Genomic DNA, 72,089 nt, shown 5'->3' with positions numbered 1-72,089 from the left:
AACACCATGGCAATTCTGGTGAAAACAACGTTAGTGCGGGTTAGTTCCATTCAAATCATGCAAATTAGAGTCCAAAACAAAGGCAAAAGAGTTTGGAAAAGTAGATACGGCGGAGAAGTATCACGGTGGGGGGGGCAAGAAACTTTTAACAATAGGGCTGTTGTGGTTATGGTGGTCTGAAATGAACAAAGTAAATCATAGAGAGTGATATGTATTCAACGTATCTATCATTTGTTATTGTTCCACGCTGTTATATTCATCACTTCATATTATTTTTTAGCAATAACCTATTAACCCAGTGCCCAGTGTGAGTTGTTGTTTTCTGCGTGCTTTTTGTTTTCAAATTTTCGGTACCAAACAAAGTCCAATTGTCACAAAACTTTTTATAATTTTTTCTGGATCAAAACAAGACATGAAAGCTTTGGAAGGAAACCTCAAGCCACACGAGGGGCTCCCAAGGAAACAGGGCGCGGTCACGAGGGTGGACGCGCCCTAATGCCTTGGCACGCCCCTGTGGCCCCTACTTGCCTTGTTCTCTGGCCTATGAATTCCTAAATAATCCAACAACCATAAAAGATCATACGCAAACACTTTTTACACCGCCACAAGTCTTTGTTCCACGATGACTCCATCTGTGAGCTCTTATTCGGCACCCTGCTGGAGGGGGTCGATCACAAAGGGCATGTGTAACGACTAAGATGCGGTCCTTTCCGATCTGGGGATCGAGGCCCCGAATTGGAAAGGAGCGCATCTAAGCGTCTCGCAAACAAGGTATCACAACACATACATAATAATAACAGATAGACAATCAGGGGTTCAATTGTCTTCTCATAAATATATCAGAGTACATCACGCATACAATCAAAGTAGTTCCGCTACGGACTACAAAACAAGGGAAATGGCTATGCTACCCTGCCTGCTGGCCCACGATCACGACCACGCCTCAATCTTCTGGATAGTTCACGTACAGGCGGTCGGTCTCCTCGTCATACTGCCATGCCAGCTGCGTGCCGTCGGGATCACCTATCTCTGGGGTACCTGAACCTATTGGTGTTGTGAAGGAATCTATGAGCCATGGGGACTCAGCAATCTAAGACCTCGGTGCCAGAACTAGTCAAGTTATTAGGCTGGATAGGTTAGAGTGTTTAAGGTTGCAGCATCCTAAGCTTGATATGGTGGCTAACTTACGTAGAACATTTATGAAGGTGGCCTAGACTAGCGGACGATGATAATTGATCACTAGGTGATCCTGAACACCTACCTACGTCATTCATAACCCCACCGTGTTCCCGATCGAAGAGAGATCTTCGAGGGGACAGTCACGGTTACGCACTCAGTTGGCAATATTATTAGCTTATGTTTAAGTTATCTAATACCGGATGTTAACAAAATATTCCAAGTTGCCACATAACCGTGGGCACGGCTTTCCGAAAGATTTAACCCTGCAGGGGTGCTCCAACTAGTCCATCACAAACGTACACGGGCCACAAAGTAATCCTCTATCACGAATCTCGTGATCTCGTCGGATTCCTTAGAGGGAAACCTCAACTCTGGGGAGAACCAAAGCTTCACCGGGATTCCTATACGCAAGATATATCGCTAAGGTAAGACAAGACTAGCAGGACCTCCCGACGTGTCGACGACCCTGATAAGAGCCGCGTATCTCAGTCTCAGGACACGCCGGATAAGTGAAGCGTACAGTGGCCGGAGAAATCTCCCGAGTTGCCCCGGGATGGCCCCGCACGGTGCTCTAGTTTGGACCAACACTCATGAGGAGCACTGGCCCGGGTTGTTGATTAGATTCCTCAGGTAGGCCATTCCCTACGCAGATTATTATTAAGTGATTAGCAAATTAACACCAATGTTGGGTCCTGCCGGACAAGTCTTAGCACTACGTGATTTATCGAGGGGGTCCCCATAACAACCCCGAACGTGTTAGGAGCGATCAATATGGAATCAAACACCGGTAGCCGGTAACTATGGCGGCAATAACGGAACAAAGCACCCGGCAAAAGGCTATGCCTTCCGTTATTTACCAAGTATATAGGTGCATTAGTTAAATAACAGAATATAAGATAATGATATCAATCTCATGTTATCACATGAGGCAAAGCACCTGCAACTAGCAACGATAACATTAGTAGCTGAGCAAAGCCTACTTAGCCATTCAAGTTTGCTAGGAAGGGGTAAGTGTTTGGTTTCGTGGCATATCAAGAGGCAAATATTTCAGTGGTAGGCAGCGAGCATATGACAACGGAAATGTAATCTAGCATAACAAGTCTAGAGATGGAATCAAGGTCATATCATCTTGCCTGTGATATCCTCAGCTTGGAATGGTTCTTGTTCGTCCTGCATGTACTCTCCTGAATCCACGTATTCGTTCTCCGATCCCGGTGATACCCAACATAAGAATAACATCCAATGAACAACATCACCTCAAGATGCAACAAACACATGATGCATGAGATGAATATGAGCATGCATCACTATCTCTATCACTAACACAAGCATAAGGAGTGAATACATGTTCCTGGACATAACTGTATCCTAAGCTATTTTGACATGTATGAGAATGACATGATCAGATGCGTCTCGTGAAAACGATGCAAAACCATATAAAGAACATTACAATCGGAGCTACGGATCAACGGGAAACAATGAAACAAGATATGAAGCCCCACGTGACAAAATCATCACCACATACTCAAATGGCACAACTCTGGTATTTCCAGGTTTCCAAGACATAAAAAAAACCATCATGGATGGGGTGGAGCAAGGAATAACACCATATCCTCAAGTAAGCACTCACAAACATCAAAATGACAAAACTACACAATCTGCCATAAACTGCATCATAGCACTTTGTGAGCTACATGCAAAGCACCTACAGCCACCCAAATATGACAAATAATATATGTGGCTGTATCTATCCAAGATTACTAGAAGCACAAGCAAGAATCACACAAAAAGGAATTAAACACAGAAAGTTACAAGGCTGCAAACTTGCCCAAAAATATCAGTTTTCACGGACTTTGTGAAAATTCCAGATTCTCACTTTCTGTCTATGCTCTGAAGCATTTTGACAGCAGCCAAAACAATATCTACAGGACTCCAAATGACATGAAATTTTACAGGGAGCTAGACAAACATATCAAGTCCAACTTTCCAGTTGAAAGCTAAGGCTAGAGCACAACACATTGACCTGCACAACCTCATCAACAAGAGAAGAAAATATATACAGATTCTCAGACTTAGTGAAAATGTCAGATTCCCACTAATCTGGAATTTACAGCCACATGCCCACTTTGTCTAGGCACAACTTGCACACAAGAAACACTAATAGAGATTTGACACCAACATGTTGTAGAGGAGATCACCTACTACTACCACACAAGAAACCATGCCCTTGGGCTCAACCTATTCCATGGAAACAAAGAGCAGACTTGGAACAAATCTGAATATGTCAACTCTAGAAAGTGTCCCAATGGCAAGACTAACCTCATCACTGGATTTCTTGGGAGATTCTACCCCAAAATCATATATAATATGTGGGCACTTACTTGGAACAAGTGACCACAAATTAAGAAGGAAGAAGCTACTCCAAATCATGTATAGTGAATAGTGCAACATTTCGTGTGACTATCACTAGAACAACTACTACATAGTTATTCTCATGTGCACACAGACAATAGTTACATGAGGGTTCGAACCCCATGTTTGTGTCATGCACAACAACATCACAAGCACTAGTTTCACTAGATCACCCACACACGCACACATCATGCCCTCTCTCATATGAACACGAGGAGGTGCACAAGTGTTGCAAATGGGGCTGTTTTCACCACACACGTATCATCACAACAACCTCATCACAAGCACTTAATCCCAAGAACAACATGAAGGAAAAACTACTATGCAAGTAAACATGGAGCATCACATACATACACTCCTACTAGGTACCACATATGTGTGCACCACTTACACACACATCACCTCAACACACACACATCTCACCTACTCCACAATGCACATACTTTGCAAGAACTACACACCCACACACACTAGCAAGATCACATGAGCCACTTATCACTTAAGCCACGTACACACATACACACATCACTTGCACTATCACAAGTGTGTGCAAACACACACACACAACCAAAGATCCTGCCTCTATCTATGCATAGCACGAGAAGAAATCAAAATCGTCCACTTTAATGCCTATGGGTTAGGCACAAATATGGTAGGACAAGCAAAAGAAATAGAAATAAAAGTAAATGAAAAAAATACAACAGGGGCACCTAGGATTCGAACCCAGAACCCGTTGTATAGCACCAACAGAGTCATGCCACTGGCATCGTATCAACACGCAAGAGGGAACATACAGGATAAGATTTTCCTATTGACTACTGTGCAGAATAAACAAAAAACAAAAGATGTGCCGAGGGGGATCGAACCCACGCCCTCTCATCAGGCAACAACACATCGCTACCACTAGGCTACGGTTCGGATCTTACCTACATAGGGGAAGCAAATAAGAAGTAGTACCCCTACTACTACCTGTGCTGCCGACGGCTGGCCGGAACAGGGGAGGTACCTCGTCGGCGTTCTGCTAGCAATTGGACTAAGCGCGCTCTATGGAAGGACGCTGGTGCATCCACGGTTCCATTCCTATCCTAACCAAGGCCCGAGGGGCTCTACAGCTACGGATCCACGATGAGCGGCGCTCCGGCGACAGAGACGATGAGCTCAGCAATCAAGCAGCTACGGCGACCGATCTAAGGGAGGGAGGAGGAAGGGATATCACTATATCAGGTACGGGTCAAGGAAGGAGCGCCCGTAGAGGAAGTAGTGGAAGCAGAACAGCGGAGCGGCGGAACTCGTCAAAGAAGAGGCGCCTCCTGGAAGAAGACGAAGCAGAGTCGGGGAAGGAGATCCAGCGGCGGGAACGGACTCCTGGAGATGCCCTCAAGCTGCTGGACCCTTCGAAGAGGAAGAAGACAAAGCAGGTCGACGGCGACGACGAGCTTCATCCGTCGGCCATGGCGGAGCTGAACGATTCCTTACCTTGCAGCGATGAGAGAGAGAGGGGGATCGAGATCTGGATGGAGCGGCGGCGGAGGAACCCTAACGAATGCACGGACGCCAAGGCTCCTTTATAGGGTGAGGGAAGAAGCGAGGGACGCGCGACGGGCTCCATGTGCACGTGCTCTCTCGGGTGGAACAGAGGGGAACGGAATAGAGAGGCTGACGGGAGGGACCCACTGCCTCGCTGGAAAGAAGGAGGAAGATGATGGACGCGCGACGGGCTGCGAGGGAAAGATGAGATGGGCCGCTAAGTGGGAGGGAGCCCACTTAGTGCGCGAGATAGAGAAAGAGAAGCACCCTGTCTATTTTTATTTAAAATAAAACAGGGAAAAGAAAAATAGGCACAGCGCAAATTTTAAAAGATAGAATCAAAGCAAAAATTTCCCTGGACCTGAAAATGAACTACCTAATTAAATAAAATACAACAAGCATTTATGGGGCTACTTTAATAAATCCAAAACAGCATTTAAATAACCTGTTTTGTGATTTCTATGCACCCTCAAATCCAAAACCAAGACTCTAAACTATTACATCATCATCTCGACAATATACTCTAAACACAAGACATTTTTAAATCAGCTTTGGGGAAGATGGAATTTTGAACATGAGATTAAAAGGAAAGGAAAAGGGTTTGAATTGCAAGGAGCTTTGAAAATACATAGCAACCACTACACTCCACACACCATCATCACATGTGATCACGAGGCCAACCCCACATCAACTCAATCACAATGACAAGAGAAGCAAAAAAAATATAGCCACACAACCAAAGAAGGTCAAGTGCCACATGAAATCATACATGCATTAAGATCAAACATGTTCATGACAAGGTGGACCCACATAAGATAGGTTCCAAATATGGCAACTACACACTTGGGGCATTACAAACTCTCCCACACTACAAAGAAGATCTCGTCCTCGAGATCTAAGACTGAAAGAAATCTGGAAATTCGGAATGGAGGTGATCCTCGCGTTCCCAGGTAGCCTCTTTATCGGAATGGTGTGACCACTGCACTTTGAGAAATTTGACGGTCTTGTTGCGGGTCTTGCGCTCAGTCACCTCGAGAACCGCAACTGGATGCTCACGATAAGAAAGGTCGGGCTGAAGGTTGATGTCTTGAAGATGAACAGTGCGTTCGGGGGTCTTGAAGCACCTCCGAAGCTGAGAAACATGGAACACATCATGGACATTTGCAAAGGTTGACGGAAGCTCGAGCTGGTATGCAAGGTCGCCTCTCTTGCCAACCACCCTGAACGGACCAATGAAACGAGGCGCAAGCTTGCCTTTGATGCAAAAGCGCTGCATACCCTTCATAGGCGACACCTTGAGATAGACGAAGTCATCAAGCTCATAAGACATGTCACGGTGCTTGCTATCATCATAGCTCTTCTGACGGGACTGAGCTGCTTTGAGGTTGTCGCGAATGACTCAACACATCTCCTCAGCTTCTTCTATCAAATCATTCCCAAGGATCTGACGCTCGCCGGTCTCGGACCAGTTGAGCGGAGTACGGCACTTCCTGCCATAGAGAATTTCAAATGGAGCCTTGCCAGAACTAGCTTGATAACTGTTGTTATATGAGAACTCCGCGAAAGGCAGACAATCTTCCCACTTCATTCCAAAAGAGATAACACAGGCTCTCATCATATCCTCAAGAACTTGATTCACTTTCTCCACTTGACCACTAGTCTGAGGATGGAACGCTGTGCTGAAGCGGATCTTCGTGCCCATAGCAGACTGGAAGGAGTCCCAGAACTTGGAAGTTGATACGTTTCAAACGTATCTATAATTTTTTATGGTTTCACGCTGTTATCTTGTCTTCTTTGGTTGTTTTATGTACCTTTTATATCTTTTTTTGGGATTAACTTACTGATTTAGTGCCAAGTGCCAGTTCCTATTTTTTCCCGTGTTTTTGACTCTTTTCAGATCTGATTTTGGAACGGAGTCCAAACGGAATAAAAACCCTGAAATGATTTTTTCCCGAACGGAAGAAGACCAGGGGGCCTTTGGGCCAAGCCAGGTGGGCTCCAGGGAGCCCACAAGCTCCCACCACGCCACCAGGGGGGAGGCGGCGGTGGGCAAGCTTGTGGCCTCCTTGGCCGCCCCCTGACCTAGGTCTTTGGCCTATAAATTCCCAAATATTTCGCAAAAAATCAGGGGAGCCGCGAAAATACTTTTCCGCCGCCGCAAGCTTTCGTTTTCGCGAGATCTCATCTGGACACCCTTCCCGGCACCCTGCCGGAGGGGACTTTGGAGTTGGAGGGCTTTTTCATCATCATCATCGCCCCTCCAATGACTCGTGAGTAGTTCACTTCAGACCTACGGGTCCGTAGTTAGTAGCTAGATGGCTTCTTCTCTCTCTTGGATCTTCAATACAAAGTTCTCCATGATCTTCATGGAGATCTATCCGATGTAATCTTCTTTGGCGGTGTGTTTGTCGAGATCCGATGAATTGTGGATTTGTGATCAGATTATCTATGATATATATTTGAGTCTTTGCTGATTTCTTATATGCATGATTTGATATCCTTGTAAGTCTTTCTGAGTCTTGGGTTTTGTTTGGCCAACTAGATCTATGATTCTTGCAATGGGAGAAGTGCTTGGTTTTGGGTTCTACCATGTGGTGACCTTTCCCAGTGACAGTAGGGGCAGAAAGGCACACATCAAGTAGTTGCCATCAAGGGTAAAAAGATGGGGTTTTAATCATTGGTTTGAGATTATCCCTCTACATCATGTCATCTTGCTTAAGGCGTTACTCTGTTCTTATGGACTTAATACACTAGATGCATGCTGGATAGCGGTCGACGTATGAAGTAATAGTAGTAGATGCAGAAAGTATCGGTCTACTTGTTTTGGACGTGATGCCTATAGATATAATCATTGCATAGATATCGTCACGACTTTGCGCGGTTCTATCAATTGCTCGACAGTAATTTGTTCACCCACCGTCTACTTGCTTTCATGAGAGAAGCCACTAGTAAACACTACGGCCCCTGGGTCTATTCACATCCATCGTTTACACCTCCGCTTTTACTTTGCTTTGTTACTTTGTTGCTTTCAGTTCTCACTTGGCAAACAATCTATAAGGGATTGACAACCCCTTCATTGCGTTGGGTGCAAGCTTTTGTGTTTGTGTAGGATCTTGAGATACTCTTCCGCCGGATTGATAACTTGGTTCTCAAACTGAGGGAAATACTTACCGTCGCTGTGCTACATCACCCTCTCCGCTTTGAGGGAATACCAACGCAAGGCTCCAAGGCCATGGGGGAAATCATTTGCATACTTGCCTAGGAAGTCCCTTAAGGCGTAGCCGCAGCTGAAGGATTCCTGGTGCCGTCGACACAACTATTTCTGGCGCCGTTGCAAGGGATACGCAACAAACATCAGAAGTATTTCTGGCGCCGTTGCCGAGGAGGAGAAATCAAGATCTATCCAAGTAGGTCTCACAAACTCTTCTCTTGTATTTACTTTTGTTGCCAGTTGCCTCTCGTTTTCCTCTCCCCCACTTCACATTTGTCGTTTCCATTTGCCTTTCTTCTTTTGCCTTTTTTGTTCGCCCTTTTCTCTCGCTTGCTTTCTGTTCGCTTGTGTGCCATGTGCCTTTAGTATGCTTGCATCTTCGCTTGCCGAAAATCTAGTGATATGGATCCTCATCCACTAGCTAGTCTCTTTAAGAGACCCACTATTGTTGAACGAATTGCTAGTGAGTTGAGGGCAATTGACTATTTCTATGGAGTTTTTCTTGAGATGTGTGAATCTAAAAATCGTGATGGAGAAATTCATGAAGTGATTCACGAGGGCTCCTTGGATGAGAAGCATGATTGCAATGGTTTCACTATAAATTCTATTAGTGACAATCATGCTAAAAATATGCAAAACCCTAAGCTTGGGGATGCTAGTTTTGCTATGCCCACTACTTGTTGCAATAATCATGATTGGGGTGATGATCTTTCCTATGATCTTGAAAATTTGTTTAAGCCTCATGATGAGTATGATATTTGCAACAATATTGAAAGTGGGATTGGAGAAGTCATGAGTTTATTTGATGATAATCCCACTACTTTTGAAGAGCGTCAACTTTGCATGCATGTGGATCATGAAAAAAATATCCTATGGGATAGCTATATTGTTGAATTTGAATATGATCCCACATGTAATTGCTATGAGAGAGGAAAATATTTTGGTAGAAACTTTCATGTTACCAAATCACCTCTCGTGATGTTGAGATTGCTATTGTCTCTTTCTTCTTCCTTGCATATGACAACTATTGGTTCTCTTGACAATCTGTTTTCCTATAAAATGCCTATGTATAGGAAGTATGTTAGACTTAGATGTGATTTTCACATGCTTTAGGATGCTCTCGTTGTGCTTCAATTCTTGTCTTTTGTGAGAGCATCATTGAATGCCTAGCTAAGGGCGTTAAACAAAAGCGCTTGTTGGGAGGCAACCCAACAAATCTATCCTTTTTCTTTCTGTTTTGTGTTTTCCACACTTTCATAATTCTGTTATGATTGTGTTTTTTGTGTTTATTTTTGCGTTTGTGCCAAGCAAAACCGTTATGATTAGTCTTGGGGATGATTGTTTGGTCATGCTGGAAAAGACAGAAACTTTCTGCCCACTAAAAGAATTTTCTTTTTTTTATGTAAGAACTTTTGAGTTGATTCTTTTTGCTGCTGATTGCTATGCAAATTCTTCAGACTTTCATAATTTTTCAGAATTTTTGAAGTACCAGAGGAATACGAAATATACAGATTGCTACAGACTGGTCTGCTGTTAACAGATTCTGTTTTTGTTGTGTTGGTTGCTTATTTTGATGAAACTATGGATAGTATCGGGGGGTATTAGCCATGAAATATTGAAAGTACAGTAACCCAACATCAGCACAAGTAGAATTTAAGTTTGCTACAGTACCTAAGGAAGTGGTGGTTTGCTTTCTTGTACTAATGTTATCACGAGTTTCTGTTTAAGTTTCGTGTTGTGAAGTTTTCAAGTTTTGGGTGAAGTTCTTATGGACAAAGAGATAAAGAGTGGCAAGAGCTCAAGCTTGGCGATCCCCAAGGCACCCCAAGAGATTCAAGGATGCCTTAAAAGCCTAAGCTTGGGGATGCCCCGGGAAGGCATCCCCTCTCTCGTCTTCAATCCATCGGTAACGCTACTTGGGGCTATATTTTTATTCACCACATGTTATGTGTTTTTGCTTGGAGCGTTTTGTATTGTAGCAGTCTTTTATTTTGTTGTGTCACAATCATCCTAGCTGCACGCCTAGAGAGAGAGACATGCACACACCGTGATTTTGTCGAGCTTCACTTATATCTTTTGGTAGACAATTCAGCTCACATGTGCTTCACTTATATCTTTTGAGCTAGATACTTTTGCTCTATGTGCTTCACTTATATCTTTTAGAGTGCAGCGGTGCGTGGCTTGGTAGTTGATCTATGCTTTGAAAGTAGTCTCAAAAGGGGTAGTTATCCAAAGGGATACGAAAACTTCCACCTTCATGTGCATTGAATAGCTAGAGAAGTTTGATTCATCTCAATTAGTTTTGAGTTGTGGTTATGGTAATATTGAAGTCATGCTAGTAAGGTGTTGTGGATCTAGAAATACTTGTGTTGAAGTTAGTGATTCCCGTAGCATGCACGTATGGTGAACCGCTATGTGATGAAATCTGAGCATGATTAGTATATTGATTGTCATCCTTTGCGTGGCGGTCGGGATCGCGCAATGGTTTATACCTACAAACCCTCCCCCTAGGAGTATGCGTTGAATGCTTTGTTTCGATTACTAATAAAACTTTTGCAACAAGTATGTGAGTTCTTCATGACTAATGTTGAGTCCATGGTTTAGATGCACTTTCACCTTCCACCATCACTATCTTCTTAGTGTCGTGCAACTTTCGCCGGTGCACAAAACCCACCATTAGCATCCCTCAAAACAGCCACCATACCTACCTACTATGGCTTTTTCAAAGTCATTCCAAGATATATTGCCATGCAACTACCACCATGACATGTGCCACCACGTCTACTTTGCCTTTGCACGATCGTAAGATAGCTAGCATGATGTTTCCATTGATGTCTATGCCATGCTCGATCATTGCCACGGTACACTACCGAAGGCATTCCATATAGAGTCATCGTTACTCTAAGTTTTGAGTTGAAAGTGTGATGATCATCATTAATGGAGCATTGTCACATGTGAGGAAATAAAAGAGGCCAAAGAAGCCCAAAAAAAAGAGGCCAAAGAGCCCACCAAATAAAAAAAATGAGAGAAAAAGAGAGAAGGGACAATGCTACCACTTTTTCCACACTTGTGCATATTAAGCACCATGATCTTCATGATTGAGAGTCTCTCGTTTTGTCACCACCATATAGCTAGTGGGAAATTTTCATTATATAACTTGGCTTGTATATTCCTATGATAGGCTTCCTCAAAATTACCTTAGGTCTTCGTGAGCAAGCAAGTTGGATGCACACCCACTAGTTTTCTTTAAGAGATTTCACATACTCGTAGCACTAGTGCATCATTTGTATGGAAATCCCTACTCATTCACATTGATATCTATTGATGAGCATCTCCACAGCTCATTGATATGCCTAGTTAATGTGACTATCTTCTCCTTTTTTGTCTTGCAACCTCCACTACATTCCACACCATCTATAGTGCTATAACCATGGCTCACGCTCATGTATTGCGTGAGAGTTGAAAAGGTTTGAGAAAGTAAAAGTGTGAAACAATTACTTGGCCAATACTGGGGTTGTGCATGATTTAAATTCGTTGTGCAATGATGATAGAGCATAGCCAGACTATATTCTTTTGTAGGGATAACTTTCTTTTGGCCTTGTTATTTCGAAGGTTCATGATTACTTTGCTAGTTTGCTTGAATTATTATTGTTTCCACGTCAATAGCAAACTATAGTTTTGAATCTAATGGATCTGAACATTCACGTCACATAAGAGGAATTACAAAGGACACCTATGCTAGGTAGCATGAAAGCATCAAAAATTCATTCTTATCACTTCCCTACTCGAGGACGAGCAGGAGTTAAGCTTGGGGATGCTTGATACGTCTCAAACGTATCTATAATTTTTGATGGTTTCATGTTGTTATCTTGTCTTCTTTGGTTGTTTTATGTACCTTTTATATCTTTTTTTGGGACTAACTTATTGATTCAGTGCCAAGTGTCAGTTCCTGTTTTTTTTCGTGTTTTTGACTCTTTTCAGATCTGATTTTGGAACGGAGTCCAAACGGAATAAAAACCGCTAAATGATTTTTTCCTGAACGGAAGAAGACCAGGGGGCCTTTGGGCCAAGCCAGGTGGGCTCCAGGGAGCCCACAAGCTCCCACCACGCCACGAGGGGGGAGGCGGCGGTGGGCAAGCTTGTGGCCTCCCTGGCCGCCCCCTGACCTAGGTGTTTCGCCTATAAATTCCCAAATATTCCGCAAAAAATCAGGGGAGCCTCGAAAATACTTTTCCGCCGCCGCAAGCTTCCGTTTCCGCGAGATCTCATCTGGAGACCCTTCCCGGCACCCTGCCGGAGGGGACTTTGGAGTTGGAGGGCTTCTTCATCATCATCATCGCCCCTCCAATGACTCGTGAGTAGTTCACTTCAGACCTACGGGTCCGTAGTTAGTAGCTAGATGGCTTCTTCTCTCTCTTGGATCTTCAATACAAAGTTCTCCATGATCTTCATGGAGATCTATCCGATGTAATCTTCTTTGGCGGTGTGTTTGTCGAGATCCGATGAATTATGGATTTGTGATCAGATTATCTATGATATATATTTGAGTCTTTGATGATTTCTTATATGCATGATTTGATATCCTTGTGAGTCTCTCCGAGTCTTGGGTTTTGTTTGGCCAACTAGATCTATGATTCTTGCAATGGGAGAAGTGCTTGGTTTTGGGTTCTACCATGTGGTGACCTTTCCCAGTGACAGTAGGGGCAGCAAGGCACACATCAAGTAGTTGCCATCAAGGGTAAAAAGATGGGGTTTTTATCATTGGTTTGAGATTATCCCTCTACATCATGTCATCTTGCTTAAGGCGTTACTCTGTTCTTATGGACTTAATACACTAGATGCATGCTGGATAGCGGTCGACGTATGAAGTAATAGTAGTGGATGCAGAAAGTATCGGTCTACTTGTTTTGGACGTGATGCCTATAGATATAATCATTGCATAGATATCGTCACGAGTTTGCGCGGTTCTATCAATTGCTCGATAGTAATTTGTTCACCCACCGTCTACTTGCTTTCATGAGAGAAGCCACTAGTAAACACTACGGCCCCTGGGTCTATTCACATCCATCGTTTACACCTCCGCTTTTACTTTGCTTTGTTACTTTGTTGCTTTCAGTTCTCACTTGGCAAACAGTCTATAAGGGATTGACAACCCCTTCATAGCATTGGGTGCAAGCTTCTGTGTTTGTGCAGGATCTTGAGATACTCTTCCGCCAGATTGATACCTTGGTTCTTAAACTGAGGGAAATACTTACCGTCGCTCTGCTACATCACCCTTTCCGCTTCGAGGGAACACCAACGCAAGGCTCCAAGGCCACGGGGGAAATCCTTTGCATACTTGCCTAGGAAGTCCCTGAAGGCATAGCCGCAGCTAAAGGATTCCTGGTGCCGTCGACACAACTATTTCTGGCGCCGTTGCAAGGGATACACAACAAACATCAAAAGTGAAGATACTTCCGCGATCCGAAGAGATCATCATAGGCACGCCGTGCAAAGAGACAATCCTGGAGGTGTTGAAATGGACTCCTTGACTGGAAGAAAATGAGCCACTTTACTCAACTTGTCGATGACGACGAAGATGGCATCAGTACCCTTCTTGGACTTCGGAAACCCGGTGACGAAATTCATCTCAATGTGATCGAACTTCCACTCGGGAATCGGCAATGGATGCAAAAGACCTGCTGGACGTTGATGCTCTGCTTTCACCCTTCGACATACATCACATTCATTTACGAACTGAGCAATCTCACGCTTCATACGAGTCCACCAGAAGGTCTATTTCAAGTCGTGGTACATTTTGGAGCTTCCAGGATGAATAGAGAGCAGAGAGTTATGAGCTTCCTCCATGATTACCTTCCTGAGATCACCTTTCGGGACGACAAGGCGATCCTCGAAGAACAACGTGTCCCTGGCATCAGCAGTGAAGCACTTATACTTGGGAAGACTCTTTCCCACGCCAATCTTGACCTTCTTCACCATAGCGTCAAGAAGCTGTGCTGCTCGAACCTGATCTTCCAAGGTAGGAGAGATCTGAAGGTTTGCAAGAAATCCCTGAGGTACTAGCTGAAGGTTGAGCTTCCTGAAAGACTCACAAAGACCAGGCTGGAGAGGTTGCAGAATCAGACTGTTGCAATATGCCTTCCTGCTCAAAGCATCCGCCACGACATTAGCTTTGCCTGGCGTGTACTCAACACTCGGATTAAAATCCTGGAGCATTTCACCCAACGTGTTTGCCGAAGATTCAAGTTAGGCTGAGTGAAGATGTACTTGAGACTCTTGTGATCGGTGAAAACTTCAACCTTACGTTCCAACAAGAGGTGTCTCCAAGTCATCAGAGCGTGTACCACAGCTGCTAGCTCAAGATCATGCACATGATAGTTCTTCTCCGCTGGCTTCAACTGCCTAGAGGTATAAGCAACCACCTTCTTATCTTGCATCAGGACTGCATCAAGACCCTGGAGAGAAGCGTCGCAGAAGACCTGGTAAGACTTGGAATCATCCGGAGGAACCAAGACTGGAGTGGAGGTAAGCTTCTCTTTGAGTGTGTCGAAGGCCAACTGACACTCTGGAGACCAAGCATACTTAACACCCTTCTGAAGAAGACTTGAGAGCGGCTTGGCGATCTTGGAGAAGTTCTCAACGAACCTTCTGCAATAGCCAGCAAGCCCGAGAAAGCTTTGAAGCTTCTTCACATTATACGAAGGCTCCCATGCAACAATGGCCTGAACTTTGGATGGATCAACTTTAATGCCCTCGGCAGAGATAATGTGCCCAAGATAAACCACTTCTTTCAGCCAGAACGCGCACTTCGAAAACTTGGCATACAACTTGTACTCTCTCAGCTTATCAAGCACCAATCTGAGATGTTCTTCATGTTCTTCCTCAGTTTCAGAAAAGACCAGAATGTCGTTGAGATAGAGCAAGACAAAGTCATTCTTAAACGGAGAGAATATATAGTTCATCAATCGACAGAATGTTGGAGGAGCATTTGCCAGACCAAAAGACATGACCGTATACTCATACGAGCCAAAACTAGTCCTGAAGGCAGTCTTCGGAATATCTTCCTCGCGGATGCGAATTTGATGATAACCCATTCTGAGATCAAGCTTGGAAAAGACCTTAGCACCTTTCAACTGTTCGAACAACTCAGTTATGTTCGGAAGTGGATATTTGTTCCTGATTGTCTTCTTGTTCAATGGACGGTAATCGACACACAGCCGGTCCGTGCCATCCTTCTTCTTGACAAACAGAACACCACAGCCCCACAGAGACGAGCTCGGTCTGATCAAACCCAAACGCTCCTGCTCATCGAGTTGCCTCTTAAGTTCCTTCAATTCTTCTGGACCCAGCTTGTACGACCGTTTGCACACGGGCTCTGTTCCTGGCTCAAGCTTAATCACAAACTCAACTTCTCTGTGCGGAGGCATGCCTGGCAGCTCTTCAGGAAACACATCTTCATATTCTCAGACCACTGGGACTTGCGAAATAGGATTGATCTCACCCTTTTCATTCAAAGAGAACAGACGGATTGTATCATCGCGCGTCGTGAATATAATCACGTCCTCCGAAGAGTGGGTAAGCTTCACTTCTTTCTCTTCACAATCAATTGATGCCTTTTTCATGGCCAGCCAGTCCATACCAAGAATCAAGTCAATGTCGGAATTGCCCAAGACATACGGAGAAGCCAGAAAAGAATAGCTTCCTATCTTGACATTGACATCAGGAACTCTACAATTTGACCTCGTTTGAGCACCCAGAGAAACAACACCCAAAGGTCTATGCAAACTTGTCGAGGGAAAATCATGCTTGATGAAAAATGACTTTGACATAAAGCAATGCGAAGCACCAGAATCGAACAAGACTTTAGCACGAAAATCATTGACTGAAAGATTACCCATGATCACATCAGAGGAGTTGTCTGCTTCAGCTGCGTTCACCATGTGGACTCGAGCTGATCTGGGGTTGAACTTGACAAGAGTGTTGCTTGGAGGTTTGCCTGGAGGAGGAGGCGGTAGTCGGAGTTGAGAAGTACACTTGTTGGCATAGTGACCCTTCTGCCCACACTTGTGACAAGTGACATCTGCTGGCTGCCGGTACTGAGTCTGAGGAGGCCCTTGCTTCTGATGCTGGTATCTCTGCTGGAAGACAGGGTTGGGTGGGTGGGAAGAACCACGACCACCACAGTGCTTGAGCTGCTGCGAGTGCCGAGGAGGAGGAGGAGACACCTAGAACTTCTGTTGCTTCTGAACCACGTGAGTCGAGGAAGAGCTGGATTCTCTGAAGTGCTTCTTAGAATTCTCCACCTTGAGCAAGGCTGCCTCTGCTCTGAGAGCTAGGATGTAGAACTTGTCGAACTCCTCAGGATTGTGCAAGGCAAGAGCTAACTGCAAATATTCTTTCAAGCCACCTCTGAACTGATAAATCTTGCTCTTTTGATTCGGGATATCCTGCAGCGTGTAACGGGCCAGCTCGTGGAACTCAACGTTGTACTTGTACACGAAATTGCCACCCTGCTTCAAACGCCTGAACTTCTCACGCATCTCCTCCACAAAGGTGGAAGGGATGTAGTGGGACCTGAAGTCACGACAGAACTCATCCCAAGAAATCACCCTAGCGCCTCTGGAGTCCTTCAGCTGCTGCCACGAGATAGAAGCCTGACCCTTCAACTGGAATGTTGCAAATTTGACAAAATCCTCAGGACGCACATTGCTACACTCGAAATGCTTGTTCATATCACGGATCCAGTCCTCTGCATCAAATGGTTGGTCGCACGAAGTGAAAGTCTTTGGTTGGTTCGACAGGAACTGACTCAGACTAGCAAACTGATTGCCACCATGCTGAAAATTGCTTTGCTGCTGATTGGCTCTCTCTTGCAACAACTGTAGCAGCATCTGGGTGTTTGCATTAGTAGCAGCCATCACCGCTTGCTAGGCCTCTGCAGGAGGAGGAGGCGGCGGCGGCGGAGGATTCTCCGGAGGAGGAGGTGGCGGCGGCATATCCTCATGCCCTGCGTTCTGACGAGTTGGTGGAGCCATCCTGAAGACAGACATCATATTAGCCCACAGAATAACTTAAAGATATTGCTGAATCAAAAGACAGGAATATCTGAACAGGAATAAGCAATTGCACTCGAACAAAATAGTAAGAATGCTTCCTCAAAGTGACGGACGACAAAATTCCGATTAAGACCACTGCAAAGAAGTATGAGCTAGAACTGCTCGGAACAAACATATGATCGAGATTTCCCCAACCTCAATCATGCATCTGTAGGAAGATAGTCCTATAAGATACTACTTAATATCCCACCTATGAATTCCCGAAATAACTGGTCATGCAATCTGGTACACGGATACAAGGAGTAATATCACACAACTCCTCTACTAACCCGTCACCTGGATGTGTCACCTGTATCACATCCGTCAACACACAACCAGCATCTCGGACCTTCATCTACAACAGACCCTCGTGATCACAACGATACTAAGTATGGCAGTACTCCCGAACAATCTGCACTAGTACTGGGGACATCGGGGTTATCTCGCCACTACCAGTATTGAAGCAATTACGAACATCCTTCGTTCTTAGATACTCAGAAATTGAATGATGGCGATGTGCGCAAGAATCCCCTGGAGCTCAACTCCCCGGAAGAAATCAAAGCAGGCAGGAGGCACCAAGACAGGACTCCGTCACATCGAAATCATATAGATTTCACAAATACCCGCGTGATCCTAATTTTTTTTTGAGCGGGAAGAGGAGTAGAATTAAAGATTTCCTAGGACGGGAACCTCACCAGAGCATGGAAGAGGAGAAAAAAGAATCCTACTCTCAGATATATCTAAGACTCAAAACATTTTACTAGACTCGACTCAGCCAAGTACGATCACACAAAGGCTCCTATGGTCGTAAGGCTCTGATTACCAACTTGTAACGATTAAGATGTGGTCCTTTCCGATCTAGGGATCGAGGCCCCGAATTGAAAAGGAGCGCATCTAAGCATCTCACGAACAAGGTATCATAGCACATACATAATAATAACGGATAGACAATCAGGGGTTCAATTGTCTTCTCATAAATATATCAGAGTACATCACGCATACAATCAAAGTAGTTACGCTACGGACTACAAAACAAGGGAAATGGCTATGCTACCCTGCCTGCTGGCCCACGATCACGACCACGCCTCAATCTTCTGGATAGTTCACGTACAGGCGGTCGGTCTCCTCGTCATACTGCCATGCCAGCTGCGTGCCGTCGGGACCACCTGTCTCTGGGGTACCTGAACCTGTTGTTGTTGTGAAGGAATCTGTGAGCCACGGGGACTCAACAATCTAAGACCTCGGTGCCAGAACTAGTCAAGTTATTAGGTTGGATAGGTTAGAGTGTTTAAGGTTGCAGCATCCTAAGCTTGATATGGTGGCTAACTTACGTAGAACATTTATGAAGGTGGCCTAGACTAGCGGACGATGATAATTGATCACTAGGTGATCCTGAACACCTACCTACGTCATTCATAACCCCACCGTGTTCCCGATCAAAGAGAGATCTTCGAGGGGACAGCCACGGTTACACACTCAGTTGGCAATATTATTAGCTTATGTTTAAGTTATCTAATACCGGATGTTAACAAAATATTCCAAGTTGCCACATAACCACGGGCACGGCTTTCCGAAAGATTTAACCCTGCAGGGGTGCTCCAACTAGTCCATCACAAATGTACACATGCCGCAAAGTAATCCTCTATCACGAATCTCGTGATCTCGTCGGATTCCTTAGAGGAAAACCTCAACTCTGGGGAGAACCAAAGCTTCACCGGGATTCCTATACGCAAGATATATCGCTAAGGTAAGACAAGACTAGCAGGACCTCCCGACGTGTCGACGACCGTGATAAGAGGCGTGTATCTCAGTCTCAGGACACGCCGGATAAGCGAAGCGTACAGTGGCCAGAGAAATCTCCCGAGTTGCCCCGGGATGGCCCTGCACGGTGCTCTAGTTTGGACCAACACTCATGAGGAGCACTGGCCCGGGTTGTTGGTTAAATTCCTTGGGTAGGCCATTCCCTATGCAGATTATTATTAAGTGATTAGCAAATTAACACCAATGTTGGGTCCTGCCGGACAAGTCTTAGCACTATGCGATTTATCGAGGGGGTCCCCATAACAACCCCGAACGTGTTAGGAGCGATCAATATGGAATCAAACACCGGTAGCCGGTAACTATGGAGGCAATAACGGAACAAAGCACCCGGCAAAAGGCTAGGCCTTCCGTTATTTACCAAGTATATAGGTGCATTAGTTAAATAACAGAATTTAAGATAATGATATCAATATCATGTTATCACATGATGCAAAGCACCTGCAACTAGCAACTCTAACATTAGTAGCTGAGCAAAGCCTACTTAGCCATTCAAGTTTGCTAGGAAGGGGTAAGTGTTTGGTTTCATGGCATATCAAGAGCTAAATATTTCAGTGGTAGGCAGCGAGCATATGACAACGGAAACGTAATCTAGCATAACAAGTCTAGAGATGGAATCAAAGTCATATCATCTTGTCTGTGATATCCTCAGCTTGGAATGGTTCTTGTTCGTCCTGCACGTACTCTCCTGAATCCACGTATTCGTTCTCCGATCCCAGTGCTACCCAACATAAGAATAACATCCAATGAACAACAGCACCTCAAGATGCAACAAACACATGATGCATGAGATGAATATGAGCATGCATCACTATCTCTATCACTAACACAAGCATAAGGAGTGAATACATGTTCCTGGACAGAACTGTATGCTAAGCCATTTTTACATGCATGATAATGACATGATCATATGCGTCTCGTGAAGACGATGCAAAACTATATAAAGAACATTACAATCGGAGCTACGGATCAACGGGAAACAACGAAACAAGATATGAAGCCCTACGTGACAAAATCATCACCACAAATTCAAATGGCACAACTCTTGTATTTCCAGGTTTCCAAGAGATAAAACAAACCATCATGTATGGGGTGGAGCAAGGAAGAACACCACATCCTCAACTAAGCACTCACAAACATCAAAATGACAAAACTACACAATCTGCCATAAACGGCATCATAGCACTTTGTGAGCTACATGCAAAGCACCTACAGCCACCCAAATATGACAAATAATATATGTGGTTGTAGCTATCCAAGAGTACTACAAGCACAAGCAAGAATCACACAAAAAGGAATTAAACACAGAAAGTTACAAGGCTGCAAACTTGCCCAAAAATATCAGTTTTCAGGGACTTAGTGAAAATTCCAGATTCTCACTTTCTGTCTATGCTCTGAAGCATTTTGACAGCAGCCAAAACAATATCTACAGGACTCCAAATGACATGAAATTTTACAGGGAGCTAGACAAACATATCAAGTCCAACTTTCCAGTTGAAAGCTAAGGCTAGAGCACAACACATTGACCTGCACAACCTCATCAACAAGAGAAGAAAATATATACAGATTCTCAGACTTAGTGAAAATCTCAGATTCCCACTAATCTGGAATTTACAGCCACATGCCCACTTTGTCTAGGCACAACTTGCACACAAGAAACACTAATAGAGATTTGACACCAACATGTTGTAGAGGAGATCACCTACTACTACCACACAAGAAACCATGCCCTTGGGCTCAACCTATTCCATGGAAACAAAGAGCAAACTTGGAACAAATCTGAATATGTCAACTCTATAAAGTGTCCCAATGGCAAAACTAACCTCACCACTGGATTCCTTGGGAGATTCTACCCCAAAATAATATATAATATGTGGGCACTTACTTGGAACATGTGACCACGAATTAAGAAGGAAGAAACTACTCCAAATCATGTATAGTGAATAGTGCAACATTTCCTGTGACTATCACTAGAACAACTACTACATAGTTATGCTCATGTGCACAAAGACAATAGTGACATGAGGGTTGGAACCCCATGTTTGTGTCATGCAGAACAACATCACAAGCACTACTTTCACTAGATCACCCACACACACACACATCATGCCCTCTCTCATATGAACATGAGGAGGTGCACAAGTGTTGCAAATGGGGCTGTTTTCACCACACACATATCATCACAACAACCTCATCACAAGCACTTAATACCAAGAACAACATGAAGGAAAAACTACTATGCAAGTAAACATGGAGCATCACATACATACACTCCTACTAGGTACAACATATGTGTGCACTAATTACACACACATCACCTCAACACACACACATCTCACCTACTCCACAATGCACATACTTTGCAAGAACTACACACCCACACACACTAGCAAGATCACATGAGCCACTTATCACTTAAGCCACATACACACATACACACATCACTTGCACTATCACAAGTGTGCACACACACACACACAACTAAAGATCCTGCCTCTATCTATGCATAGCAGGAGAAGAAATCAAAATGGTCCACTTTAATGCCTATGGGTTAGGCACAAATATGGTAGGACAAGCAAAAGAAATAGAAATAAAAAGAAATGACAAAAATACAACAGGGGCACCTGGGATTCAAACCCAGAACCCACTGTATAGCACCAACAGAGTCATGCCACTGGCTTCGTATCGACAGGGAAGAGGGCACATACATGATAACATGTTCCTGTTGACTACTGTGTAGAATAAACGAAAAACAAAAGATGTGCCGAGGGGGGATCGAACCCACGCCCTCTCATCAGGCAACAACACACTGCTACCACTAGGCTACGGTTCGGATCTTAACTACATAGGGGAAGCAAAACAGAAGTAGTACCCCTACTGCTACCTCTGCTGTCGACGGCTGGCCGGAACAGGGGAGGTACCTCGTCAGCGTTCTGCTAGCAATTGGACTAAGCGCGCTCTATGGAAGGGCGCTGGTGCATCCACGGTTCCATTCCTATCCTAACCAAGGCCCGAGGGGCTCTACAGCTACGGATCCACGGTGAGCGGCGCTCCAGCGACAGAGACGACGAGCTCAGCAATCAAGCAGTTGCGGCAACCGATCTAAGGCAGGGAGGAGGAAGGGAGATCACTACCTCAGGTACGGGTCGAGGAAGGAGCGCCCGTAGAGGAAGTAGTGGAAGCAGAACAGCGGAGCGGCGGAACTCGTCAGAGAAGAGGCGCCTCCAGGAAGAAGACAAAGCAGAGTCGGGGAAGGAGATCCAGCAGCGGGAACGGACTCCTGGAGATGCCCTCGAGCTGCTGGACCCTTCGAAGAGGAAGAAGACGAAGCAGGTCGACGGCAACGACGAGCTTCATCCGTCGGCCATGGCGGAGCCGAACGATTCCTTACCTTGCAGCGACGAGAGAGAGAGAGGGGGATCGAGATCTGGATGGAGCGGCAGCGGGGAGGAACCCTAACGAATGCACGGACGCCAAGGCTCCTTTATAGGGCGAGGGGAGAAGCGAGGGACGCGCGACGGGCTCCATGTGCGCGTGCTCTCTCTGGTGGAACAAAGGGGAACGGAATAGAGAGGCTGACGGGAGGGACCCACTGCCTCGCTGGAAAGGAGGAGGAAGACGACGGACGCGCGACGGGTTGCCAGGGAAAGGAGAGATGGGCCGCTAAGTGGGAGGGAGCCCACTTAGTGCGCCACATAGAGAAAGAGAAGCACCCTGGCTATTTCTATTTAAAATAAAACAGGGAAAAGAAAAATAGGCACAGGGCAAATTATAAAAGATAAAATCAAAGCAAAAATTGCCCTCGACCTAAAAATGAACTGCCTAATTAAATAAAATACAACAAGCATTTATGGGGCTACTTTAATAAATCCAAAACAGCATTTAAATAACCTATTTTGTGATTTATATGCACCGTCAAATCCAAAACCAAGACTCCAAACTATTACATCATCATCTCCACAATATACTCTAAACACAAGACATTTTTAAATCAGCTTTGTGGAAGATGGAATTTTGAACATGAGATTAAAAGGAAAGGAAAAGGGTTTGAATTGCAAGGAGCTTTGAAAATACAGAACAACCACTCCTACACTCCACACACCATCATCACATGTGATCACAAGGCCAACCCCACATCAACTCAATCACAATGACACGACAAGCAAAAAAATATAGCCACACAACCAAAGAAGATCAAGTGCCACATGAAATCATACATGCATTAAGATCAACATGTTCATGACAAGGTGGACCCACATAAGATAGGTTCCAAATATGGCAACTACACACTTGGGGCATTACAGCCTCTTCATCAACGTTGGTGCCCTCGTGATGATGTATGAGTAGTTGACCACAGACATACGGGTCCATAGTTAGTATCTAGATCTCTCTCTCTCTCTCTCTTGATTTTCAATATAATGATCATTGCATCTTCGCTCCGATCTATTCGATGTAATTTTTTTGTATGGTGTGTTTGTTGGGATCTGATGAATTGTGGGTTTATGTTCAAATAATTCATGGAAAATATTTGAGTCTTATCTTAGTTTTATGATTCTTATTTGCATGATCATCACAACTTCGTAATTCTCTCTGATCTATTGATTTATTTTGGCCAAGTAGTTTGGTATTTCTTTAGTGAGAGGGGTGCATTGTAGTAGGTTTAACCTGGAGAGTTTCTATATCCTAATGACACAAAGGGACAAGTTGCGTCTTTGTGTTGCTGTCACTAAGGATAAAACGATGGAGTTTATTCATGTTGGTTGAGTTCACTTTGTCTATATCATGTCATTGTTCTTCAAGCATTACTCTGTTTTACTTAATACTCTAGATGCATGCTGGATAGCGATCGATGGGTGAATTAATAGTAGTAGGTGTAGGTAGGAGACGGTCTATTTACTTATGGACGTGATGCATATATATACATGATCATTATTGTGAAAATCGCATAACTATCTGATGCTCTATCAATTGCCCAACAGTAATTTGTTTACCCAACATATGTTGCTTTCATGAGAGATGCCACTAGAGAACAGTATGGCCCCCGGGTCTATTCACTTATACCCCCTCTGTTCCTAAATATAAGTCTTTTTAGAGATTTCATCAGGTGACTACATTCAGAGCAAAATAAGTGAATCTACACTCTAAAGTATGTCTATATGCATTCGTATGTAGTCTTCAAGTGAAACTTCTAAAAAGACTTATATTTAGGAACGGAGAGAGTATATTCAGAAAACTTATAATTTCCTCGATGTTATTATTTGTCTTTTATTTTATTTTACAAGTCACAACTATCTACAATTATCTACACATCTCATTAGCTTGCAAATAACGAGATCAAGGGGATTGCCAATCCTCTTGCCCGCGTTGGATGCAAGTTGTTTGCTCTTTTGTGTGCAGCTGCTAAAGATGGTTGATGATTGATATTCATATTGGTTCGACAAACCTTGTTTTCTTAATCTAGAAAAATACTTATCCGCATTGTGTTGCGATAACTCGTTTCTCTTTACGGAAAATTCAACGCAGATCACAAATATTACGAATGATTTTTGGCGTCATTGTCGGTGAATATCATTACCAACTAAATTCTCATATTTTTATGGAACGACATACCTTGGAGCTAACTTGGGTTTTTTTAGAGTGGAGCTGAATTTTAAAGACGAAGTATTCCCAAACAAACATTTAAGCTGATGTACAATGCATAAGAGCAGAGCTTTGCAAAGTTGGGACTCGTCCCTGCATCGAAGGTTTAATCTCCCCTAATAATAAAGCGCGGAGCGCTTCTGTCGTACGTCGTCGTTGTTTTTGCAAAAAGGCCCCTCTATTTCCTAAAAATCAACCCGCAGTCCTTTTGTAAGTTAAAAAACGTTTCAGTTTTTCACAAAATCCCCCCACATTAGTTATAACGCACCCACCGCTCGTCCCCTGCCTTCCAATTCCCATCTTCATCTGCACCTCTAGCGCACCGCCACCTCCTGCCGCGCCCGTCCCGCCTCATCGCGCGCTGCCGGCCCACCGGTGTGCGGTCACGATGAGGCAAGGTAGAGGAGGGGCGGCTCGCGGGCGCGAGTAGGCGGGGTCGAGGATGCGCAGGTGGACATCAGCCTGCGGCTTGAGGCGAGGAGGCGAGGGAGCTCGGAGAGCTTTGGCGTGGCCTTGTCTCCGGCGACACGAAGACGAGGGGCCGCGTGCGGGAGCAAGGAGACGGGGCCGAGGAGGTCCAGGAGGACGCCCGGGGGCTTGGCGAGGGCGGCGGCCACTTCCTGCCATGCCACACCCCGCCCCTCCTCACCAAACCACGCGTCGCCGACCCACCCCCATGCTGCCGAAGCGCCCCGCGGGGCGCACTAAGCTCCGGGAGACCCGGCACCTGGAGTACCGTAGCGTGCGGTGCCGGGGCAACGCGGACGGTGGGTCTGCGAGGTGCGCGTCCCAGGCAAGCGCGGCGCTCGGCTCTCGCTCGGGCCGTACCTCACCGCCGAGGCCGCCGCCCACGCCAACGACGCCGCCATGCTCGTGCTCGGCGGCCGCTCCGCCAGGTGCCTCAACTTCGCGGACTCCGCGTGGCTGCTCGTTGTGTCGTCCGTGCTCTCCGATCGCGCCGACGTCCGACGCGCGGCCCTCCAGGCCGTAGCGAATTTCCAGCGATGGGAGGCTGCCGATGGCCTGATAACCAGGACCGTCGCCGAGAAGGCCCATCTAGCGCTCCTACACAATTGTCGTCCGAGTCCGACAATGCTGATTCATCGGAGACGTCGGAACCTTCCGCCGATGGAGAGTTCAAGTTGCCGGTCGCGACGGACAGCGATATGTTCAGGCTTGACATATTCCCGGAAATGGACCTAGGCTCATACTACGTGAGCCTCGCGGAGGCGCTGCTCATGGACACACCGTCGACGGCCACCATCATCGACACGTACCGGGACAACGGCGATGGAGGAGCTGATGTCCCGCTCTGGAGCTACTAGCGGTTCCCCAGCTGATTCTGCTCAGTTTTGACTCTGTGCCTATTTTCCCTTTGCAAAGGTTTTCCTTTTATGGGAGGAGACTCTGTAGCAAACATATTGAGGTTGTTTCTCCAATCCATCACTCAATTAAGAAACTGTTTTATGCGACTGATTTCTTCCCTTCATGGAACGTGCATGCGGTTTAATGATGTAAAGAGGAAAACGGAAGTGACAAAATCAAAACAAAAACTGATACTCGATTGGTTGAGACGGCTTGTGAAGGGTGCCAGAAAAAGGAAATATACCTTCATGGCTTCGCGTGCCATGACCTTAACAGACAAAGTGTCGAGATCCTACAAATTTATATATGTTTGAAAGAAAAGCATTTCCACAGCCACATGAGAAAGAGCCGACGGGGACGGCCGCTGTTAGAAATCCAAGAAAGCACAGGAGAAAGATGTGGAAGGTGCTGGGACGCCCAATGAGTACGAGACGACCATCGGTACTAGAGCGAAGGCGGCCCCGAGCACACTGCCAGAGCCATCTCCTCACGGGCCGTCGTGGGATTTCTGATGGCGCACGGGATACGGGGGAGCGGCATCCCGATGGCGCGCAGTGTGTAGCATGTGCCATGTGGCTGATGGAGCGCCGGAGGAGCTTGGGGAGGATCCGTAGATGTGTACAGATTGGGGCGGGTGTGGGCGCAGGCGGCCAGCGACAGCGTGACTCAGGGGTCGTGAATCTGGGTCGGGATGTGGTCAGAGCCGAGCCGTTTGGAAAAGAACGAAGTGCGGTCAAGATGGATGATTGCGACCGACGAGTCTGTATACGGACGAGCGCTAGCGAGGCGGCTAGATGTTCCGATGTGGCTGCTGCTAGATGTCGGTCTCTTCTTCTTTATTGTTGAGTAGAGCTAGATGTCGATCTCTATTAGCATACTTCGCTGCTGTTTAAACTACCATATCTTAATCTTAATTATGATACATTAGTAGTTCCAGTACTTAAGTTATATGTGACTGAAATAATGAAAATATTTGTTTGGGAAAATATATTGGAAAGAAATACTGTTTCCTCATGTCGGAGGAGTGGATGTATCTATATGTATTTTAGTTCTTGATATATCATTTTTTATCCGTTTTTTCCATAAATATTTTCGAACGATGGGAGCATTTCTTAAGAGAAAAGATATTTGCGACTCAACTATGGACTACCTCTTCATCAATATATTCCTCAAGTGTAGATATTTCTGATACCGTTGGTGAGATAAAGAGGAGGGAGGAACGAAGAGTTGAGATAGTACGACAACAGTTCATCTAGCTCGAACTGGTTTGGAGGAGGAGTTGTGTTCTATTTCATCCCGCACACCGGCTAGGGAGGGAGAGGGAGAAGCATACGGTCTTGGCTACGCCGACCATGTCCTCGGTCCTTCCGTGCACCACTTCCATGCATGTGGCTACTGCTCTCCATCATATCATCTTCCCCGTACATTTGCATGTCCTGTTCCTGATCATGTTCAAGTCTTGATGATGGTGTTAAGGAAACTAACCGTGTTGGTGCAGTCGGTGTGCTCCTATCGTTGGCGTTAGCATATCTACAAAAAAGCACGAAGTATTGTAAACTCTTTACAATCTAATGGATCGTCTTATCTTTGAAGTGGTCAAGTATAAAATTATGAATCCATGATAAAACGAGGAAGAATCTAACATATTGAGTGACATAGAGTAGTATTTCATCATGAGAATAAACTCTCGAATATCATGCAAACCATGGAATTTATTTCATACCCTTAGCAATGCAAAAAAATTTTACTTTCATAGAAAATAAATAAATTTTCACGTTTGATCATATTTCAATGTTTACTGAAATTGGATATAAAAATGATGTATAATGACACATATATTTATTTTTCGTCCAGTGCAACGCACGGGCATGTGTACTAGTATTTCGTTAACATGAAAAATCCAGGCCTCACCTAAATATCCAAATTGTTTTTTTTTTTGATAAATTTAGAAAGTCCTCAGGATTCGATGTATCGAAATTCACAGAGTTTTAACCAAAACTCGGGGCAAACAAAAAGTTTTGGTCAGCAGTTGAAACTTGGTTGAAGTTTTGAACCCTGCCTGCATCTACGTGGCATTCGGTAACTGCAACCGCAAGAAGGGACCGATCATACGCGTCAGCAACCGATCATGGGGAGACGGTCATGGCCAGCCTCTAACTCCCCACCCACGCCCACGCCCACGCGCGCGTCTGTCCTTCTTCCCATCGCCGGCGGCACGTCTGCCCTCCCGCGCGCGCGCGGTGTCGGTCGGTTACCTCGACCGACGTCGCGCCTAATCAGTTGGCGACGGCAGTTCCTCCTGTGCTCTTAATCCCTTTTGCTTCGTCGATGCAACCGATCGGCCGGCCGGGAGATCGATCGGCCTGCTGATCCTCGGGAGGAACTAGGAGCGGCCATTGAGCAATGGCGCGCTGCGTGCGGTGCTGCTGCTGCGTCCTGGTGCTGCTGCTCGTCGCGCTCGGCGTCACGGCCGCCGTCGTGTTCGTCCGCAACAGGAACGGCGGCGGCGACCGCCCCGTCCCCGGCTCCGTCGACCACAAGTACGCCGAGGCGCTCGCCGTCGCGCTCCAGTTCTTCCAGGTCCAGAAATGTACGCGCGCACGCACGCACGCACGCACGCACGCGCATGATCCACGCAAACCGCTGCATTATGGCATGCATCTGAATTGGAATTTTTTGATCTCTTCTTGTGTTGTTCGATCGACGGTGAAGCCGGGAAGCTGGTGAAGAAGGAGATCCCGTGGAGGGGGGACTCGGCGGTGGACGACGGGCAGGAGGCCGGGCTGGACCTCTCCCGGGGGATGTACGACGCCGGCGACCACATCAAGTTCGGCTTCCCGATGGCGTTCACGGCCACCATGCTGTCGTGGTCCGTCCTCGAGTACGGCGGCGCCATGGAGGCCGCCAAGCAGCGGGACTCCGCCATCGACGCGCTGCGCTGGATCATGGACTACCTCGTCAACGCGCACCCCTCCCACGACGTCCTCTACATCCAGGTGATCATGATCATCATGCGAAAAAAAGATTGTTCTGTTTCTCTGAGCATATCATTTCGAAGTTCTTAATTTGTAGACAGAAAAGGGTGAGATACAACCCTAGATTTGAACTCGACGTCACTTTTTTTAGACAGAAAAGAGGAGATACAAAAAGCCAAAAAAAAAAAAAGGTCCTACCGAGACTTGAACTCGGGTTACTGGATTCAGAGTCCAATGTCCTAACCACTAGACCATAGGACCACTTGTTGTTTTTATATTAGTGAAAGTTCTCTTTATTTATGCGAAGTTCATAGCCATCGCAGTTGTAATCTCCCAGCTCGCACACTTAGGAGGCACATGGAGCCATGTTTTACATAACGCATTACGGCAACCTTCCCTAGCTAGACACGTCCTAGCGTGCATTACGGCAATCTAGGGTTGCCCGCATTACCACAACTTCATCACGTCCTAGCAACCTTCCCTGACTTTATTCTGGTATTGTCTGCATTATCACAACTTCATCACGTCCTAGCAACCTTCCCTGACTTTATTCCGGCATTGCCCGCATTACCACAACCTCATCACGTCCTAGCAACCTTCCCTGACTTTATTCCGGCATTTCCCGCATTACCACAACCTCATCACGTCCTAGCAACCTTCCCTGACTTTATTCTGGCATTGCCCGCATTACCACAACCTCATCACGTAGCAGTTTCCAAAAATGAATAGAATGCGGACAATGCCAGAATTGACGCATAATTGTTAGAAATCTAGGGTTGAATATAGTTGTAGGACACATGATTCCAACATCTTCCACTTGTCCGCTTGTCCGAAACGATCATTCAAATATTTGTAAACCCATAGCCTTAACATGCTTACTAGATACCTCATGACTAATAGACTTAGTCAAGGGGTCAACAATCATATTAACACTATGTTGAAAAATCTAAAAATTAATGTGATACATTCCCTTAATATGTTTCCTTGTTGTGACACTTAAGATCACTAGAGATCCTAGTTTCCGCTTAGTTATTCCAGCATAGCTGTTCTCGACATGTCGAGTATAATTTCCTCGGGTGTAATTCCACCTTTACAGGTACCTTGAATATTTCCATTCCTCGAGAGAAAACTCTACATCAATTATTTTCCATCACGTTGCGTTGCTGGAAGAGAAAATTTTCCGCAGCCTACTTTCGTCCCAACGGTCGTGTAGCTGATATGCCACCTTCCTAATTCCCGGAATATAATCAGCACCAGTGACACCATACTCCCTGTTCTAGGAGTTTACTGTAGTTGTTATGATACACGTTGACAGATTTGCCGTTGCCTATCCTTAATATCAGTCCATTCATAAGCATATTCCGACAGTGCATTAATCTTCTACATGTATAGGAGCAACCATGAAGGCACGAGGCCGACATAATGTCCATGTCCTCAAAATAGCGAACCTTAAGTGTGCTTGCACAAAGTGAACGAGAAACCATCAGAATATGCCAAACTTTTTTAAGCCCCTCGAACCCACTTCCCCACCTTGCTTCCTTCTACACATTTTAATCCCAGGCCAGGGGCGAAGCCAGGTCGGCGGCAAGCCCTAGGCCACACTAAAGCAATATTCGTAAATATGGGTCTCACGTCCTTATTAAAAGCTTTAGTCACCAAAGGAGCAGGGGCTCACGCCCCGGGCCGAGGCCATGGGTGCCTGGGTCCTGTGTCCGCCCCTGTCCCAGGCCATCCACTGAACCTTCTGTTCGCCATCGGCTGCCCCCTATCAGCATTTAGAAGATATAGAATTCAGGTTACCGCACATCTTTTTGGATAACTATATTCAACGAACTCTTTTTTATTGTTAAATGTCATTTTGAAGTTTTTGTTTTTCGGATAGAAAAAGTAGCTGTTTCTCTCACCATATCATTTTAAAGTTCTTAAATTCTAGAAGGTAAAAGAAATTTAAAATAGACAGAATTCAGGTTACCGCACATCTTCTTGGATAATCAGATTCAACGAACTATTTCTTTAGTGTTCCTCTGACCATATCATTTTGATGTTCTTGATTTTTAGACAGCATACTCCCTTCGTCTCATAAAATAAGACTTTTTTTATGCTACACCGGTGAAAAAAATCAACTTCTTAAATTCTAGAAGGGAAAAGAAACTTAAAAGAGACAGAATTCAGGTTACCGCACATCTTCTTGGATAATGAGATTCAACGAACTATTTCTTTAGTGTTCCTCTGACCATATCATTTTGATATTCTTGATTTTTAGACAGCGTACTCCCTTCGTCTCATAAAATAATGCTACACCGGTGAAAAAAATCAAGTTCTTAAATTCTAGAAGGGAAAAGAAATTTAAAAGAGACAGAATTCAGGTTACCGCACATCTTCTTGGATAATGAGATTCAACGAACTATTTCTTTAGTGTTCCTCTGACCATATCATTTTGATGTTCTTGATTTTTAGACAGCGTACTCCCTTTGTCTCATAAAATAAGACTTTTTATATGCTACACCGCTGAAAAAAAACCGACAAAAATAATAGTCGTTTCTCTGACCATATATCATTTTAAAGTCCTTAAAAATTTTAGAAAGAAAAGGAAATTTAGAAGACATGGATTTCAGGTTACCGCAGATTTTCTTGGATATTCAGATTCAGCAAAAAAAAAAGGTCCTACCGAGACTTGAACTCGGGTTACTGGATTCAGAGTCCAATGTCCTAACCACTAGACCATAGGACCACTTGATGCTACATATTCAGATTGAAACCCTTTGAGCTATATCCGTAAAATATGTTCCTTTTCAAAAGCTTATATTAATTAATAACCTGACAACAATGCGAACAATTTGAACTGGACCATCATGCAAAATACTCCGGTTTAGGACCGACGTGGATGAGAAAAACTTGCAGGATGCATATTTCAATTTTACAAGAACCGATTCTGAAGAGGGATGCACACATGTGTCGTTGACTTTGTTGTGATCATCGACCAGGTGGGCGACCCTGAAGTGGACCACAAGTGCTGGGAGAGGCCGGAGACCATGTCGGAGAAGCGGCCGCTGACCAAGATCACCGCCAAGTCCCCCGGCAGCGACGTGGCGGCCGAGACGGCGGCGGCGATGGCCGCGGCGTCGCTGGTCTACAAGCCCATCGACGCCTCCTACTCGTCGTCCCTCCTGGGCCACGCGGAGCAGCTCTTCGCGTTCGCGGACCGGCACAGAGGCGCCTACACGCGCACCTTCCCGGAGCTCGCCAAGTACTACAACTCCACCACGTACCAGGACGAGCTGCTGTGGGCGAGCGGCTGGCTCTTCCACGCCACCGGCAACCGCAGCTACCTCGCCTACGCCACCGGCAAGAACGGCGAGGACTTCGCCGACCTCGGCAACCCGAGGTACTTCAGCTGGGACGACAAGCGCCCGGGCACCCAGGTCCTCCTGTCGAGGGTGAGCTTCTTCGCGTCGCAGGGAGCCGGCGTATCCGACGACAACGACGATGGCCTCGAGTCGTACAAGCAGACCGCCGACGCCGTCATGTGCATCCTTCTGCCGGACTCTGAAACCGCCGCCTTCAGAACGCAGGGTGGGTTGCTGTATGTGGCCGAGTGGAACTCGCTCCAGCACCCCGTCGCCTCCGCCTTCCTCGCCGCCGTTTATGGCGACTACATGCTCACCTCGGGGAAGACGGAGCTCACTTGCGGCGGGCAGAGCTTCTCGCCGGCAGACCTGCGCAAGTTCGCCCAGTCCCAGGTCAGTGCTCTCTCCAGAAATCGTTCGTTCAGAGAAATGGCTGTCTTCCATTTCTTCAGTTAGATTGTCAGAACCTGGGAATGCGACTGAATTTATGTTTGGCAATGGCAGGCGGACTACGTGCTGGGGGACAACCCGATGAAGCTGAGCTACCTGGTCGGGTACGGCGACAGCTACCCGCAGCGGGTGCACCACCGCGGCGCGTCCATCCCGTCGGACGTCAACACGGGCTGCGGCGGCCAGGAGTGGCTGGAGTCGCCGGACCCCAACCCGAACGTGGCCACGGGCGCGCTCGTCGGTGGCCCCTTCAAGAACGACTCGTTCGTGGACGAGCGGCAGAACGTGATGCAGAACGAGGCCACCACCTACAACAGCGCGCTCATCGTCGGCCTCCTCTCCGGCCTGCTCTCCACGTCCTCCGTCGCGCAGTCCTTGTCGTCCTGATCGGCTCATCGATTGCTGAATCCTAACCTCCTAACTGCCAGCTGACTGTTTGTGTAGATCAACTGGTGATCCATCTGAATTGCCGAACTGATCGATGAGCTGATCAGTCACTACTCAGTAGGGAGATCACTGTGTTGTTGTGTTGTGGAGAAGTTCAGAATTTGTACATGTGTGTTATGATGAGTTGATCACTGACATGAGTTTGTTAGGAATTTTTGTTTGCTTGCTGATTTGTTGTTGACATCATGGTCTTCAACTTCAGATCGTTGCGTCGGATTCAGTTGCCTGAGTCGATTAACATCGAATTTTACATGCCAACAAAAATCCCATTAACGAAACAGAGTTGAATGGTGTGTAAGATTGTTCAGGAATTCAGGGTGAAAACTTTAGCTCCAATATTACCCAGGGAAGTATAATCATTCTTCTACGATAATTTCGTAATAACCAGATACAAGCATCCCATGGAAGCCGTTGTAAGCAACAATTATTCATCGATCTTCTTTCCCGGCCGTCCATCCCTTACCTTACCCGCCGCGCTATCTATCAAGAAACCTAGGCACTGGCTCTCACTAGGAGCCGCGCAGGACGTCCGTGGGCGCCAGCGGCGGCGCGTCGAGCTGGTAGAGGCCGGTGGCGGGCCCGACGAAGCGGAACAGGATCCAGGCGCCGGCCATGATGAAGATGGAGGCGTATGCGAACTTGTTGAGCCAGAAGAGGGCGCCCTTCTCCCCGACGTACAGCTCGTAGGCCTTCTCGCCGAGGCTCATCTCGTCCCACGTCTTCTTCCGCTTCTCCTTCTCCCTCCTCGGCGCCGCGGAAGCGTTCGCCTTGCCCTTGCCCCTCATCATCTTCACCTCCACCGGGGGCAGGTACGGGTCCTGGACGCGGCGGGCCTGGTTCCTGGAACGGAGGCGGGTCTTGACGCTGGTGGTGCCGGAGTTGGTGGACGGAGGCGTGGAGGGTGGCCGGCTGGGCTGGGTATTCGTGGGAGGCGGCTCGGACGCGGCCGTGGAGGTGTCGCCGGAGTTGCCGTCGGGTGCGGCGCTTGGGGCGTGGCGGTGGCGGTGGCGGACGTGGAGGAGGAGGGGTTTGGAGGCGGGGCCGTGGAGGAGGAGAGGGAGCGGGGAGGGGAGCAGGAGGTGCTTCATGGCGTCGCCGGACGGTGTCTGGTTTTCTTGGCGTCGGTTTGATGATGAGGTTTGGGTGGCTGGGGATACTAGGGGCGGGGATGATCAACTGCGCCCCCCGTCGACGGTCCGATGGAGAATCCAATGGCTCGAATTAAACCGCCATGGGAACGAAAAGGAAAATTCTGTATTTGTGTACCCAAGTAGCAATCCTGTTGGGAATATTACCCGGCCGTACAACACGTCCTATGGGATCGAATCATGATTATGACGGCTTAAGATGGGTCTGTAAAACCAAAGGTGCAAGGCGACTTGTTCCAATAAGTCGTCCGGTGGCTCTTGGTTACGAAGATGACGGAACGGAGCCATCATGAGTTAGAGGGTTGGCAGAAGATATTCTTATCTCAAAGGCAAGGCGAGTTAGAGACGTGTCGGGTCACGAATCATGACACGACCATGTCTCTTGTAAAACCTTTGGTCTTGACCTGTATAAAAGCAAGTCCTTGGTTTTGATAGGGTTAAGTTACAATCTATCGAGAGCTAGGTCGGGCGAATCCGCATCTTTGTAATCGATTTCATCATCAATATACATAAAGCAGGACGTAGGCTTTTACCTCCATCGGAGGGGACGAACCTGGGTAAACTCGTCTCTCGTTCCTGATCTACCCCTTTGAGCCGCCACATAGTTGCGATGGCCTCATCACTAAGTCCTTTCACGAGGACATCTGTCGTGACAAAACCACGACAGTTGGCGCCCACCATGGGGCCTTCGCACGATGGAGTTGAGTTCTCAAATGGAGCCCTTCCAGTGTTCGAGAGCTACGCGGTTGGTCAGATGACCAAGAACTGTCGTGGAAAGCGTTACATCGACAATTCGAGCGGGGGTCCCGAGGCCGATTCAATCGAGTCCGGATACCGGGTCCCCTTTGGCAAGATGCACGTCTTCATCGGTGCATCTATACCCGAGCCGTACATCTGCATCGACATTGTCGAGCCGGCTCGGCTCGCCCGACCCGCCCAGCGTCAAGCCAGGCGGCGCTACGTTTTTGTCGGCTTCACACAAGGGATTAGCCTCCCGGATGAGCCGCCGATAGACGGAGATAGCCCTATTAACTCTGATGGCGAGTCGTCTATAGGGGACATAGGGTCAATCTGTCCCCTCTTTCATGGAAGACTCGAGGCTTTCCCGAGGCGGAAATTTCCGAGGAGTCACAAGAGCCACCCCGCTAGGTCACCATCTACATGGCGGGGGCCGTGCCGGCCCAAGATCGGCCAGGAACAGCCGCCGCCAATGGGGCTAGTGGGTCTGGCAGAATGCCGACTCAAGCCATGATGGATTTCATGGGGGAGATGACAAAACGCATGGCAACCCTAGTTACTGCTAAGAATCGGGAGGAGATTAACACGGAGTTAACAAAACTTCGTGAGGAGATGGCCAAGGTACAACAAGAGATCGACGTCGAGAACACCCGGATGGCAGAGGTGCATGCTCGGATCAATAATGAGTGGGAGCGTTTGAAAGCTAAGGCTTGGTAGTTGGAACATCGTCAAGACGCTTCCGACGCGGTGCACCAGAGGAGACATCGGACTCGGTTTTCGGTTGATCTTGACCCGACTTGTTTGTTCGACAGCCCATGCACGCCGGGGGTGGAGCAGAACCCCCCTCGACAGACAAACCGACAGATTGAGCCGGCTCAGCCTCCTCCGACGCGCTCACCGGATCAACGGTTCCGGACGCCGCAGGGTCACTTCTCCAACCCTGTTGATAATGTGTTGGCTACCACACGTAACCTGGAGTCGCTCCCCATCCATGGAAACATCCCGGTCGAGGTGGAGGCTAGGAACGCCATTGAGATGCTCAAGAGTGCGGTAGTTCAACAGACGCAGTTTCTTACACCGTGATCGGTTACACTCCACGCCGCATGCGAGTTGCACCAAGAGCCACCATGAGGAGTCTCTAGCAGTTTCGAGCAGCGGCCAGCGGCAACAACCTCAGGTTAATCCGCCCAAGCCTTCGATGTTGAATGTCGAGGTGCTCATAAACGCAGCCCGAGCTTCCCGTGAGGCAGAAGCAGATGCGGCGGCGGCACTGGCGGCTCAAGTGGTTCCGACTTACACTCAGCCAACGCCCGCACATGGCGAGTCAAGTGGCAGGACCATCGGGGTCCCCTGTCTATCTTTGGCCCTGCGCAATGAGTGCATGTCGAAAGACTTCAAAGGTCCTCGCAAGGTGCCCAACTATACAGCAGATCTTGAGCCGACCGCATGGATTGAGAGTTATGAGCTTGCTATGGACATGCTTGATGCTAGTGATGCGGTGTGTGTGCCAAATACCTCACGATGATGTTGGAAGGGCCGGCTTGAACATGGTTGAAAAATCTACCGCCTAATTCTATCAACAATTGGGAGAGTTGAAGGAGTTGTTTATAAAAACATCGAGGAACCTGCAAATGCCCAATGACGATTGTGGATCTACAACATTGCATTCAACGCAGCGATGAGTCGTCTCATCATTGGACACACCGGGTTGCGGAAATCATTCATTCGTTAGATGGCATCACGGCGGCTCAAGCCGTGCTGATCTTGGAGAAAATTGCCATTTTCAACCTCTCGTCTTAAAGCTCTACTGCTTGAAGCGAAAGGTGCAAGACATGGGCGAGTTGATGGGCACCCTCACCAGATACGCCGAGTCAGATGGCACAAAGGATGCCGACTCAGATGAGGACAAAGCCAGCGAAAGTAAGAAAGGAGACGGTAGCAAGGGTCATTATCAAAACCCTGGGCGTAATGGGAACTAGGGAGGTCAAGGAAAGAGGAGGCAGCAAGATGGCGGGTCAGATTTTGTTGCTAACGCCAATATTGGGTTTAGAAATCAGCGTCAGAATACCGATCCTGGGCGAGGCTTCAGTGGGAGAAAACCGCGCAATTAGAAGGAGATGCTCAAGGCACCTTGACCTAAGCATAGCACCCCAGATACCCCGTTTACTCATTCTTGGGAAAATTGCTATGTGATGCAGGAATTTCGTCTCCACGCCTCTAGGGACAACCAAGGGGGTAATGGCGGTGGACACCTGGGCCAGCCTGCTCCTGGCGGGTTGCATGGGGGCTCATCTGGCGGGTTCCCTTGTCACATCCCTGACACCTTAAGCAAGTTAGTCTTGTGCTCATGTCTTCTTTGCATTTGCATCTAAGAATTTTCAACAAGAACAAGAAAGTGGCAAAGGAAAAACTCAAAACCCTAGCCACTACTTTAAATAAAGAAAATCTCAAACTAGTTAAAATCAATGAACCCAAAATGGCCTCAAGAAATGTTCAAACTTTCTGATAAATCATGAAAGTAAATGAGCATTGGAGAAAACTATTTTCTAGACACTTTAAGCATTTTAAATTAACGCAAAAAGCCACTGGTTTCAAATTTTAAATTTGAAATCAGAAACTATAAATTTTCAAAAATGTTGAAAACTTTGGAAATGGTTGGGAATATTATAACAAATATTCATGTGTGTTTAAAATAGTTTTTACAACCTTTTTGGAGCTGAAATAAATAGCAAATCAATGTCAGAAATTAAAATAGAAATAAAACAGAAGGAAATGGAAAAGAGGTTACCTGTCGCCTAGCCTCGCCCGACCCATCTCCCTGAGTCGTCTCCTCCATCGCGCCAGTAGGAGCAGGAGGTGGCCGCCGCCTTCTCCGGCGCGGCCACGCACCTGTGCGCCTGCCTGGCCGCCGCCTCGCGCTGGCAAGGCCGGGGATAAGCTCCCCGAGGCCTCCTCTATCCATTCCCAGCGCTAGCTCTCTCCCACCTCTCGGATCTCTTCCTCCTTCTTGCTGCCGCCATTACCACGAGCTCGAGCTCGAGCCGCAGCGCTTCTAGCCGCGGGAACATCCCTCCGAGTAGTCCAGCAGCTTCGCCTCGTCGAGCTGGTCCTCCCTGCAGAAGCCGAAGTGTCCCCGAGCTCTGCATAGCCCCCAACGCCATCGTCTTCCACCTCCGGCCGCCGGACCTCTCCCGTCGATTCGCTCCCTCCGGCGCACCCCCGAGCCCTACAACAACACCATCGGAACCGCCGTGAGCTCGTCATCGTTTCCCCTCTCACCCCACGCTCTTCCGTGCACCGTAGCCCCGTTCCCCACCAAGGCCGAGAGCTCCTCGCCACCGGTCATGTCGTCGCCGTCGCTGTGGTGCCTGTTCCACGCGCTCGAGCTAGGGATCGAGCTCCTGGAGCCTCCAGGAGTGTGATGAGCCCTCCAGCTGCCCTCCCCGTGCCCTAGATCCATCTCTCGTAGAAGGCCGAGCTTCGGCCGCCGCTTCGGCTCGTAGCCGGCGCCTCTCCCAGTGACCCTAGCCTCCCCTGATGCCCCTGCTAGATGCGGCATTGCACCAGCTACCCGTAGCTCCTTTCTGCGCCCAAAACCGACGGCCAATGCGCTGTCTAGCTCTCCCCGGCGAGCCCTCCGCCGCGCCCGTGGTCGCCGCCGGCCATGCTCCGGTGGGGGCCGACGTGGCCAAGTTAACCCAACAGCTTAGGGGCTCAATCACTCGCTGACAGTGGGCCCAAGGCCAAGCCAACGTAGTTAAGAGACTGGTCAGCGCGGGATTAGTCCCAGAGAGGCTGACCAGTGGGTCCCCCCTGTCAGGTTTGACCTGAACAGGTCGGCCGACCTGCTGACGCCAGGCTGATGCAATAAAGAGAATTTCCAGTATAGAAATAATTCCAGGAAATTGCTAAAACTTGTAAAAATCATAGAAATTAATCTGTAACTCCAATGGAAATAATTTATATACGAAAAAGTATCAGAAAAATTCAAGGATTCTGAATATGCTATTTTCAACCATGTTTGAAAAAGTTACAGGACCCTAACATGTAGAATAAGGAATAATTCGATTCTTATAATTACTTTTTAAATGGAATTTGGAAAATATTCAAATTTCATTATGAATGCCATGATCACACACTGTCCTAATTACAAATCAGTACCTTAACATGACATCTCATGCATGCTAATATCAAGTTGATCTGAGCATCAGGTCGAATCAATTAAACCGGTATCCGAGACTACCTCGTTTGAATTGATATTCGAATGTGATTCAAATCAACTCTAAACCTAATATATATTGATTATAATAACTTATCACCTTGCATTCTCATGCCATGCTCATGCATCATTTTGATTGCATATGATTGTTATTGAATGTTGCCATTCATTTCGGTAGGCTCCGCACCCTCGGATTCCACCGAATATCCGTCTGACGGATATCGTTCCTCCTCTGAGCAACAAGGCAAGCAACCCTTTTGATCATCCCGATAATTCCCATGTTCTTGCTCCTGCACTTATTTATTGCATTAGGATCAAATGCTACAACTGCTTTTGCCACGTTAGTTGAACCCACTTCCTTTGCATGACCTAACCTTGTCACAGTAAATAGCCGAACCTTGCAACCTAGCATACCTGGTAGTTGCTTGAGCTATGATGTGCCTTATCCTGCTATGCATGCTATGCTTAGAGTTGTGTATGGTCTATCATCTGGGAGATCAACAGAATTGTGGAAATGTGTTCGGTGAGCAAAGGTTGTGTGTTGAACTTGATTTGGTAAAGGTACCGGTGAAAGGCTGTGTAGGAGTACATGGCGGGTTGTTTCATTGGAACCGTCCATAGGAACTGAGTTCCGTGTATGTAATCCAAGACTAGATACTACCACATGCTGGGCCCTGAAATATGACCCCGCTCGGCCTATTAATCGCGTAGTACTCGGTCCAGGAGTTGCAAGTAGTTTCTGGTGTTTATAGTAATGCTGGAGGCCGTGCATGGTGCTGACCTGAGAGGTGGGCTGTGATGCGGTAGGCAGTGGCACGGTGTACCAAGTGGCACCCGGATGGTGGGCTTGGGAACCTGCACACATCGTTTGAGGCCGTGGCGGAAACCCCGGCCGGACTTCCGTACGGGTTACTCTCAGATAGGCGATAAACCTGGACTAGGTACTAGTGTGGTTAACGGTCGTGGCCGACTCCCTCGCTGGGCTTCCGCTTGAAGGTTGTCGAGGTGCATGACGTGCACATGGCGATAAGTGGCGAGAGCGTGTGTGACGAAGTACACCCCTGCAGGGTAATGATCTATTCGAATAGCCGCATCCGCGGATATGGACTACTTGGAGACATATGTTGTTCATAGATAACTTCAATGGCTACTCATAAAATCGCCAAGATAAGCGTGAGTGTCATGGACGGCATTTCCGTATGGAGACGGAATGATTCCACGATAGTGTATTGTTGTGGTGTTAGTGGACTCGTGTGCGAGGAATCAAGTTGTCAAAATTATTTAAAAATGCAAGTTGTCTAGCCACGAGTCAAATGCTGGCTTTCCGCATGAAACCCCACAATACCTTTTGATACCTTGCATGAGTAGTTAGTTATCCTAAAGTCTTGCTGAGTACCTTCGTACTCATGTTTGTTTAATAAATGTTGCAGAGGTTGCTAATGACCCTAATGGAGGGTTCTTCGTAGACATCGACGACGACGAGTAGCTGGTGTCCCAGCTACGATCTAGCCCTACGTTGGATGTGTAGTATAGTCAGGCCATGTGCCTTCTAGTTGCCCTGTCTGTACTCAGACAGTTTATAACTCTTCCGCTGGCTTGTAACTGAATGACTGCTATTATGGGTCGTGAGACCCTTGATGTGTAATATTATGTGTGTGGCTCTTCCGAGCCTCTTAAATAAAGCCTGTATGTTTATGGTTATGTTGTGATGCCATCGATGTATCTATACATATCGGTATGCCATGCGTACGTGTGTCGTACTTGTTATGTATGGGGTTCGAGTACCTAGTCGTGAGCTTTAGTAGCATTCCTTACAAGGAAATGCCCCTTTGTGATCCAACGAGCCTTGGTAGTTCGCTACTGCTCCGGACACATTGGTTGACCGGCATGTGTCCTTCTTAGCTGCTGTGTCTGTCCCCTTTGGGGAAATGTCACGCGATGTAATGGAGTCCTTGTAGCTTGCTACGACTCGTCTACATTCGCTGATGACCGACACCTGCTTTGTTGGGTCATGTATGTCTGTCCTTGTGCGGTACTGCCACTTTGGTTTATGACTAGACATGTCGATCCGGGTTCTTTGACATTGGATTGCTAGCGACACTATCGCATACGTGAGTCAAAAGACGCAAACGGTCCCGGCTAAGGTAAGGCTGCAGCCGTGGAGTTAACCGTGCGTGAGACCACAAAGGGATGCGATGTGTTACAGGCTGGATTCCTATGGCTTAGGATCGGGGTCCCGACAGCGTTGGTATCAGAGCCTGACTGACTGTAGGATTACTAAGCCAAACTGGTCGAAGTTGAGTCTAGAATTGCTTTAGTTATATATAAGGGAATTGTTTGTGGAAGGGAACGTAAGACTCTTGTTCTCTTCTCAAGTTATTCTATTCTGGTCATCCTCGTCTCTTCTGCGGGAATTAAGGACTAGGTTACTCATCTTCTCCTAGGCTCGTGTTTTTGATCGGTAGCTTATAGGACTACGGGTCAAGAGATATTGGGTTTCTTTTATTCCTAGGAAGCAGGAAGTAAGTTTGATGATCAGAGAGTTGAACTCGATAGCTGAGTGGTTACGCTATTCCATTATGGGTTGTCTCAAAATTTGTTTTTTGAGCATTTACAGCCGTTATGCTGCCCAATTTTTCATTCAGAGCTCTAATGCTTTTGCATTACTCTCTAATTACAGATGCCTGGCCGTCCTTCTCGTCAGGTGGTACGTCTGACCAGGTGCATTGATGTGCCGGGTCATACGGCCATGCTGGTCAGGGTGATGTCGGTGTGCGGTTACCGCTGGTACCCCGAGTACACAGTGGAGGAACAGTACCAAGACTTCAACCAGAGCCAGTACATCTGCACTGTTAGGGTATTTCCAGACTACCCTGGTGCTGAGGAGCCAATCCATTGGTCCTATGGGTTGGGAGTCACTGTTGACATGGCAGTACAAGATGCTGCCTATTCAATGCTGACCATTATGAGAGCGAGACATGCACTGCTGCAGAATTCAGAGTTCTGCTATGTTCCGGCCTCTCAGCCTGGTGAAGAGGGATACCTTAGTGGAGTCTATTTTGATTCTTCTATGGAGGATCCACTACTGCAGTCCACTGTTGAGATGCTAGAGAACAGAGACAGGGATGCTCGTGCTCTCCGCATGGAGCTTTATGCTACCCGTGCCCGTCTGTGGACAGCTTTGACGCAGCTGGCACCGGTAGTCCAGACAGGGTATGGAGAGATGGAGATGCTGAACCCTGTTAGGACCCATCTTCCGGCCCACGTTGACTGGCCAGCTATAGGAGGAGTCACACCTCTTCGGGGACCCCTCTTACCACCAGTCAGGGGACCAAGGCCACATCCGTGTCCTTATGGATCCCAGGGATCTCAGGCTAGAGTGTTTCCTGATCCGCAAGTTGAGCTCCCAGGTCATGGAGGTAATCTCTATGAGAGGTTCTATGCGGATGCCTGAGCTGTGAGCGGAAGGATAGTATGGTAGTAGCCGTACGTTCACAGTCCTGCATGACTTGTGAAGTATGCATGTAATGTGAAATGAATTCCGGAGGCCTAGATAAATAATGTATATGAAGCTTGTAAGCCTCTGATGAGTAGTTTCATAATTCCAGTAGTTTGCTCTTCGGTTAAGGTTGTACTGAACTATGTAAGGGTGTGTATGAACCATGGTGTATATATAGAAGTTGCTTGTTACCATGCTGTTCGGATATTCATTTCGGCATTCTGTGTGTTCAGTACATTCTTAATCCATAGCTAGTATTGATATGATGTTGGTCTAAGCTATGAGTTTGTTTGTCAGGATGGTGTTCACCAGGTTGAACCGTGCCCCTGCTCATGAGCAAGGCGAGGGTAGTCAAGCGTCGCAGGAAGACCTACCTCACCCGCCTTCTCTGGTGGAAGTGATGCTTGAGGCAGAGAGAAATAAAAGAGAGACCAACCGACTGTTAGAGCGTACTGAGCAGAATACGACTCGACAGCCTAGGAATGCCGCAGTGTCCCTCAATGACTTTGTGAAGCTGAATCCTCCAAAGTTTCATCATTCCGTCGATCCCCTCGACGCTGATGACTGGCTGTGCAGCATCTCACGCAAGATTTGCTCTGCGAATGTGTCTGAGACCGACAAGGTGACCTTTGCAACGTATTTCCTGGAAGGACCCACCAATCTGTGGTGGGAGAACTTTGAAGCTATGCGTCCCGCTGAACCAGTGGCCACATGGGAAGACTTCAGTGCAGCTTTTCGTCTGCACCATATTCCAGAGGGCCTGATGGACAGAAAGAGAGAGGAGTTCTGTGCCTTCACTAAGGGCAAGTTGTCTGTGGATGCCTATAGCCGCGAGTTCGGTAACCTCGCCCGCTATGCAACAGAGGAGGTGTCTACTGACGCCAGGAAGCAATCAAGATTCCGTAAGGGTCTGAGCCCGAAGTTGCGTCGTGATCTGCGCCTCCATGAGTGTGCAAGCTTTCAAGCTCTGGTCAACAAAGCGATCAGTGCCGAGACTGGTCATACTGACTTTGAAGCCACAAGGAAGCACTCTCGTGACTTTGGCTCGTCTTCTGGTTCCGCGTTTCCAAAATGCAGGCTGTGGGTTCCAAACAGTTCTATGCCGCCAAGATACACTTCGAGGCCATCCTACGTGGCGCCTCAGACGAATCAGGCCAACCCTCCAGCAAAAGCTTATGGTGGTCCAGCTAGCAATGCTGCACCACGTGCCAACCAGGTGATATGCTACAAGTGTGGAGAACCAGGGCACTATTCCCGTGAGTGTCCTCAGAATGTGGGTGCCAAGCAACCCGGAAAGTCCGTCGGGCAGGCCAAATCGGGCAAAGCGTACTATGTGAAGCCAACTCCTGCACGTGGTCGTGTGAACTATGTGTCAGCAGAAGAAGCTGCAGAGGATCCCGACGTCATGCTGGGTATGCTTCTTGTTAATCATCACCCAGCGTCCGTTCTCTTTGACACTGGGTCTTCTCATTCCTTCATTTCAGAAAGTTATGCACAGTTGCATAACATGTCTTTTTGTGATATGCCAATCCCATTGGTTGTCCAAACCCCTGGTAGTAAATGGCAAACCTCTAGGATAACCTATGACAATGAAATTCTAGTAGATAGACTAGTTTTTCTAGCCTCATTGATAGCCTTGAAATCTTCGGATATTAATATCATCTTGGGCATGGATTGGATGTCAGCTCACTATGCCAAGATTGATACTCATTCTAGAAATGTCCAGCTTACCCATCCCTCGGGTGAGATAGTAAATGTCTCCACTCGAGTTGCCAAATGCCAACTCTATTCCCTAAATGCCAACCCTCTTCCGGAACTCGAAGACATTCCGGTAGTCCATGACTTTCCGGATGTTTTTCCAGAGGAACTGCCAGGAATTCCACCTGACAAAGATGTAGAGTTTGTGATAGATCTTGTTCCGGGAACTGTCCCAATAGCCAGAAGACCATATAAGATGGCACCCCTGGAGCTAGCCGAACTTAAGAAGCAATTAGATGAGGCTTTGAACGAAGGTTTCATTCGTCCTAGCTCTTCTCCCTAGGCTTGTCCCGTCCTCTTCGTCAAGAACAAAGACGAAACGGATCGGATGGTTGTAGATTACCGACCAGTTAATCTGGTCACCATAAAGAACAAGTATCCGCTCCCCAGGATCAACGATCTGTACGATCAGCTCGCTGGATCCTCAGTCTTCTCCAAAATGGATTTGAGGTTGGGATACCATCAAATCAAGATTAAGAACGGGGACATTCCAAAAACGGCTTTTGTTACTCGTTATGGCCAATATGAGTACACCATTATGTCCTTCGGTTTAACCAATGCCCCAGCCACCTTCTCTCGACTGATGAACTCAATCTTCATGGAGTATTTGGATAAATTCGTCGTGGTATACTTCGATGATATTCTCATCTACTCGAAGAATGAACAAGAACATGCCGAGCATCTAAGGCTGGTATTGATGAAACTTCGAGAGCATCGCCTTTATGCCAAGTTTTCAAAATGTGAATTCTGGTTGCCAGAAGTGACCTATGTAGGACACGTAATCTCTGGTAAGGGTATTGCTGTCAATCCCGAGAGAGTTCAAGCTGTCCTTGATTGGACTCAACCTGAATCGGTTAAGCAAGTTAGGAGTTTTCTTGGTCTAGCGAGCTATTGTCGCCGCTTCGTCGAGAATTTCTCCAAGGTTGCAAAGCCTCTAACTGAACTCCTCAAGAAAGATAAAAAGTTCGAGTGGACACCACAGTGTGAGCATAGTTTTCAGGAACTGAAAAGACGCCTGACTTCCGCACCTGTGTTGCTACCACCAGAATTTTCTAAGGACTTTGTTATCTATTGCGACGCCTCGCGACAAGGATTAGGTTGCATTCTCATGCAAGATCGTCATGTGATCGCATACGCATCTCGACAGTTGCGTTCACATGAGGATAATTATCCCACACATGATCTTGAGCTTGCAGCTGTGGTCCATGCACTAGAAACCTGGCGACATTACCTTCTGGGTAATCGTCGCGAAATATTCACTGATCACCAAAGTCTGAAATATATCTTCACCCAGCCGGATTTGAATCTCAGGAAAAGACGGTGGGTTGAGTTGATCTCGGATTACGACTTAGGGATAACTTACACCCCGAAGAAGGCCAATGTTATGGCCGATGCGCTAAGTCGTAAATCCTATTGTAACAATTTGATGCTACAACAAGGTCAACCACATCTCTATGAGGACTTTCGGAAGTTGAATCTTCATATTGTTCCCCAAGGATTCCTTTCTACCCTGGTGGCGAAGCCTACTCTTAAGGATCAAATTATAGCTGGCCAAAAGCGTGACAAGGGTATATCACGGATCAAGGAGAATATTTTTAGCGGAAACGCTAAAGAATTTTCCATGAACGATCAAGGTGTTGTGTTCTTCCAGAATCGTTTAGTGGTTCCTAAGAACCCACATCTAAGGCAGTTAATCCTTAAGGAGGCTCATGATTCTCCTCTCACCATTCATCCCGGTAGTACTAAGATGTATCAGGACCTACGCCAGAGGTTCTGGTGGACTAGGATGAAGAGAGAAATTGCTGAGTTCGTTGCTAACTGCGACGTTTGTCGTCGAGTTAAGGCATAACATCAAAGGCCTGCTGGCACCCTTCAACCTCTAGCTATTCCTGAATGGAAATGGGATAAAGTTAGCATGGATTTCATTACCGGATTTCCCAAGACCAAGAAAGGGAATAATGCTATCTTTGTGGTCATTGACCGTCTTTCCAAAGTGGCTCATTTTCTTCCTGTTCGTGAGAGTATAACAGCTAGCCAGCTAGCAGAGTTATATATCTCTCGAATAGTGTCTCTTCATGGTGTTCCCCCGGAGATTAACTCGGACCGTGGAAGTATCTTTACTTCTCGCTTCTGGGAAAGCTTTCAGAATGCCATGGGGACTCACCTATCTTTTAGCACTGCTTTCCATCCCCAATCAAGTGGTCAAGTAGAAAGAGTGAATCAAATCCTAGAAGATATGCTCCGAGCTTGTGTTATATCGTTCGGTATGAATTGGGAAAAGTGCCTCCCATTCGCCGAATTCGCTTATAAAAATAGTTACCAATCAAGCTTGGGCAAAGCCCCTTTTGAAGTTCTCTATGGACGAAGATGTCGAACACCTCTAAATTGGTCAGAAACCGGAGAGAGGCAACTCTTTGGCCCGGATATGATCCAGGATGCAGAAGAGCAGGTTCGCATTATTCGTGAAAAGTTGAAAACAGCCCAGTCTCGTCAAAAGAGCCAATATGATCGTCATCATAAGGCTGTGACCTTTGAAGTTGACGAGAAGGCTTACCTTCGGGTTACACGTTTGAAGGGTACCCATCGATTGGGTATCAAGGGCAAATTGGCTCCTCGTTACATTGGTCCTTTTCGCATTCTTGCCAAACGAGGAGAAGTTGCCTACCAGTTGGAACTTCCTCCACATCTTTCCAAGGTTCATGATGTTTTCCACGTCTCGCAACTCAGGCGTTGCTTTTCGGATCCTATCCGTGAAGTGGACCACGAAACGCTTGATCTCCAAGATAACCTTTCATACCGAGAATACCCCGTGCGTATTCTTGATCAAGCTGAGCGTACCACTTGACGTCGAAACCTCAAGTTTCTTAAAGTTCAATGGTCAAATCATTCCGAAAAGGAGGCAACTTGGGAAAGAGAGGATCGTCTCCGACTTGAATATCCTGCGTTATTCCCGACGACTTCTAAATCTCGGGACGAGATCCTTTTGAGTGGGGGTGAGTTGTCACATCCCTGACACCTTAAGCAAGTTAGTCTTGTGCTCATGTCTTCTTTGCATTTGCATCTAAGAATTTTTAACAAGAACAAGAAAGTGGCAAAGGAAAAACTCAAAACCCTAGCCACTACTTTAAATAAAGAAAATCTCAAACTAGTTAAAATCAATGAACCCAAAATGGCCTCATGAAATGTTCAAACTTTCTGATAAATCATGAAAGTAAATGAGCATTGGAGAAAACTATTTTCTTGACACTTTAAGCATTTTAAATTAATGCAAAAAGCCACTGGTTTCAAATTTTAAATTTGAAATCAGAAACTATAAATTTTCAAAAATGTTGAAAACTTTGGAAATGGTTGGGAATATTATAAAAAATATTCACGTGAGTTCAAAATAGTTTTTACAACCTTTTTGGAGCTGAAATAAATAGCAAATCAATGTCAGAAATTAAAACAAAAATAAAACAGAAGGAAATGGAAAAGAGGTTACCTGTCGCCTAGCCTGGCCTGGCCCATGTCCCTGAGTCGTCTCCTCCCTCGCGCCAGTAGGAGCAGGAGGTGGTCGCCACCTTCTCCAGCGTGGCCACGCACCTGTGCGCCTGCCTGGCCGCCGCCTCGCGCTGGCAAGGCCGGGGATAAGCTCCCCGAGGCCTCCTCTATCCATTCCCAGCGCTAGCTCTCTCCCTCCTCTCGGATCTCTTCCTCCTTCCTGCTGCCGCCATTACCACGAGCTCGAGCTCGAGCCGCAGCGCTTCTAGCCGCGGGAACCTCCCTCCGAGTAGTCCAGCAACTTCGCCTCGTTGAGCTGGTCCTCCCTGCAGAAGCCGAAGTCTCCCCGAGCTCTGCATCGCCCCCAACGCCATCGTCTTCCACCTCTGGCTGCCGGACCTCTCCCGTCGATTCGCTCCCTCCGGCGCACCCCCGAGCCCTACAACAACACCATCGGAACCGCCGTGAGCTTGTCATCGTTTCCCCTCTCACCCCACGCTCTTCCGTGCACCATAGCCCCGTTCCCCACCAAGGCCGAGAGCTCCTCGCCGCCGGTCATGTCGTTGTCGTCGCTGTGGTGCCTGTTCCATGCGCTCAAGCTAGGGATCGAGCTCCTGGAGCCTCCAGGAGTGTGATGAGCCCTCCAGCTGCCCTCCCCGTGCCCTAGAGCCATCTCTCATAGAAAGCCGAGCTTTGGCCGCCGCTTCGGCTCGTCGCCGGCGCCTCTCCCGGCGACCCTAGCCTCCCCTGATGCCCCTGCTAGATGCGGCGTTGCACCAGCTACCCGTAGCTCCTTTCTGCGCCCAAAACCGACGGCCGATGCGTTGTCTAGCTCTCTCCGGCGAGCCCTCCGCCGCGCTCGTGGTCGCCGCCGGCCATGCTCCGGTGGGGGCCGACGTGGCCAAGTTAACCCAGCAGCTTAGGGGCTTAATCACTCGCTGACAGTGGGCCCAAGGCCAAGTCAACGTAGTTAAGGGACTGGTCAGCGCGGGATTAGTCCGAGAGAGGCTGACCAGTGGGTCCCCCTGTCAGGTTTGACCTGAACAGGTCGGCTGACCTGCTGACGTCAGGCTGATGCAATAAAGAGAATTTCCAGTATAGAAATAATTCTAGGAAATTGCTAAAACTTGTAAAAGTCATAGAAATTAATCTGTAACTCCAATGGAAATAATTTATATATGAAAAAGTATCAGAAAAATTCAAGGATTCTGAATATGCTATTTTCAACCATGTTTGAAAAAGTTACAGGACCCTAACATGTAGAATAAGGAATAATTCAATTCTTATAATTACTTTTTAAATGGAATTTGGAAAATATTCAAATTTCATTATGAATGCCATGATCACACACTGTCCTAATTACAAATCAGTACCTTAACATGACATCTCATGCATGCTAATATCAAGTTGATCTGAGCATCAGGTCGAATCAATTAAACCGGTATCCGAGACTACCTCGTTTGAATTGATATTCGAATGTGATTCAAATCAACTCTAAACCTAATATATATTGATTATAATAACTTATCACCTTGCATTCTCATGCCATGCTCATGCATCATTTTGATTGCATATGATTGTTATTGAATGTTGCCATTCATTTCGGTAGGCTCCGCACCCTCGGATTCCACCGAATATCCGTCTGACGGATATCGTTCCTCCTCTGAGCAACAAGGCAAGCAACCCTTTTGATCATCCCGATAATTCCCATGTTCTTGCTCCTGCACTTATTTATTACATTAGGATCAAATGCTACAACTGCTTTTGCCACGTTAGTTGAACCCACTTCCTTTGCATGACCTAACCTTGTCACAGTAAATAGCCGAACCTTGCAACCTAGCATACCTGGTAGTTGCTTGAGCTATGATGTGCCTTATCCTTCTATGCATGCTATGCTTACAGTTGTGTATGGTCTGTCATCTCGGAGATGAACAGAATTGTGGAAATGTGTTCGGTGAGCAAAGGTTGTGTGTTGAACTTGATTTGGTAAAGGTACCGGTGAAAGGCTGTGTAGGAGTACATGGCGGGTTGTTTCATTGAAACCGTCCATAGGAACTGAGTTCCATGTATGTAATCCAAGACTAGATACTACCACATGCTGGGCCCTGAAATATGACCCCGCTCGGCCTATTAATCGCGTAGTACTCGGTCCAGGAGTTGCAAGTAGTTTCTGGTGTTTATAGTAATGCTGGAGGCCGTGCATGGTGCTGACCTGAGAGGTGGGCTGTGATGCGGTAGGCAGTGGCACGGTGTACCAAGTGGCACCCGGATGGTGGGCTTGGGAACCCTGCACACATCGTTTGAGGCCGTGGCGGAAACCCCGGCCGGACTTCCGTACGGGTTACTCTCAGATAGGCGATAAACCTGGACTAGGTACTAGTGTGGTTAACGGTCGTGGCCGACTCCCTCGCTGGGCTTCTGCTTGAAGGTTGCCGAGGTGCATGACGTGCACATGGCGATAAGTGGCGAGAGCGTGTGTGACGAAGTACACCCCTGCAGGGTTATGATCTATTCGAATAGCCGCGTCCGCGGATATGGACTACTTGGAGACATATGTTGTTCATAGATAACTTCAATGGCTACTCATAAAATCGCCAAGATAAGCGTGAGTGTCGTGGACGGCATTTCCGTATGGAGACGGAATGATTCCATGATAGTGTATTGTTGTGGTGTTAGTGGACTCGTGTGCGAGGAATCAAGTTGTCAAAATTATTTAAAAATGCAAGTTGTCTAGCCACGAGTCAAATGCTGGCTTTCCGCATGAAACCCCACAATACCTTTTGATACCTTGCATGAGTAGTTAGTTATCCTAAAGTCTTGCTGAGTACCTTCGTACTCATGTTTGTTTAATAAATGTTGCAGAGGTTGCTAATGACCCTAATGGAGGGTTCTTCGTAGACATCGACGACGACGAGTAGCTGGTGTCCCAGCTACGATCTGGCCCTACGTTGGATCTGTAGTATAGTCAGGCCATGTGCCTTCTAGTTTCCCTGTCTGTACTCAGACAGTTTATAACTCTTCCGCTGGCTTGTAACTGAATGACTGCTATTATGGGTCGTGAGACCCTTGATGTGTAATATTATGTGTGTGGCTCTTCCGAGCCTCTTAAATAAAGCCTGTATGTTTATGGTTATGTTGTGATGCCATCGATGTATCTATACATATCGGTATGCCATGCGTACGTGTGTCGTACTTGTTATGTATGGGGTTCGATTACCTAGTCGTGAGCTTTAGTAGCATTCCTTACAAGGAAATGCCCCTTTGCGATCCAACGAGCCTTGGTAGTTCGCTACTGCTCCGGACACATTGGTTGACCGGCATGTGTCCTTCTTAGCTGCTGTGTCTGTCCCCTTTGGGGAAATGTCACGCGATGTAATGGAGTCCTTGTAGCTTGCTACGACTCGTCTACATTCGCTGATGACCGACACCTGCTTTGTTGGGTCATGTATGTCTGTCCTTGTGCGGTACTGCCACTTTGGTTTATGACTAGACATGTCGATCCGGGTTCTTTGACATTGGATTGCTAGCGACACTATCGCATACGTGAGTCAAAAGACGCAAACGGTCCTGGCTAAGGTAAGGCTGCAGCCGTGGAGTTAACCGTGCGTGAGACCACAAAGGGATGCGATGTGTTACAGGCTGGATTCCTATGGCTTAGGATAGGGGTCCCGACATCCCTGGATCCGGCTATCATGGACAGGGCGGCTCGAGCAATGGCAATGGACAACACTCTGCCCAAAATAACCAGTAGCATAATAACCAGGGCGGATTCCATAGCAACCCCAAGCAACTGAATAGTGATGAGTACTACATTTTCACTACCAACACTTGCACGCGAGATAAAAAGGTCAAGCAGAGAGCTATCAATATGGCTGAGCCGGCGGTTCCTAGATATCTCAATTGGTCGGAGCAGCCCATCATTTGGAGTAGGGACGATCACCCGCCTCGGGTCGATAACCCCGGCGACTTAGCTCTGGTGGTGGCGCCTCAGGTTGGGGGATACACCCTCTCAAATGTTCTCATGGATGGAGGAAGCAGCATCAATATCTTATATTATGATACCTTGAGGCGGATGAACTTTTTTGAGGATGACCTGATGTCGTCGACGACGGTCTTTCATGCCATAGTCCGAGGCAAGTCGGCATACCTGGTTGGGCGGATCAAGTTAAACGTCACTTTCAGGGACGAATCCAATTACAGGAGCGAGGCTCTGATGTTTGAGGTGGTCAAACTCAAGAGCCCATATCATGCTTTGTTCGGCCGGCCGGCTTACGCCCGATTCATTGCACGTCCATGCTACGTATATCTCAAGCTTAAAATGTCGGGTCTCAAGGGCACCATTACTATAAATGGGAATAGGAAGATAGCTCGGGAGTGTGAAGAAGGAGATGTTGCTTACGCTGAGTCAGCATGTGCGCCTGAGGAGTTAAAATTCCACAAGGCCAATGTTGACCCGACTGACATGAGCCCTCTAAAGAATCCCACTATCGATCTTGAGCCACCTCTCAAATTCAAGCCAGCAGGCGATACCATGCAAGTCGACTTCACCCCGGGCGACTCTTCCAAGCAATTCACTATTGGGACCGGCTTGCATCCCAAATAGGAAAGCGCGCTCATCAAATTCATTAGTGAGAATCGGGACATCTTTTCATGGAAGCCATGTGACATGCTTGGAGTATCGAGAGAGTTAGCTGAGCACCATCTTAATGTGGATCCAAAAATGAAACTCGTATGGCAATACCTCCGTCGTTTTAATGAGGAGAGACGCAAGGCCATTGGGGAAGAAGTCGCCTGGCTCCTAGCTGCCAGGTTCATCGTTGAAGTTTCTCATCTGGAGTGGCTCACTAACCCGGTGATCGTTTTAAAGAAGAATGGCACCTTTCGCATGTGTATCTACTACAACTACCTCAACAAAGCTTGTCCAAAGGATCCTTTCGCTCTTCCTCGTATCGATCAGATCATTGATTCAATGGCGGGTTGTGAGTGCATGTGTTTCCTGGATGCGTATTCAGGTTATCAGCAAATCAAGATGGCTCAGGAATTGCGCATTATCCCAATCACTTGGCCGTTTGCGGTCTGGGTGCTTGATATGGTTGGTCCATTCAAGATGTTTTCTGATAGAAAATCCATCTACTCGTGGCGGTTGACAAATTTACCAATTGGGTTGAGGCAGAACGTGTCAGCAATTGCGAAGTAGAGACAACCGTCAAATCTGTGAAAGAGTTGATTTTTCGTTTTGGTTATCCTCATAGCATCATCACTAATATGGTACCAAACTATCTAAAGGGGCCATGGAACAGTTTTGCCAGCAGGAGCATATCCGCCTTGATGTATGAGTGGTAACACATCCACAGTCCAACTGGCAGGCCGAACGAGTTAATCAGGCAGTCTTGTGAAGGATCAAGCCCTGTCTCATGGTTACCTTACAATCTACTCTAAGTTGTTGGGTTGAGGAGCTCCCTGCGGTACTTTGGAGCATCACGACGACACCAAACAGATCCACTGGTTACACCTGATACGTCTCCAACGTATCTATAATTTTTTATGGTTCCATGCTATTATCTTGTCAAACTTTGGATGTTTTGTATGCCTTTTATATCTTTTTTTGGGACTAACTTATTAACTCAGTGCCAAGTGCCAGTTCCTGTTTTTTCCATGTTTTTGACCCTTTTCAGAGGAGAATATTAAACGGAGTCCAAACGGAATAAGACCTCTGAAAAGATTTTTTTTCCGGAACAGAAGATACGCAGGGAGCGTGAGAACCAAGGCAGAGGCCACCAGGGGAGACCACAAGCCCCCTAGGCGCGTCCAGGGGGCGCACCTAGCAGGCTTGTGGGGCCCTTGTGGCTCGTCTGCCCTACTTCTTCCGCCTATAAATCCCCGAAAAATCCAAAACCACGAGAGAGATCCACGAAAGTACTTTTTCGTCGCCGCAAGCTTCTGTCTCCGCAAGATCCCATTTGGGGCACGTTCTGGTGCCCTGCCAGAGGGGGGATTCGGATACGGAGGGCTTCTTCATCAACACCATTGCCTCTCCGATGATGCGTGAGTAGTTGACCATAGACTTTTGGGTCCATAGCTAGTAACTAGATGGCTTCTTCTCTCTCTTGGATCTTCAATACAAAGTTCTCCATGATCTTCATGGAGATCTATCCGATGTAATCTTGTTTTGCGGTGTGTTTGTCGAGATCCGATGAATTGTGGATTTATGATCAGATTATCTATGGATCTTATTTGAGTTTCTTCTGATCTCTTATATGCATGATTTCATATCCTTGTAATTCTCTTCGAGTTGTGGGTTTTGTTTGGCCAACTTGATCTATGATTCTTGCAATGGGAGAAGTGCTTGGTTTTGGGTTCATACCGTGCGGTGACCTCACCCAGTGACATAAGGGGTAGCGAGGCATGCATCGTGTTGTTGCCATCAAGGGTCAAAAGATGGGGTTTTCATCATTGGTTTGAGATTATCCCTCTACATCATGTCATCTTGCTTAAGGCGTTACTCTGTTTGTCATGAACTCAATACACTAGATGCATTCTGGATAGCGGTCGATGTGTGGAGTAATAGTAGTAGATGCAGAAAGTATCGGTCTACTTTTCTCGGACGTGATGCCTATATGTATGATCATTGCCTTAGATATCGTCATGACTTTGCGCGGTTCTATCAATTGCTCGACAGTAATTTTTTTACCCACCGTGATATTTGCTATTTTGAGATAAGCCTCTAGTGAACACTATGGCCCCCGGGTCTACTCCACACCATATTTTCAGACTTACACTTTTTACTTCGTTGCACTTTCCGCCTTCAGATCTCACTTTGCAAACAATCTTGAAGGGATTGACAACCCCTTTGAAGCGTTGGGTGCAAGCTCGTTTGTGTTTGCGCGGGTACTCTGGACTTGACGAGACCCTCCTACTGGATCGATACCTTGGTTCTCAAACTGAGAGAAATACTTATTGCTCCTGTGCTGCATCACCCTTTCCTCTTCAAGGGAAAAACCAACGCAAGCTCGGGAGACGACAGAAGGATCTCTGGCACCACTGTCGGGGAACGACTTTTGTTGAGTAGCAGAGGGTCATTTTGTCATGAGTAAGAATCTCAATAATGGTTCATATTACCTGGTGGACCTCCGGTCCAAATCATACACCTCCCAGGAAGAGACGACCCGACCTTGGAACATTGCCCACCTTCGGCCTTATTATACCTAGCGCCAGTGGCTCATCGATAATGTACCTCTTGCAACGTTTGTACATACCCTTTATGTTCAATATAATAAAGCTGGTACCCAGGAAATTTGGGGTTTATGCCGTTTAAGCCTATACAATGAGCATAAGTCGCCGTGAGATGGTCATTCAAACATGGATGCTATTAGTATCAAAGAGGATGAGCCGCCATGTTACGACCGTTCAAACATAGGTGCTAATAAGCCAAAGAGGGCTAGTTGCTACGACACATGGTTCAAACTTAGGCGCCAATTGTGATCAAGAGAATCAAGCCGGCTTATCTGGGGGCTATTAGTCCCCATATTGTTTGGCAGTAATAGCATTGTCTTCTGCAATCGTATGTTGGGCTTTTCCCTGATCATGGGTCACTTGGGGGCTTCCAGCTCACTGAGTTGAGCTTTCTCACCCTCTTGGTCTGTGAAAAACTACCGCTTTATGATGGTTAGACCTGACTGTATGTTTGTGCGACTCCCCTTATTGGCCCGTGTACTCATGGCGAGTCAATCCATTGTGGACCCTGAACTTTTCAAGGTTAAAATATTGAGTGTGTCGTGTGAGAGCCGGCATATGGAAAATGGCGAAACCATGGGTTCATGTAACCCACTTCATTGAAGCATGACTTGAGCCTGATCAGTCAGTCTGAGTCTCATTGAGACGGCTTATCATAATTTTTGTCAGTTATTACACGGGTAAGACTAGAGCCTTGCAAGCCTGTCTCCCTGTCGAGTCTCACTGAGACAGCTTATTAATATTGTTAAGTTTTACCTAAACTTATTTCACGGAAAATCCAATATTTATTACCGGCTCATACAAAGCGTCCAGGTTATGATGTTATTTATTTGCAATGACAAGGTCAATCATTTTACGGCTTTCGAACATTTCAGAAGGGTGGCTCACATGAACTCAATCGTCTTGGCTTCAATTCAAGCATAGGTATTGTTGGGGAACGTCGCATGGGAAACAAAAATTTTCCTACGCGCACGAAGACCTATCATGGTGATGTCCATCTACGAGAGGGGATGAGTGATCTACGTACCCTTGTAGATCGTACAGCAGCAGCGTTAGAGAACGCGGTTGATGTAGTGGAACATCCTCACGTCCCTCGATCCGCCCCGCGAACAATCCCGCGATCAGTCCCACGATCTAGTACCGAACGGACGGCACCTCCGTGTTCAGCACACGTACAGCTCGACGATGATCTCGGCCTTCTTGATCCAGCAAGAGAGATGGAGAGGTAGAAGAGTTCTCCAGCAGCGTGACGGCGCTCCGGAGGTTGGTGATGACCTTGTCTCAGCAGGGCTCCGCCCGAGCTCCGCAGAAACGCGATCTAGAGGAAAAACTATGGAGGTATGTGGTCGGGCAGCCGTGAGAAAGTCGTCTCAAATCAGCCCTAATTGCTCCATATATATAGGAGGAGGGAGGGGGACCTTGCCTTGGGGTCCAAGGGACCCTCAAGGGGTCGGCCGAGCCAAGGGGGGGAGGACTCCCCCCCAAACCGAGTTGGACTTGGTTTGGTGGGAGGAGTCCCCTTCCCTTCCCACTTCTTCCCTCTTTTTTTTTTTTTTCTTTTCCTTTGATTTCCTTTTCTTGGCGCATAGGCCCCCTTGGGGCTGTCCCACCAGCCCACTAAGGGCTGGTGTGTCTCCCCAAAGCCTATGGGCTTCCCCGGGGTGGGTTGCCCCCCCGGTGAACTCCCGGAACCCATTCGTCATTCCCGGTACATTCCCGGTAACTCCGAAAACCTTCCGGTAATCAAATGAGGTCATCCTATATATCAATCTTCGTTTCCGGACCATTCCGGAAACCCTCGTGACGTCCGTGATCTCATTCGGGACTCCGAACAACATTCGGTAACCAACCATATCACTCAAATACGCATAAAACAATGTCGAACCTTAAGTGTGCAGACCCTGCGGGTTCGAGAACTATGTAGACATGACCCGAGAGACTCCTCGGTCAATATCCAATAGCGGGACCTGGATGCCCATATTGGATCCTACATATTCTACGAAGATCTTTATCGTTTGAACCTCAGTGCCAAGGATTCGTATAATCCCGTATGTCATTCCCTTTGTCCTTCGGTATGTTACTTGCCCGAGATTCGATCGTCGGTATCCGCATACCTATTTCAATCTCGTTTACCGGCAAGTCTCTTTACTCGTTCCGTAATACAAGATCCCGCAACTTACACTAAGTTACATTGCTTGCAAGGCTTATGTGTGATGTTGTATTACCGAGTGGGCCCCGAGATACCTCTCCGTCACACGGAGTGACAAATCCCAGTCTTGATCCATACTAAATCAACTAACACCTTCGGAGATACCTGTAGAGCATCTTTATAGTCACCCAGTTACGTTGCGACGTTTGATACACACAAAGAATTCCTCCGGTGTCAGTGAGTTATATGATCTCATGGTCATAGGAATAAATACTTGACACGCAGAAAACAGTAGCAACAAAATGACACGATCAACATGCTACGTCTATTAGTTTGGGTCTAGTCCATCACGTGATTCTCCCAATGACGTGATCCAGTTATCAAGCAACAACACCTTGTTCATAATCAGAAGACACTGACTATCATCGATCAACTGGCTAGCCAACTAGAGGCATGCTAGGGACAGTGTTTTGTCTATGTATCCACACATGTAAATGAGTCTTCATTCAATACAATTATAGCATGGATAATAAAATATTATCTTGATACAGGAATTATAATAATAACTATACATTTATTATTGCCTCTAGGGCATAATTCCAACAGTCTCCCACTTGCACTAGAGGCAATAATCTAGCCCTCACATCACCATGTGAATTACATTGTAATAAATCTAACACCCATACAGTTCTGGTGTCGATCATGTTTTGGCCGTGGAAGAGGTTTAGTCAGCGGGTCTGCTACATTCAGATCCGTGTGCACCTTGCATATATTTACGTCCTCTTCCTCGACGTAGTCGCGGATAAGGTTGAAGCGTCGTTTGATGTGTCTGGTCTTCTTGTGAAACCGTGGTTCCTTTGCTAAGGCAATGGCACCAGTGTTGTCACAGAACAAGGTTATTGGATCCAGTGCACTTGGCACCACTCCAAGATCCGTCATGAACTGCTTCATCCAGACACCCTCCTTAGCCGCCTCCGAGGCAGCCATGTACTCTGCTTCACATGTAGAATCTGCTACGACGCTTTGCTTGGAACTGCACCAGCTTACTGCACCCCCATTAAGAATAAATACATATCCGGTTTGCGACTTAGAGTCGTCCGGATCTGTGTCAAAGCTTGCATTGACGTAACCTTTTACGGTGAGCTCTTCGTCACCTCCATACACGAGAAACATCTCCTTAGTCCTTTTCAGGTACTTCAGGATTTTCTTGACCGATGTCCAGTGATCCACTCCTGGATTACTCTGGAACCTACCTGCCATACTGATGGCCAGGCTAACATCCGGTCTAGTGCACAACATTGCATACATGATAGAACCTATGGCTGAAGCATAGGGGACGGAGCGCTTATGCTCTCTATCTTCATCAGTTGCTGGGCACTGAGTCTTACTCAATCTCGTACCTTGTAACACTGGCAAGAACCCTTTCTTGGACTGTTCCATTTTGAACCTCTTCAAAACTTTATCAAGGTATGTGCTTTGTGAAAGTCCTATCAGGCGTTTTGATCTATCCCTATAGATCTTAATGCCTAGAATGTAAGCAGCTTCTCCTAGGTCCTTCATAGAGAAACTTTTATTCAAGTAACCTTTTATGCTCTCCAAAAGCTATACGTTGTTTCCAATCAGTAATATGTCATCCACATATAATATTAGAAACGCCACAGAGCTCCCACCCACTTTCTTGTAAATACAAGATTCTCCAACCACTTGTATAAACCCAAATGCTTTGATCACCTCATCAAAGCGTTTGTTCCAACTCCGAGATGCTTGCACCAGTCCATAAATGGATCGCTGGAGCTTGCACACCTTGTCAGCATTTTTAGGATCGACAAAACCTTCGGGTTGCATCATATACAACTCTTCCTTAAGAAAACCGTTAAGGAACGCCGTTTTGACATCCATCTGCCAGATTTCATAATCGAAAAATGCAGCTATTGCCAACATGATTCTGACGGACTTAAGCATCGCTACGGGTGAGAAGGTCTCATCGTAGTCAACTCCTGGAACTTGTGAAAAACCCTTTGCCACAAGTCGAGCTTTATAAACGGTCACATTACCGTCAGCGTCCGTCTTCTTCTTAAAGATCCATTTGTTCTGAATAGCCTTGCGGCCCTCAGGCAGTATCTCCAAAGTCCACACTTTGTTCTCATACATGGATCCTATCTCGGATTTCATGGCTTCTAGCCATTTGTTGGAATCTGGGCCCACCATTGCTTCTTCATAATTCGCAGGTTCATTGTTGTCTAACAACATGATTGATAAGACGGGATTACCGTACCACTCTGGAGCAGCGCGTGATCTCGTCGACCTGCGTGGTTCAACAGAAACTTGAACTGGAGTTTCATGATCATCATCATTAACTTCTCCTCAACCGGCGTCGCAATGACAGAGGTTTCCCCTTGCCCTGCGCCACCATCCAGAGGGATGAGAGGTTCGACAACCTCGTCAAGTTCTATCTTCCTCCCACTCAATTCTCTCGAGAGAAACTCCTTCTCGAGAAAAGTTCCGTTCTTAGCAACAAACACTTTGCCCTCGGATTTGAGATAGAAGGTGTACCCAACTGTCTCTTTTGGGTAACCTATGAAGACGCACTTTTCCGCTTTGGGTTCCAGCTTGAAGCTTTTTGACATAAGCATCACATCCCCAAACTTTAAGAAACGACAACTTTGGCCTTTTGCCATACCACAGTTCGTATGGTGTCGTCTCAACGGATTTCGATGGTGCCCTATTTAAAGTGAATGCAGCTGTTTCTAATGCATAACCCCAAAATGATAACGGCAAATCAGTAAGAGACATCATAGATCGCACCATCTCTAACAAAGTACGATTTCGACGTTCGGACACACCATTACGCTGTGGTGTTCCAGGCGGTGTTAACTGCGAAACAATTCCACATTGTCTTAAGTGAGTACCAAACTCAAAACTCAGATATTCACCCCCACGATCAGACCGTAGGAACTTGATCTTCTTGTTACGATGATTTTCCACTTCACTCTGAAATTGCTTGAACTTTTCAAATGTCTCAGACTTGTGCTTCATCAAGTAGACATAACCATATCTACTTAAATCGTCAGTGAAGGTGAGGAAATAACGATATCCGCCGTGTGCCTCTACGCTCATTGGACCACACACATCGGTATGTATGATTTCCAACAAGTCACTTGCACGTTCCATTGTTCCGGAGAACGAAGTTTTAGTCATCTTGCCCATGAGGCATTGTTCGCACGTGTCAAGTGAATCAAAGTCAAGTGACTCCAAAAGCCCATCAGCATGGAGTTTCTTCATGCGCTTTACACCAATATGACCCAAGCGGCAGTGCCACAAAAATATGGCGCTATCATTGTTTACTCTAACTCTTTTTGTCTCAATGTTATGTATATGCGTATCGCTATCAAGATTCAATATGAAAAATCCTCTCACATTCGGTGCATGACCATAAAAGATGTTACTCATAGAAATAGAACAACCATTATTCTCAGACTTAAAAGAGTAACCGTCTCGCAATAAACAAGATCCAGATATAATGTTCATGCTCAACGCAGGCACTAAGTAACAATGATTTAAGTTCATCACTAATCCCGATGGTAGCTGAAGCGACACTGTGCCGACGGCGATCGCATCAACCTTGGAACCATTTCCTACGCGCATCGTCACTTCGTCTTTCGCCAACCTTCGTCTATTCCGCAGTTCCTGTTTCGAGTTGCAAATGTGAGCAACAGAACCGGTATCGAATACCCAGGCACTACTACGAGAGCCGGTTAAGTACACATCAATAACATGTATATCAAATATACCTGATTTTTCTTTGCTCGCCTTCTTATCTGCCAGATACTTGGGGCAATTGCTCTTCCAGTGACCCATACCCTTGCAATAGAAGCACTCTGTTTCAGGCTTAGGTCCAGCCTTGGGTTTCTTCGGCGGATTGGCAACAGGCTTGCCGCTCTTCTTCGAATTGCCCTTCTTGCCTTTGCCGTTTCTCTTGAAACTAGTGGTCTTGCTCACCATCAACACTTGATGCTCTTTACGGAGTTCAGACTCTGTGACTTTCAGCATCGCAAACAACTCGCCGGGAGACTTGTTCATCCCTTGCATGTTGTAGTTCAACACAAAGCCTTTATAGCTTAGCGGCAGTGATTGAAGGATTCTGTCAGTGATAGCTTCTTGCGGGAGTTCAATCCCCAGTTCAGCTAGACGGTTTGAGTACCCAGACATTTTGAGCACATGTTCACTGACAGACGAGTTTTCCTCCATCTTGCAAGCATAGAATTTATCGGAGGTCTCATACCTCTCGATCCGGGCGTTCTTCTGAAAGATAAACTTCAACTCCTGGAACATCTCAAATGCTCCATGACACTCAAAGCGACGTTGAAGTCCCGGTTCTAAGCCATACAAGACTGCACATTGAACTATTGAGTAGTCCTCCTTACATGCTAACCAAGCGTTCTTAACATCCTGATCAGCCGTAGCGGGTGGTTCATCTCCTAGCGCAGCATTAAGGACATAATCCTTCTTCCCAGCTTGTAAGATTAGCTTAAGATTACGAGCCCAGTCTACAAAGTTGCTTCCATCATCTTTCAACTTAGCTTTCTCTAGGAACGTATTAAAATTCAGGATGACACTCGCGTGAGCCATGACCTACAACAAAAATATATTCAAAGTGGACTTAGACTATGTTCAAGATAATTAGAGTTTAACTTAATCAAATTATATGCTAAACTCCCACTCAAAAAGTACATCTCTCTAGTCATTTGAGTGGTTCATGATCCATTTACACTATCCCAAGTCCGATCATCACGTGAGTTGAGTATAGTTTCAGTGGTAAGCATCCCTATGCTAATCATATCAACTATATGATTCATGATCGACCTTTTGGTCTCACGTGTTCCGAGGCCATGTCTACACATGCTAGGCTCGTCAAGCTTAACCCGAGTGTTCCGCGTGCGCAACTGTTTTGCACCCGTTGTATGTGAACGTTGAGTCTATCACACCCGATCATCACGTGGTGTCTCGAAACGACGAACTGTAGCAACGGTGCACAGTCGGGGAGAACACAATTTCGTCTTGAAATTTTAGTGAGAGATCACCCCATAATGCTACCATCGTTCTAAGAAAAATAAGGTGCATAAAAGGATTAACATCACATGCAATTCATAAGTGACATGATATGGCCATCATCTCATGCTTCTTGATCTCCATCACCAAAGCACCGGCACGATCTTCTTGTCACCGGCGCCACACCATGATCATCCATCAACGTGTTGCCATCGGGGTTGTCATGCTACTTATGCTATTACTACTAAAGCTACATCCTAGCAAAATAGTAAACGCATCTGCAAGCACATATGTTAGTATAAAGACAACCCTATGGCTCCTGCCGGTTGCCGTACCATCGACGTGCAAGTCGATATTTCTATTACAACATGATCATCTCATACATCCAATATATCACATCACATCGTTGGCCATATCACATCACAATCATACCCTGCAAAAACAAGTTAGACGTCCTCTAATTTTGTTGTTGCATGTTTTACGTGGTGACCAAGGGTATCTAGTAGGATCGCATCTTACTTACGCAAACACCACAACGGAGATATATGAGTTGCTATTTAACCTCATCCAAGGACCTCCTCGGTCAAATCCGATTCAACTAAAGTTGGAGAAACCGTCACTTGCCAGTCATCTTTGAGCAAAGGGGGTTACTCGTAACGATGAAACCAGTCTCTCGTAAGCGTACGAGTAATGTCGGTCCAAGCCGCTTCAATGCAACAATACCGCGGAATCAAGAAAAGACTAAGGAGGGCAGCAAAATGCACATCACTGCCCACAAAACCTTTTGTGTTCTACTCGAGAAGACACCTACGCATGAACCTAGCTCTGATACCACTGTTGGGGAACGTCGCATGGGAAACAAAAATTTTCCTACGCGCACGAAGACCTATCATGGTGATGTCCATCTACGAGAGGGGATGAGTGATCTACGTACCCTTGTAGATCGTACAGCAGAAGCGTTAGAGAACGCGGTTGATGTAGTGGAACGTCCTCACGTCCCTCGATCCGCCCCGCGAACAATCCCGCGATCAGTCCCACGATCTAGTACCGAACGGACGGCACCTCCGCGTTCAGCACACGTACAGCTCGACGATGATCTCGGCCTTCTTGATCCAGCAAGAGAGATGGAGAGGTAGAAGAGTTCTCCAGCAGCGTGACGGCGCTCCGGAGGTTGGTGATGACCTTGTCTCAGCAGGGCTCCGCCCGAGCTCCGCAGAAACGCGATCTAGAGGAAAAACTATGGAGGTATGTGGTCGGGCAGCCGTGAGAAAGTCGTCTCAAATCAGCCCTAATTGCTCCATATATATAGGAGGAGGGAGGGGGACCTTGCCTTGGGGTCCAAGGGACCCTCAAGGGGTCGGCCGAGCCAAGGGGGGGAGGACTCCCCCCCAAACCGAGTTGGACTTGGTTTGGTGGGAGGAGTCCCCTTCCCTTCCCACTTCTTCCCTCTTTTTTTTTTCTTTTCCTTTGATTTCCTTTTCTTGGCGCATAGGCCCCCTTGGGGCTGTCCCACCAGCCCACTAAGGGCTGGTGTGTCTCCCCAAAGCCTATGGGCTTCCCCGGGGTGGGTTGCCCCCCCGGTGAACTCCCGGAACCCATTCGTCATTCCCGGTACATTCCCGGTAACTCCGAAAACCTTCCGGTAATCAAATGAGGTCATCCTATATATCAATCTTCGTTTCCGGACCATTCCGGAAACCCTCGTGACGTCCGTGATCTCATTCGGGACTCTGAACAACATTCGGTAACCAACCATATCACTCAAATACGCATAAAACAATGTCGAACCTTAAGTGTGCAGACCCTGCGGGTTCGAGAACTATGTAGACATGACCCGAGAGACTCCTCGGTCAATATCCAATAGCGGGACCTGGATGCCCATATTGGATCCTACATATTCTACGAAGATCTTTATCGTTTGAACCTCAGTGCCAAGGATTCGTATAATCCCGTATGTCATTCCCTTTGTCCTTCGGTATGTTACTTGCCCGAGATTCGATCGTCGGTATCCGCATACCTATTTCAATCTCGTTTACCGGCAAGTCTCTTTACTCGTTCCGTAATACAAGATCCCGCAACTTACACTAAGTTACATTGCTTGCAAGGCTTATGTGTGATGTTGTATTACCGAGTGGGCCCCGAGATACCTCTCCGTCACACGGAGTGACAAATCCCAGTCTTGATCCATACTAAATCAACTAACACCTTCGGAGATACCTGTAGAGCATCTTTATAGTCACCCAGTTACGTTGCGACGTTTGATACACACAAAGAATTCCTCCGGTGTCAGTGAGTTATATGATCTCATGGTCATAGGAATAAATACTTGACACGCAGAAAACAGTAGCAACAAAATGACACGATCAACATGCTACGTCTATTAGTTTGGGTCTAGTCCATCACGTGATTCTCCCAATGACGTGATCCAGTTATCAAGCAACAACACCTTGTTCATAATCAGAAGACACTGACTATCATCGATCAACTGGCTAGCCAACTAGAGGCATGCTAGGGACAGTGTTTTGTCTATGTATCCACACATGTAAATGAGTCTTAATTCAATACAATTATAGCATGGATAATAAACTATTATCTTGATACAGGAATTATAATAATAACTATACATTTATTATTGCCTCTAGGGCATAATTCCAACAGGTATCACATCATATCAATAGCCATTGGCAAATTCCAGTGCAATACAAAAGAGAAAACATGCACAAAGGCATGGCACAAGTACTCAGTTTTTACACCTCCAAATATTACAAGGCTACACGGAGCCCAAAGTTCTTTCATCAAAAGTTTTTCCAAAGATCAATAAACTAACCCGGCCAATCGTTTAATCCGGGTTAGATGCATCCGATTAGCTTTGCACAGACTCTTGTTCAAGGCGCCTCCGGGTCATCCTGCATTGAGCCTTGTGGATCCTAGATCTAGAGGTTGCCCCTATCCCAGTTGCAATGGATTAAAGCGTGGAATGCAACTTCTTCATTCAATATGGGTGACAGGTCAACATCAGGAGCAAAAAGATGCTTACGGTGATGAGGAGTCAGATCCACCGGTTCAAACGTAGGCAGCCGCACACATGCGTTGCTCTGATCATAAGCTACCTGATACGTCTTCATATCAACGCCTTCAGCCAATTAACTAGCCAATGTGTGAGACGCCTTCATGCAATGGGTGTAATTATCTTGGGTAAAAGTTGACCCGTCATCCTTCAGTTGAGGAAACCCGCCACCTATCTCCTTCAGGTTAAGCTTTGGCGCATAAGCCAAAGCACGGATAAGAGCAGCGATTGCCCCTTTCTGAGCGGCTGATTTCTTCAATTCTTCAATTTGTTTGGGAAGTGTTGAAAGGTGCCTCAACATGTCATTGATAAACTTCACCAGGTCTTTGTCCCCCATAACATCCTTAATGGTGAACAAGCCCCCAACATATAGTTGTTCAGTTAAAGTATACAACGCTTCAGCTTCAGCACATTGTTGTCTTGAAAGTTGCAAGATCGAAGGCCTGCAGATAATTCAAGAATATGAGTCGCCCGATAGTTTTTTTCCTACAAAGGTTTGTTCATAAAGAGTTGTTGCAAGATCATCAAACAATGCTTACCAAAAACAGTCGTGGTCATCTTGGAGATATGCCGTTTAAGAGAAGTTAGCTCTTCAGTAACCAGCTTAAACTGACCTTCAGCGTCTTCAACACGTTTAACCAAGGTGGCTTTGTCAGTTTCAGAAGATTCTTTATATGCTTTGAAATCAGCTTTGATTTTTTCCATTTCTTCCAAGGAGACTCAAATTTCTCCTCATCTTGAGCTCGGGCGTCTTGTTGTTGTGAGAGATTCTTCCTCATGCCGCATAAGTCTGAGTCGGTCTGTTTTAAGATTTCCTACACAATAAGATGACCAGGTGGATATCAGCCAAAATTTGAGCTGCCAACATCGTGCATGAAGGTTTTTCGAGGCTGCAAAGAAGTTTGTTATCAACTCTCAAGCAGATTGCAAGCAATATACTTGAAACTTGACGGCTAATGCATATCAGTTTTTACACCATATATATTGCGTGATAGACCCGACTCATATTCTAGAAGATGTCTCGGCCCTTGGGGGCTATAGGCTGAAAACTTACAAGACAGAATGATAAGACCCGACTCATTATTTTCCTAACTACCCGACCTTTGGGGGCTACAGATCAAACTTTCACAACTAAGCATAATCAAGACCCGACTCATCTTCAAGAAGATGACTCGGCCATTGGGGGCTACAAGTTGCTTCATCAATTTTTTATTTCACCAAGACCCGACTCATCTTCAAGAAGATGACTCGGCCCTTGGGGGCTACAGGTTGCTTCGTCAAATTTTATTTCATCAAGACCCGACTCATATTAAAGAAGATGACCCGACCCTTGGGGGCTACGTAAGGGTATATGGAATATAAATTTAAATTGAGCATACCTCATATCTTTTCTTCATCATTCCAACCAAGCTGGCTTCCATTTTTCGGCTTATGGAGAGGCGGCTTAGATATCCACAATGTAGTTCTTCAAAGCTAAGTTTCTCAATATTGGGAAGCTCAAACTTAGCTTTCGCTTTCTCCAGCTCAGGCACCACATCCTTAGTGGTGTGTTTGGCCAACACAGTGAAGACATGCGTTGTATAACCCGTCCCAGTGGTAACAACCCTCTATTCATGAGGAGAAGGATCTTCGGTTGTCTTCGCGAGACTGGGTGGGTTAGGGTTGACATCCAGGCTTATCTCCATGGCTACATCATCAGCACTTGTCGGCTCAGCATGGGTGTCAGCAGGATCATCACGGGCGTCTTGATGAGCCCTAGGGAGATTAGTGTGTGTATCAACAGAATTAGCGTGAGTCTCATGAATAACAGTATCCTCCCTCTCCCTCTCCGGTGCACCGGGGTTGGTTAATGACCCGCCAATTTTTCTCTTGTGAGCTTTGTCCGTGTAAAGCAAGGTTAATGCATATACAAAGATTAAAAGTACTAAATAAGTTTGGATGCAAAAGCAAAAATTACCCTCGATTGATGATGAGAGGTGGCAACTTTGAAGCAGTTGAGTCGTGTGATGAAGGTGGTGATTCCTGATAGGTTGAATCAGAAGAATTAAGAGGTTGTCGAATAAGGCCGGCTCTTGGGAAAGAAAAAGTTGGACTGCCAGGCACCTCATTTTGATGCTTGCGAGTGGCCGACTTTTCACGCAAGCCTGCCACAAGATCACCTGAGGCGCTGCTAGTCTAGCGCCTTGGTGTATAAATAGTCTTCTTCAAAAGGAAATCAGGGTCCAAATAAGCATCTGGGTGAGATATAAGTATTTTCATCACGACCCGCCTTGGTGGTCTTGGAAATGAGATTTCTGAGTTGGAAGAGATAGAAATTACCTCAACATCCTTGTCCGCATTAGCTTCTTCATCACCCTACGACTAAAGGGATGTTAGCAAGTTTTAACTTAAAGATGGTTTTAAAAGTGAAGATTTTACCTCAGATGGGTCATCAACGGCTTGTGACTCGTCCATAACAGATGATTCCTCAACACCCGCCTTGTTTTTCTTTTTGCTTGGGGCGGCTTTGGTTTTCTTTGGAACAACTTTAGGTTATCTGCATTTCGAGAATGGCGAGTCTGCCTGCAGAGATATTGACCAGGAAAAGCAAGTTTTGAACAGTGAAGAAACTTATAAGCAAACTAAGAGATGTTAAAGATTGTTACCTCGGGAGCCGGGTTCTGGGTATAGAACGACTTCAAGCCAATTTTACAACAGACTTCTTTCGTTTCACCCAGCACCTTCTTCACAACCTTATTGACTTTGCTTGAGTCGAGGGTGAGGTTGTTGAAGCGTTCTGCATTGTTCAAATCACCATCATATTCACACATTAAGGCGTCGCGGTGACTCATGGCATGATCCACCAATCCACCCAACACCGGGTCAAATCAATTCTGGTTAAGCCATTGACTGTCAAAGCTTTGAGTTAAAACGAAGCCTTACCCCAACCTTTAGGGTGACTAGGTAAGGTAGCAGCCGGAAAACCACATTCCCTTCGTCTCTAGATTGTTGCCCTCCCAAGTTCTAAGCAGAGTCCATTGGCGAATTCAGTTTGGCGGTTCAGATAAAAGAATTCCCTGAATAGAAGGACAGTGGGCTCCATTCCCATGTATACCTCACAGATACTTGAAATTGGCACAAGTTGGTTATGGAGTTAGGACCCAGGTCTTGAGGATGGAGATTGTAAAAGTGCAGAACATCTCAGAAGAATTTTGACCCGGGGGAGAAAAACCCCATTCAAGATGATTTGTGAAGACCACTACTTCTACATAGGGGAAAGGCGATTTACAGACACTGCTAGGTTACAGTCATATTAAAGAGTAGGCATGATGTGAAGGCAATTTATGGACGCTACTGGGTTACAATCACATCAAGAAGCTGGCATAGGATAAAAGGTGGTTTACAAATGGATGAGAATTTCTGGTTTTCTACTAAGTATGGGACAAACATGTTTCTACCAAAGTATCTAAAATTACGGATCTACAAATGATTCATAAAGGGAAATATTCATTAACCCTAAAACAACAAGGTATGGAAGTAATGGCGACTTTACTTGCAGATTTCACAATGCATCTAGGGAACATTATACAAGAAATAGAGCCACTATATCTACCGATGTATATCGGTGGAAGAGGTTCAGCGGAGGACTAAATAGACAAGTAATGGTGATGAATGCATAAGGAACTCAAACGAACTCCATGAACTATGGTGAACTAACATGCAGATCTAAGGAGAATAAAGGGACTTACCTGATGATGCTGATGATGGTGGAGAAAATCCGGTGCGTTAAGATGAAGTTGTGCGATGTTGCGGTCCTGGATGTGGTCGGCCGGTGATGGAAGAACGGCGGCGGCAACACAGTGAAAAGCTTGGGCTCGAGTAAGAAGAAGAAGAAGTGGGGGAGCAATGTAAAAAATGAAAGGGGCCCACACAAGTATTTAAAGGCTAGGAGCCGAAGTGTAAACGGAAGGCACGGGAATCAAGGAGGCATAGTAAATTCTAGAGCCAATGGCGCCTTGATTTTCGGGCTGGATGGATAAGTATAAAGTGCCATTATGATGATATCATCGAGTCCCTAGATTTTGGGACGGGTGATGTCATTGGGTCATTATGAGCAGAGGAAGGAGTTATAAAGATCTTTGAAGCTTTGTAAAGCCAGCATTTCTACTTCGGGGAAGACAAAAGACACAAATTACACACAAGCTGCCACAATTAAAGTAAAGTATATTGATGTGAATAAATTCAAGTCAATTTGGGGCCTAATGTTGGGGATATTACCCCCCCCCCTGTATAACCCACCATATGGGGCCGGGTCATGATTATGGCGGCTTAAGATTGTACTCAAGATGGGCCTTGGTGTGCAAGACCAAAGGTGCAAGGAGGCCTATTCTAATAAACCGCCTGGTGGCTCTTGGTTACGAAGATGGCGGAATAGATCCATGAGGTAGAGGGTTGGCAGAAGATATCCTTGCTTGAAAGGCAATTCGAGTTAGAGACGTGCCGGGTCTCTTGTAAAACCTTAGGTCTTGACCTGTATATAAAGGCAAGTTCTTGGTCTCGATAGGGTTAAGTTACAATCTATCGAGAGCTAGGTCAGGCGAATCCACACCCTTGTAATCGATTCCATCATCAATACACACAAAGCAGGACGTAGTCTTTTACCTCCATCGGAGGGGCCGAACCTAGGTAAACTTGTCTCTCGTTCCCGATCAACCTCTTTGAGTCGCCACATACTTGCGATGGCCTCATCACTAAGTCCTTTCACGAGGACATCTGTCGTGACAAAACCATGACAAATCATGTGGACTTAAAAAAACTGAACCATCCATTTAATTGTATTGGCCGACGGCGCTGTTCTTCCTTCACCACATCGAGTGAAGACGATGCTATCGGGACGTAGTGGACAATGGGATGATCTGTAGCCAACGCGCCACAAAGACTCGATCTTGTTTATTCCGGCAAATTGTTTTATCGGCTCGAAAAGAGCGTAGTTTGCGATGGTCCTCCTCCAGCTCAGGTTGTGGTGGTTGTTTTTAGGGTGGCATGCTTTTCGTGTCAGCGAGAACAACTAAGAGTTTCCAATATCCTCCATGCTAAAGAAATTATATGCGGTACCCAAACTGAAATAAAGTTTATTCCTTTTTCCACCATTCTTTCACATTCCACGGCTAGCCGCATCCACGGGTACAGTCCATACCAACACTTTCCGAGGAATTTATTATTTGACAACATACAATAAAATCTCTTTGCATTTTGGGACTAGGCATCCCTATTACCGCCATACTCTCATGCAATGACAAGTGAATAAACACTCATCTTGAGAATAACCTATTTAACATGGAAGATATCGGCCACCCCTCGCTGCTTCTTGAGCGGTACGGACACACAAAACAGAAATTTATTTTGAACATTAGAGTTGGCACATGCAAATTTACTTGGAACGAAACTGAAATACCGCATATAGGTAGCTATTGTCGACTCATTTGGCACAACTTTGAGTTTAGGATTTGGATGCACAAGCAGCATTCCCGCTTAGTACAAGTGAAGGCTAGCAAATAGATTGATAAGTGCCCAACCAAGGAAAGAAAACCATCATAAGCGAACATTAAACGTAACTAACACCAAATAATGCAACACAAGTAGGATGTAATTTCATAGCATAGTTATTGACTTCATATGCATGCGTAGGGAATCAAAAACCTTAACACCAATATTTTTACTAAAGCATAATTACTCATCAATGTAACCCACATATCACTATTTTCATATCAGAAAACCATTGCAAGGAATCAAACTTATCATATCCAATGATCTTCATGAAAGTTTTTATTATATATCCCGTGGATATCTATCACTTCGGGATCAATTTCATTTAAAGAAAATTGTCATTTCTAATACAAGCTCTCAAAGAAATATAAGTGAAGAACGAGAGCACAAGTTTCTTTAAAATTTCAACACCACCATGCTCAAAAAGATATAGGTGAAGTAGAAGAGAAATTCAATCAAACTACTCTCAAAAGATATAAGTGAAGATCAATGAGTAGTCAAACAATTAAGTAGCTATGTAAGGACTCTCTCTCAATAAATATTTTTAGATCTGATATTTTATTTCAAACAACAAATAAAAGAAAAGACACCCCAAGAATAGCACATACCATGTGGACAAATAAAAATTTAGGCTCAACATAGGCTAACCGATTTTTGTTCGATGAAGAGAGGTGGGATGTGTAGCATCCCTGTCGGTGCCAAACCGGCAGATCTCCGGTAGGGGGTCCCGAACTATGGACCTTAGATTGATGGGTTG

The 72,089-nt window shown here is 46.4% G+C and overlaps 2 protein-coding genes, 2 non-coding genes and 1 pseudogene across 4 annotated transcripts; 2 read left to right on the top strand and 3 right to left on the bottom strand.

Moving 5' to 3' along the window:
* The first annotated feature begins 22,203 nt into the window (after positions 1 to 22,203).
* On the top strand, positions 22,204 to 26,371 carry LOC123409234 (annotated as a pseudogene).
* Positions 26,372 to 28,432: 2,061 nt separating this feature from the next.
* Positions 28,433 to 33,681, top strand: LOC123412526 (endoglucanase 18-like). Its single transcript, XM_045105477.1, has 4 exons — positions 28,433 to 28,837; positions 28,960 to 29,243; positions 32,207 to 32,962; positions 33,074 to 33,681. The coding sequence occupies exons 1-4, from the start codon at positions 28,651 to 28,653 to the stop codon at positions 33,404 to 33,406; spliced, it is 1,560 nt and encodes a 519-aa protein (XP_044961412.1). The 5' UTR covers positions 28,433 to 28,650; the 3' UTR covers positions 33,407 to 33,681.
* Positions 29,412 to 29,483, bottom strand: TRNAQ-CUG. The gene has a single exon. It is a non-coding gene; the product is annotated as a tRNA-Gln (tRNA).
* Positions 31,882 to 31,953, bottom strand: TRNAQ-CUG. Its single transcript has one exon. It is a non-coding gene; the product is annotated as a tRNA-Gln (tRNA).
* A 96-nt stretch (positions 33,682 to 33,777) lies between the features above and the next one.
* Positions 33,778 to 34,614, bottom strand: LOC123412528. Its single transcript, XM_045105478.1, has one exon. It carries the CDS (start codon positions 34,552 to 34,554, stop codon positions 33,976 to 33,978), a length of 579 nt encoding a protein of 192 aa, XP_044961413.1. The 5' UTR covers positions 34,555 to 34,614; the 3' UTR covers positions 33,778 to 33,975.
* Positions 34,615 to 72,089: the final 37,475 nt, after the last annotated feature.

The sequence above is a fragment of the Hordeum vulgare genome, chromosome 7H, assembly GCF_904849725.1.
Source record: "Hordeum vulgare subsp. vulgare chromosome 7H, MorexV3_pseudomolecules_assembly, whole genome shotgun sequence".
NCBI classification, from domain to species: Eukaryota; Viridiplantae; Streptophyta; class Magnoliopsida; order Poales; family Poaceae; genus Hordeum; species Hordeum vulgare.
This window is presented reverse-complemented; position numbering and strand designations above follow the sequence as displayed.

What these genes read in the sequence shown, in the direction of transcription:
- LOC123412526 (XM_045105477.1), top strand. Translation starts at nt 28,651, where the DNA reads ATGGCGCGCTGCGTGCGGTGCTGCTGCTGCGTCCTGGTGCTGCTGCTC. An exon ending in GTTCTTCCAGGTCCAGAAAT is followed by an intron (nt 28,838 to 28,959) that starts GTACGCGCGCAC and finishes TCGACGGTGAAG; the next exon opens with CCGGGAAGCTGGTGAAGAAG. An exon ending in ACGACGTCCTCTACATCCAG is followed by an intron (nt 29,244 to 32,206) that starts GTGATCATGATC and finishes ATCATCGACCAG; the next exon opens with GTGGGCGACCCTGAAGTGGA.
- LOC123412528 (XM_045105478.1), bottom strand. Translation starts at nt 34,554, where the DNA reads ATGAAGCACCTCCTGCTCCCCTCCCCGCTCCCTCTCCTCCTCCACGGC.